This window comes from Nicotiana tabacum, chromosome 22, assembly GCF_000715075.1.
Source record: "Nicotiana tabacum cultivar K326 chromosome 22, ASM71507v2, whole genome shotgun sequence".
Classification (NCBI taxonomy): Eukaryota; Viridiplantae; Streptophyta; class Magnoliopsida; order Solanales; family Solanaceae; genus Nicotiana; species Nicotiana tabacum.
The window spans coordinates 224,995,450-225,067,538 of record NC_134101.1 but is presented as its reverse complement, the minus strand read 5'-3'; the positions used below and the strand labels follow the sequence as shown (position 1 = coordinate 225,067,538).

At 38.9% G+C, this 72,089-nt stretch overlaps 1 protein-coding gene and 1 pseudogene across 1 annotated transcript; both read left to right on the top strand.

The window, feature by feature from the left end:
- The first annotated feature begins 2,321 nt into the window (after window positions 1–2,321).
- On the top strand, window positions 2,322–5,699 carry LOC142176301 (premnaspirodiene oxygenase-like; annotated as a pseudogene).
- A 52,474-nt stretch (window positions 5,700–58,173) lies between these two features.
- On the top strand, window positions 58,174–58,746 carry LOC142176300 (cytochrome P450 71D7-like). Its single transcript, XM_075243430.1, has one exon. The coding sequence runs from the start codon at window positions 58,174–58,176 to the stop codon at window positions 58,744–58,746; it is 573 nt and encodes a 190-aa protein (XP_075099531.1).
- The last annotated feature ends 13,343 nt before the right edge of the window (window positions 58,747–72,089 follow it).

Sequence of the window (72,089 nt, the reverse complement as noted above, 5' to 3'; positions counted from 1 at the left end):
CAATCCTTGATTAAGATAAGAATCAAGTTCATCAACAATAGAGGAATCAAAACCTGTTGTATATAATTAAGATAAAAATCAAGTTATCATCCATATCTTACAATAAAACTTGTGCTCTAGACTTAAAAGTAGAGGGAGCAGTTTCACAACCAGTTGTATCCATAGATTTATATTTATCAAACATTGATCTATCATAAGAATATATGCTAGCTCGGACACTCGCCCTGACCGCGCACGCAAATTGCGGAGGAATAAAATGAGGTTTTAAAGACTTCGGAAAGCAGAATCGAGTTCTAAAATATAAGATGACCTTTTAGGTAATCACACAAATGCGACATAACCTTTTGGTTAACATAAATATAACCAAAGACCGGTAAAAATGGAGAATAAGCACATTTACTGTGTATTCTTCTAATCTTTTTTTTTTGGGTAAGATTCACGGTGTATACCTAATCGTTCACAAACTAGGAATAAATGTAGCTAGAGATAAGTGCATAGAGAAAAAGTCTTTGGCACTTAGAAGAAAAACAATAGAAAGACTTGTAAACTTAATTTGGAGGCTGATAAGGAGAAACAAGTTAGGTATGCCTAACTCACATAGCTAATAATTGATAATAGCCACAAAAATTAAAATTTTATGGCTATTTGCAAAACTATAAAATTTCTTTGCCACAAAAATTAAGTTGATAAAGGTAATTCCTCATATTAGCTACAATTGCTAGTAATCGTGGCAATAACTACCTAAATAGCTTTAAATTTATTGCTACAAATAAAATTTGGTTGCTAATCATAATTTTTTGCCACAAATCAATAATTACTATAGCAATAGTTACCTCTTAGCCACAATAAAATATTTAAAATAAAATATTATAGCTAAATCAATATTTTTGCTTTTAAGTTCTAAAAAGTTGTGGCAATAGTTAAATGATATAGTCACAGATTTATTGGTATAATTGAATTATGTAGCTAATTCTTAGTTTTTTGCTACGAGTTGAAAATTACTATAGCTATAGTAACTTTTTAGCCACAATAAAATATTTGAAAGAAAATGTTGTAGCTAAATGAATATTTTTGCTTCAAGCTATTAAAAGTTGTCGCAATAAGGTTAAATTAGCCACATGTTTCTTGCTTTAATAGAATTTCGTAGCTAATCATTAATTTTTGTCACGAGTTGAAACTTAATATAACAACAATAACCTTTTAGCCACAATAAACCATTTAAATCGAATATTACTAAATAAATAACTTTCCTTCAAGTTCTAAAAAGTCATGGCAATAGTCATCACGATAAAATGATATAACCACGAATTTATTGCTACGATAAATTTTGTAACTAATCATCAGTTTTTGCCACAAGGTAAATTTTCCGTCACTGCAATAATAGTATTTTATGATTGTCATTGCAATAATAGTATTTTAACCACAATATGTTATATGTACAAAAATTCATAAGTGAGTAACTTTTTTTTCAATGACAAAAATAAGAGTTGCTCAAACAATATTAAGTTACAAAAATTTAATTTTAACTATAAAAGTTATATTTTTCCAAAATAACATAAACATCAATGAGCACAAGAAGACTTCAAAGAGCGATGGTGAATCAGGAGGTGAAGGTATAATTGGTGTACTGCTAAGACTTATGAAAGAGGGAGGCTTTCAATTTCCAATCACTAACGACAACAGCAAAGCTATCATTTTTGTAAGTACTATATACTGCATATTTCTATCTTCATTATTAGTACTCTTTCTATTCTATTTTTTGTGGAACTTGTTTTATTTTATTCCATAAAGAATGACTCATTTCTATGCAAGAAATAATTTAACTTTAAACTTCCAATTTAACTTTAATGACATGTTTTTATAGCCACATGAATTTCATGACATATTTAATACCACAGGTTCGAAAATTATTTGTGTCTTTCTTAAACTTTGTATCTAGTTATACCGTGCCATATAAAGTGAAATTGACGAAGTATTATGATTTATCTTTAATACTAACGTTCTCAAATTGCATAATTAATTTTTGTACTTAAATAGTCACTTTAGTTAGCTTTCAATTAGGACAACTAATCTTACATTCGTCATAAAATTTACACATTTGAAAATTACAACAAATGTTATTTCAATCACTACAACATGGCATTAGGATAACGAAACAAGTAGCAAAATAGCATGATAATTTTTTTTTGGGTTTTGGGGGGTTTTGGCATTGAAAATTTAAAAGTTCCTTTTGGTGTAGAATAAAGGTAGTAGCACAAACGTAGTACAAATATGTTATTTGAATATTTCAGTAGAAATTTGTCAAGAAGGTTGTAAGAGAAATGAATATTGTAACTTGCTCAAAAATTAAGGACATCTTTGGTGCGGGAACATATACTTCATCAACAACAATTAATTGGGCCATGATCGAAATGATGAAGAATCCAAGTGTATTTTCAAAGCTCAAGTAGAGGTAAGAAAAATCTTTAGAGGGAAAGAAACTTTTGGTGAAATTGATGTCGAGGAGTTCAAATACCTAAATATGGATTAAAGAAACTTTCAGACTCCATCCTCCGCTACCTCTTTTGCTTCCAAGAGAATGTAGAGAAGAAACAGACTTAAACGGCTACACTATTCCATTGAAATCAAAAGTCGAGGTTAATGTTTGGGCAATGGGAAGAGATCCAAAATATTGGGATGACGTAGAAAGCTTTAAACCTGAGAGATTTGAACACAACTCTATGGATTATATTGGTAATAATTATGAATATCTTCCCTTTGGTAGCGGAAGGAGAATTTGCCCTGGAATATCATTTAGTTTAGCAAATGTTTATTTTCCACTGGCTCAACTGTTGTATCACTTTGACTGGAAACTCCTAACTGGAATCAATCCAAGTGAACTAGACTTGACTGAGGTGGCTGGAGCAGCTTGTGCTAGAAAGAATGACCTACACTTGATCGCTACTCCTTATCACTTTGACTGGAAACTCCCAACTGGCATCAAACCTTTTCTTAAAAGAAGAATCTTGCATTTGAATTTCCTTGTCAACCCTACCATTATACTTTCTTCCGTTGGTGTTTACTTATTTATAATATTTGTGTCCTTTTTCATATATAGATATATCATTATAGCTTTCCACACAAGCTGTCAAATAAGATTTTCTGTTGTTTTTATATTTTGTAATGGAGTGACATGCTATCCGTGTGAACTAAATATACTTACTTACATCCCTCCATTATAAAGAAGAGACACTAGAGGGATGCCACAGGTCCAACACTCCTATAGAGAGGGTAATGGCATTGCGGGAGCTTTGGTATGTTGTAGTTTTTGATTACCCTCTACCCTTTTTATTACCACGCTTACTTTGGACTCGCAGGGGATTGTAACTCTACGTTCAGCCCCCTCTTTGTAATCCTTTATTCCCGCTTCAATAAATAAAATGCCTGGTTTTAGTAACCAAAAAAAAGATAATATGCTGGAATCATCATATTTTGTTTTGTGTATTGTTGATATTGAGCTATGTGAATTTTGATGAATAACAGCGAAAAGTTCTTGTCAGTTACTGTTGGACAAGTAAAGGTGAAGTTAAAGGAACTCAGATATGGACCAGGTCCATCTTGTGAAACACAGTTATGATACATGTGAGATGCACGTGAAGGAGACAAACCTAACTTATCAGAAGTGATATCTCCTGATCATGATCGAAAATGTTGCATATTGGATAAGGAGAAAGACTCCTTACACAAAGAGAACACGATTTAGGAAAATGATAGAGTTAGAGTATGAGATCAACTAGAACTCTTCCACCATGGAAGAATAGCATCAGTATCCTAGTCAATCTATAATTGCTAACTTCTTAAATATTAATGTTGTTCTCTTTTACAGGTAATGCACTTAAGCAGAAGTTAAACATGAATTGAGAGCAAAATAGCAAGGCAATTTATATGTGATTCAAGCATGCAAACCTGACGCTACTTGAACCAGATAGAAGAATCAGTTCCAAGTTTCTGTCTTTTTTTTCTAATTCAATTGTAGGAGGTGATTTTACATTGTACCTTTCAGCTTATTTGGAAGTAATTGTATTAGGTGCTTAGAGTTTTCAAGTTAGAGTTAACTTGAAGTTGTAGCAACAGTTGAGACTGTGTGCCACAACAGGATTATAGTTAAGTCTAGGTTTATAGAAGAGTTTTTTGTAAATGCAGTTTTTGGCTCAGTTATTTTAGTGGAGAGTTTGGGAAAATTCTACTGGAAGGCAGATTGTGGGTTTTTCACCTTTTGAGCCAGGTGTTTTCCACATAAAATCTCTATGTTCTTTATTTTCTGTATTTATTATTCTGCAACAGTAGCAGTTGGAACACATAGAAAAACCAGGTGCTTCTATAATCAAGTTAAGCGAAAATTGGGTTCCACACAAATCACCTCCCCCCGCCTCTTGTGTGGTATTGAAGTATAAAACATCAATTGGTATCAGAGTAGATTTTCCTTGAAGACGCTAACACTTTAGGAACAGATCAAGATAGTGCACTACATGGAAACTAGGAAGGACAATCTACTGCTAGGCCTCCACTCTTTAATGGCCAGTACTATTCCTGGTGGAAGAATAGGATGAGAAACCACATCATAGGAGAAAACTATGAACTTTGGGACATTGTTACTGATGGTCCCCTGGCTACCACAAAGAAGAATGCTGAAGGAGTGGACGTGTCAAAGACGAGAGCTGACTGTACTACGTAAGATTTAAAGAAATGGGAAAAGAATGCCAAGGTCAAGAAATGGCTTGTGTGTGGACTAGGTCCTGACAAGTATAGCAGAATTCAAAGATGTACTACTGCTAAGGAGATCTGGGACACTCTACAAGTGGCCCATGAAGGAACTCCTCAAGTAAAGAGATCAAGAGGAATACTATTGTATTCTCAATATGAGAATTTCACCATGAAGGAAGGTGAAACCATCCAAGAGATGTACACAAGGTTCACAACACTAACAAATGAACTTAAGTCTCTTGGAAGAATTATCCTTGAAGAAGACAAGGTTGAAAAAATGTTGTCAAGGGTCTTGCTAGTAACTTGGGAAAGCAAAATCACTGCTATTCAGGAATGAAAGAACATTTCTACTCTCAAGTTGGATGAGCTGATTGGAAATCTCACTGCCTATGGACTGAGAAGGCAAACCATGAAGATAGATGCAACCAAGAAGGAAAGAAGTCTGGCTCTTAGAATAGCTCAAGGTGCAAACTTAGAGGATGATGAAATGGCTATGATCACAAGGGATTTCAAGAAGTACCTAATGAGAGGAAAGGGTACTTCAAGAGGTGCAACCTTCAACAAACCAAGGGTCCCCTGAAAAACAGACCAGCGAAGGTTTCTACAAATGTGGTAAGACTGACCACATGATCAAGAATTGTCCTCAATGAGAAATTGAATGGAAGAAAGAAAGGGCTGAACGAAGAAACATGAAGAAGGAACAGGTTCAACCCAAGAAGAACAAAGGATCAACAAAGGCTATGGTTGCTGCTTGGGGAGAAAACTCAGATGAGGATTCAGAAGATGAAGTTGGAGATCAACAAGCACTTATGGCCATTGGAGAATCAGACGATGAACAAGACGTAAGTGTGATTCATCTCAAAGACAAGATTAAATTTTTGTCTAAAGAAAAGCTATCTGAATTACTACTAGACTTCATTAATGAGTCTAAGGTCATAAACAATGAGAAGGAATAACTGTCTAGGGAATGTGTGATCCTACAAGCTAAGTGCAAAAATCTGGAACTCAAGACTAGTGAAAGTGATAGTAAAAATACTGAGTTGAAGAACTAGGTTCTTGAACTTGATACCACTATCTTAGAACTTATATTTGAAAATTTAAAACTAAACTTACGAACAGGCACAAGGAGAGCTGATCACACACACCTCACCTTAGAAGAAAATCTAGGAAAAATGAAGGATGAGTTGTACAAGAGATATGAGTAGATAAGAGTCCTAAAAGAAGATTTAGGCAAGGTGAAACATGAACTAGATAGAACTTGCAAATGGAATAATTTTTCTGATGCACTATTCTGGCTACAAGAGCATCATAGTAGCAATAAGAGAGGACTTGGTTATGGGACCCCAACACCTAAGTGGGATCCCAAAAGCAAGTACATCACACTTCCTGAGAACATAATCTGCACACATTGTGGCAAGACTGGTCATTACAAAAGTGAATATAATGCAAAAGAAAAGGATAGTCAAAAGAACAAAATCTTTGTTCAAGAGAAAAATAGGCTGCCTGGATGGGCTAAAAAGAATTTAATTCACCCATTTGCCTATAGAAAGGGACCCAAACTAGTTTGGGTTCCTAAGACTAACCCCTGATTTCATTTTATAGGTCCAAGTGAAGGGAAGTAGCCAAATATGGTACATGGATAGTGGTTGCTCAAAGCATATGACTAAAAGTATGAACCAGTTCCTTTCACTTGAGGACCTAAAATGAGGTAATGTCTCCTTTAAAAATGGTAAGAAAGGTGAGATCATTGTGGTTGAAAAAGAGTTAACAATATTTACATTATAGATTTTTCCACTCTTTTAGAAAATGAACTCACTTGCTTAAGTGTGTTGGACAATGATCCCCTCTTATGGCACAAAAGACTTGGTCATGCAAGTCTAAATCATCTCATCAAATTAGTCTCCAAGGACCTGGTGATAGGGTTACCTAACATCAAGTTCAATGAAGACAAAGTTTGTGAGGCTTGTGCAAGGAGGAAGTAGGTAAGATCCTCTTTTAAAAGCAAGAAAGTGGTAAGCACGACCAAGTCGATGGAACTGGTTCATATGGATCTCTATGATCCAACGAGAACATTGAGAAGAGGTGGGAAGAAATATGTGATGGTTCTTGTTGATGATTACTCCAGGTTTACTTGGGCATTCTTTTTAACATCAAAGGATGAAACATTTGACATGTTTACTGTCTTTGTTAGAAAAACTCGGAAACAACTAGGTAATCAACTTGCATCAATTAGGTCTGATCATGGAACTGAATTTGAAAATGCTAGGTTTGCTGAATTTTGTGATGAGCATAGTATAGATCATAATTTCTTTGCCCCTAGGACTCTTCAACGATATGGAGTAGCTGAAAGAAAGAATATGACTCTTGAAAATATGGCTAGGACTATGCCTCTTTCTAATAAATTGCCCCATTGCTTTTGGGCAGAGGATGTAAATACTGCATGTTACATCATTAATAGGTGCATGACTAGACTGCTTGTAGAAAAGACTCCCTCTGAGTTACTTAAAGGGAGAAAAACAAATATATCCCATCTTAGGGCATTTTGATGCATGTCCTTTGTGCACAATAATGGAAAGGACTCCCTAGTTAAGTTTGATCCCAGAAGTTATGAGGGAGTATTCTTGGGATATTATTCACATATCAAAGCTTATAAAGTGTACAACAAAAGAACTTTGTGTGTAGAAGAAAGTGTACATGTAGTTTTTGATGAAACTAACATTCTTTCTAAGAGATAGGAACATAAAGATGAAGCTATTGGGCTGGTAAAAGAATTGAGTGAAGTCATAGCTCCAGCTGAAGCTGCACCAAAAGAAGGAACAGGTGATGGAACAGGTTCTTCCATCTAGGGCAACCTGACAGGGGGAACTAAACAAAGAAAAAGTGAATCTAATTTCCAAATGGAACCTGTCCATGAGCTTGTTCCTCAGCAACAGAACATGAGAGAAACTTCAAACAGAAATCAGTTGGTGGTGAAACCTTACAAGTATCAAAGTTCTCATCACATTGGGAGCATCCTTACTCACCCAACTTCTAAAGTTAAAACCATATCTCAATTAAAGAATCTGTGTGCTTTTGATGCATTCTTATCTCTTATTGAACCTAAAAATATTGCATAAGCTTTGCAGGATTCAGACTGGGTGAATGCAATACAAGGTGAACTCAATCATTTTGAAAGAAGTCATATAGGGCATCTATTCACAAGACCCAAGGATAGATCAGTAATTGGCACTAAATGGGTTTTTGGAAATAAACTTGATGAAGAACGAATGGTTACAAGTAACAAGGCAAGGTTGCGGGTTCAAGGATATAGCCAAGAGGAGGGAATAGACTATGATGAGACCTTTGCTCCAATTGCAAGACTGGAGGCTATAAGACTCCTCAGAGCCTTTGCAGCACACATGGAATTTACGCTTCATCAAATGGATATGAAGAGTGCCTTCCTAAATGGATACTTAAAGGAAGAGGTCTTTGTCAAATAATCTCCAGGGTTTGAAAGTAAGGAGTATCCAGATCATGTATACAAACTGAACAAGGCCCTATATGGACTCAAGCAGGATCCTAGAGCATGGTATAAACGCCTATCCAAATTCCTGCTTGAACATGGATACAAAAGAGGTAAGATTGATAGCACTCCATACTGGGATGGTTTTGATGATTCTCTGGCAAGTGGATAGGCCCAATTACAAAGGAAACTCTGCCGAAATATTTGAAAAAATTTGGGACTTAAAAAAAAAATTGTCGCCTAAATAGTGGGCTTAACTGTTGTGTGAGTGAATACAAAAATTGCAGAAGAGTTAATATTTTCGATGATTCGTGTTTCCACAAGCTTATGAAGGAATGAGTTTAATCTCACCATGGTATTACGACAATAATAGAGTATATGTGTTGTGATCTATGGCTTCGAGCCAAGTAGGGGAGCTTGCTATTGGTTAGCGGATTGTACGATTATGTACTATGTTAGTTCCGATTCGATGCATGCTGGTGAATAAGTTCTGGTTGTGGAAATTAGGTCGAGAATGGCACGAGTGAAGGGAATTTTTTGATAAGATGTCATGAGCTCGGATGAGCAGGAGATAAGTTTTGAGGTTTACGGTAAGTTGGAATTGTCTTCAGCGTCACCTAAGATTGGTGTTTTGTAAAAAAAAAGGGTTTTTGCGTCCTGGTTAATGATTCTTGATCGCTCTTCAGCGTTAGTGCGACCGGTGGTTTGGAGGTACGCTCCAGATATTGTTGTGGTAGGTTGTGGGAGTGTGTCCCACGGTAAGATTATGTAAGTGTGGCATGTGATCACTTGATTGATTAAAGATGTAAACCAAGTATGAAGTTTGTAATGGTGTCGTTAAATTGAAAATTCATGCCTGGAGGGCACTTGGCTTATTGGGTTGTGAACTAGTGAGGATTACTCTGATTGCGATGGTTGTTCTTGTGTCTTATGAGAAAAATGAGAGTTATTATGGACCTTTAAAAGGTTATCAGACTAGTCAGTGTGATCAGAATCAGCTTGCAGTCGGTGGATAGATTTAATGTGAATAATGGCTCTATATCAGGCCAGATGTGTGCATTTTTGTAATGCGGTCCTCATGGAAAGTAGTTAGGTTGATGTTTCTTTGTCAGATATTTTGCGTAGTAATGCATTGCGTCGTGTGAGTTGTGAGACAGCTTGAGAAATTGCTATTTGTTGAGAATCCCCGTAGGAATGATGTTATATGAGCATCTTGGCTCTTGAAATTCAGACTGTACATCGCACCTCAGTTGCGCTTGAGTTTTGTAGCTGATAATGCTATATGTCCCTCAGAGATATTATTATGCACTTAGCATGCTTACGACCGATACTCGGTATTTTGTTGTAATGAGCAAATTTGGCTCGATATGCATCTCCTTATATGAGATCTATGTGTTTATCGGGTGGCACACCGCCATGGGTATGTTATCTGGATCGGGTTGCATGCCGCAACAGTGTGAGGTTGGGTATAGTTTTCTATATGCTATTTTGTATGCCTTGTTTCCTGCTTTCTAAGGAAAGTTCGTATTAGTGTGTGGGATTGGTAATTCCTTCTAGAGTTCGTTTTTTGTATCGCGTTTGAATTGGTAGCCTGTTGTCATATTAGGGCGTCATATGCGGCTTTTGATTATATCTGGGGTGGCTTATTGCCTAAGCAGTTCGTAATGGGTGAGACGAGATCATTAAATTCGAGATCAGTGCAATCTGAGTATATGAAGTAAATTAAGGGGCTAAGACCATTGTTTGGTTCATAATGATGTGATAGTTCTTGCCGGGAGTATAGACCCAATGAATTGTTGATTCGACGGTGTTATGAATTTATACAGATCTCATCCGTCATGTCGGTATTGTAAGAATTTGAACAAGACCTATGTATGTCATGCAGAGCATGGGATGTGTAATGATTTTTCTTCTAGATGGGATCAATGGAAGTTCTTGACTAGTTGAGTACGTAAACGTTCATGGTTCGGAAGGGAGGTGAAGTCCTCATGTTACCTTAGGATGATATGGTATATGCGATATGTTGTGAAGGATTGAGATTTGCGTGTGTTAGGTTATGGTTCAGTTCTGAATGGAAATTCATAACATTCTTAGGCAGTACGGGCAACTTTAGGTTATTAGAGGGATGAGCTTCAGATGATTAGGGTGAATGATCTTCAGATGATTAAGGAAATTGTATTTCTAATCATAGTGATTTGTAGAGGGTATATGTTTCAGGAAAAAAAGGCCAATGTGAGTAAGTTGATGGCACTTCAATAGTATTGCAGCACTTTAAGGCTGGATCGACTGCTGATATTCGAGTTGCTTGTATGGCACATGGAAATTTTAGAGTATTTATCGTGGAATGATTGGGTATCAAAGGTGTGCATGTATTCGCACGGTGGAAACTGGAATCAGGTATGATGATTTGTGTGCCATATGGAGTTGGAGACTGGGAGTTCTCATGTACAGACTAGATTGTGTGATCTTAGTTACAACGCGTTATCGGTCCCATGTGAGATAGGGTGACGTGGGATCATCCCCGGGTTTATGCTTGATTAGGTCATTCAGCTTTTGGTTGGCTTCTAGAACAACTCCGGGTACGCTCGAGGATGAACGTTTGTTTAAGTTGGGGAGAATGTGACGACCTGACCCGTCGTCTCATGAGTTATTATCTCATTCGTCCCATTTTCTGGTTCCTTATGTTTCATTATCGGTATTGGGTGCATTAGAATTTATTTGGAGCGATTTTGATAAGAAATGAGACATTTAGTCTCTTTTAAGAAGGCTTAAGTTGTTGACTTATATGTTAGAGGGTTTGGATGTGAGTTCTGATGGTTCGGTTAGCTTTTGGAGGTGATTTGTGATTTAGTAGAGTGATCAGAAGTGGTTTTGGAGGTACGGTGTAGAATTAGGCTTGAATTGGCGAAGTTAGTACTTTGGACAATTCCGGTTGATAAGTGAGATTTTGATCCGAAGGTCGCAATGGAATTTCGAGAGTTGCTCTAGCTCTGCTAAGTGATTTGGGATATGTGTGCAAAATTTCAGGTCATTCGGACGTGATTTGGTTGGGTTTTTGATTGAATGCGTGTTTTGGAAGTTTTAGAAGAACTTAGGCTCGGATTTGAGGTAATTTGATGGTTTTTGGTGTTGTTGAAGTGTTTTGATGATTGGAACGAGGTTGAAAAATGTTTTAGGATGCGTTGATGCTTTTGGTTGAGGTCTCGGGAGCCTCGGGTGTGTTTCGGGTGAGTTTTAAGCGAGTACGGACATCCCGGAACTTAGAAAATGGATGGGGCAGTCATTGGTGCGCGGGGTGTGGCCCTTTTTGCGCTTGGCACAGTGGCCGAGAGCGGGGGCGCGGTCAAGTGCACGGTCCGTGTGAAATGAAGACGTGCAGGTTGCTTATCCTACTTCGGAAGCTCATATTTTTTGATATACAAGGAATTATGAGGTAATTCAAAAACGAAATTTGTATCCCTTCATGTCTCGTTTCAAGAAAGGTAACGATATCCCAATTTGGACATCTGTAGAGAAAGTTATGGCCAAAATACTAAAGCATGTCCCTGTAGATCAAGGCCTGCATGGCCGCGGACATTTCTGCGCGGACCCCGCTGGTTTTGCGCGGACCGCGGTCATTTTGTGCGGTCCGCGGTGTCGGAATCCGAGGGGTACTCTATAAATACGAGGTTTTGGGTTTTATTTCATATTTTCACTTAGAGAGCTTGGATTTTGGCGATTTTCGAAGGGTTTTCAAGAAATTTGTCGGGGTAAGTGATTCTAACTCAGATTTGGTTAAAGTACATGAATCTATCACTGAATTCATCATTTAATTCATGATTTCAGATGGAATTTGGGATGAAAATTGTGGAACCTTTCAAAAATGTAAAATGATGATTTGAAGGACCAAATGGTATCGGAATTGGATAATTTTGGTACGTTAGACTCGCGAGGGTATGAGGATTCTGAAAATGTAAATTTTACCCGATTCCGAGACGTGGGCCCGGGGCTCGAGTTTTGCTAATTTCGAGATTTTTGATATTTTTTGAATGTTTTCGCTTGGGCTTCGTTCCCTTAGCATCTTGTGACGTATTCGTTCTGAATTTGGATAGATTCGACGTGCGTGGAGGCCAATTCAAGGGGCAAAGGCATCGTGAGCTAGAGAATTAGCTAGTTCGGGGTGAGTAATTTATGTAAATGATGTCCTGAGGGTTTGAAACCCCTAAATTTCACATTGTAACGCTATATTGTGGTGACTTGCATGCCGGATAACGGGCGTGGGGTAGAGCACCGTTGGGGATTGTGACTTGGTCCGTCCCGAGAGATATTTTACTACATCTTTGGTTGAGACGTATACTTTATTATTGTGAATTGGGTTGTTTCCATGCTTGGGGCCTTCTGCCGACCTGTAGAACCCTTAGGGGATTTTTGACTGGTTTTCCTCACTTATTTTGTTAAAGAATTTATATCCTCAGTCATGTTTCCAATTGTAGGCTTCTTGCCAATTATTTGAATCCTTCAGGGATTGACATCACTGCTTTCGCATATTTTGCATATCATTTGACCTCAGTCCAAGGTTTTAAATACTGTTTTGGAAACTCAGCCATCTTTCTATGATTTGAAAACTTAAATTATATTTCTAAATGATATTTCGGGCTGAGAACTACTATTTTACAAATGCGCAAGGGGATTATGATGATTTTTGGACTGAGCATGGATCGGGCTGCGCGCCGCAGCAGTGTTATATTGATATTGAGGCCGAGATCCTGAGTGATTATACTGAGATTGATATGAGGACGAGGGCCTAGATTTTATGCCACGAGATGGCTTGATATTGCGCTTGGGCTGTAGGAGCCCCTCCGGAGTCTGTACACACCCCCAGTGAGCGCCGTCGATGATAAATAAAATGGATGGCTCGGGCTGCACGCCGCAGTGGGTACTAGAGAGTACCATCATATGCATTGCATTGCACTTATGCATTTGTTTTTATCTGTTATACCTGTCTTAGTATTTGGTACTCTGATTTAATTGACTTGTAGCTTCACTATTTGTTGTTCTAAACTGCCAGTTATAGTTTACTTTGTATTTTTCCACGATTTCTTATTCTCAGCCTTTATTTATGTTTATTACTCACTGGGTCGGAGTACTCACATTACTCCCTGCACCTTGCGTGCAGATCCAGGTACACCACAGGCTGAGTGAGGATTTGTTTAGCTGAGCAGCAGTATCCGGGAGTATTGAGGTAGCTGCATGGCATTCGTAGCCTTTATCTCTTCCCTCTATCTCTATCTTTTATTCTGCATTTTTGCTAGACAGACTTGTAATAGGTGGATATTCTGTATTAGAGGCTCATATTCGTGACACCGGATTCTATTGGGCTATGGTGTGGAATTTTAGTTGAATTTCCGCAGGTTTTATTATTAATGATACACTTGAGAGTGATGACTTAGTAATTCTCTGTGTTATTTATCTATAATCTGAATAAGAATTTGGGATTATGTTGTTGAATTGTCGGGTTTGCCTAGCAGTGTGTTGGGCGTCATCATGACTGGGGTTGGGGTCTTGACAAGATTCCTTTCCCCCTGCCCTTGAAATCACTAGGAGATTCTGTGATGTTGATGAAGAGGTGAATGAGGCCAAGTTTGTGCACAAGAGTGAGATGAAGCCACAACATAAAATCCTATTAGAGTTTGTCAACAAGTGCCTACTGCCCAAGCAAGAAAGAAGGCACATTGCTAACTATATGAACTTAGTTCTGATGGAGTGTCTTGAAAGTGGATGGCAAATCAACTGGCCTACATTCATCATCAAGCTACTGGACAGGGTTATCAATGGCTCCAAGGCCCATGCCACCCTTATGGATTTATTTTGACTACTGTTCTGGATCGATGCAAGGTACCTCTGAAGAAGTGAGAAATAATCACAAGCAAGAACCATTTTGGCATTATACTTTGATTTCTTGTAACTATCTAGTCAATGACATTCCCAATGAACCTGGTTCATCCAAGAAGACACCTGTCAATAGTAAAGTCAGGGTTCTAGTTCAGGAAAGTGGGGCCAAGGATGCTGAGATAGCTAGGTTGAGGCCTCACTTAGTAGAGGTTAAATCTGAGAGGTATGCTCTCAGAACTGAGCTCACCAAGGAAAATGAGAATAATGATGGCATTCTTCAAAATATGCTGAACCTTCTTCAAGCCCAAAACCAACCCTCTATCTCTCCCATGCCTTAAGACTTCTAGCCTTTATCTTCTGAACCTTTCTAGTACACCAGTGACCTAAATTAGGAATTTCTCTTTTTTTGCTCATATTTTGAATATTTTTGCTTTATTTTGGTGGATTGTGGTAGCAACATATCTTCTATCAATGAAATCTATTGTTTTTGCTCTTGTTGATTGTTAATATTTTCTTGATAGTTTGAATGTGTTTGCTTGATTACTGATGATTAATCCATGATTGCACTTGCAGTTGGCCTGGTGGCCATGAGTAATTGTTAAAATTCTGGGACTCACAGAGGAAAAGGGGGCGTCGACAGTAAAACATAAAGAAAACCATAAAAGCAAGTTAGCCATATTGACAAGAGGGTCATTCATGGTAACTAAAGGGAGAGTGTTGTCCGATGGTGTTTTAAAGAAAAAATGACAAATGAAAAGGCGAATGTATAAACACGGTTATCAAATCTGGCACAATCATAAAATGTGGCGAATGTTTAAATGTGTTGTTTGTGTTTGACATGTTTTGAATATTGGAATGACGAAGGCATTTTATTCGTCTATCTAAACACTTTATCCTTCGTTAACCCTTTGAGCCTTATTTGTTTTCTTTCATACCCCTCGTTCGGAATCAGTAGCAAAGATTAGAAAACGCAAGCATGGAAGATAAGGAAAAAGGAAAAGGAAAAGAAAACAACAGAAACAACAAGACAACAAAAGAGAAAGGAGAAAGGAGAAATGAACAAAAAATAAAGAAAAAGAAAAAGAAAAGAAAATAATAAATAAGTGGAAAGGAAAACAAAAAAGGAATTGGGAACTACGTTTGACCTGATTCCCCAAAGAGTATATATAGGCGCTTCACGACTCGGTCATAGTGTAACAAAAAATCAAAAAATCCCCAAGCAAGAAACTGGGGCAGAAGTTGTGTTTGAGGTAAAGAAATCTGGTTCCGAAGGTTGTAAATTTTGAACCCAAATTGATTCATTTTGAGCCGCTAATACCCTTTCTTTCTAGCCCTATCCAAAACCCCACGTTACGGTCCAAAGAAAGACCTTTTGACCAGTCTTCAAAAGATGCAAAGTCATTCAAATGGAAGGCTAGAATAACACTTTGATCCCCGACAGAAAAGTAATAAAATGAGTGAGTCTTATCGGTGAAAACATTCACGGGCACCTTGAGGCGGCTATAAGTTGAGAGAAAAATTAAAATGAGAGAGACTTGATAGTGAAAACCCTTCGGGCACTACAAGTCGAATAAAGATTGAGAATCAAATAGGAAAGCACCAGACGAAGATTGTGAAAGGCGATTAACAACGAAGGATAGGCCAAATGTGCATGTCATGGCCAATGGAGTTGGCATCCACATCTGATAGGTTTTACATTGTAGTTTTTTTCGTCAGGAGTCATCTCTTCCTTTTGTCTTCTACTCCGTTCCTTTTACCTTTGTCGTTTCTTCTTCGTGAGTCTCTTTGGTCAGAACAAGGGAGAAATAATTTCAAAATTTGCCATCAATCTTCCAATTATGCAAGACGAGATCTGACTAGTACATCAAAATGGTATAAGCCAGGAAAGAACAAGCGCAATGAGCTGGTAATAGTCAACGTGCTTTAGGGTTCGCTCAAAATACCCAATATTGGTCCATATCAATTCAGGGTTAGTGCAACAAAAAGAGGGACAGGGGGATTGAACCGAGGGTATATTCGATTGATGAGGTTGACAAAAGGATGGACCAGTGTTAAGAAGGATATCCCCAGCAGAAATCGAGGGTTATAAGGCCAAGGCCAGCGAAAAATCAAGAAAGAACAACGCGGAAAGCAATGGACATAATTAGGAAATTCATAGGAGACTCAAAAGGTTGGGGAAATGCCAGTTCACGGGCAGTACCGCAAAAGAAGATATTGGGCCTGCACCGGAAAAAGGTATTTCAGTAACACAGACGATGGAGGAAGTGGTTAATCAATGAACATGCAAGATCTTCAAGTGAAATCAGTTGTCATGAAAATACATGAGGTCAGATAAGGAGACTGGAAAATGGTTAAGAGGTTTGCGAATAAGGAATCGTCAAGAAAGTCGGAAGGTATCAGCCAAGCTTCAAGATGGTCAGACAACGCATAGATGGGAAAATGGTTGATAGCATCCCCAGCAGGAGTATCACAACCAACCACCACGTTTTAAACTGACCAAATTTTCTTTGATTTGAAGCAGGGACAGGGAATGTTACTGATGACGGAAAGATGTGCCACAAGAAAGATTGTCAAACTGGGGCAGAAAATTTTCGTTCATTTCGAAAATTTTCGGGAAGTCTAACACAAGTTTGGTGAAAAGCGGTATCCCCAGCAGTTTTTTGGGAGAAGGCAAAACAAATTTTAAAGAAAGCAATGTCAGGAGGGACATAATACGAGTTTTAAGGGAGGTAGTCATCAAAGGAAGAAGATAACAAAAAAAAAGGAAGACCAGTTTTGCAAAAGGAAATGGTTTGCGGGGGAATGAAACATCAGTCTTAAGGGAAGTAGTCTTTGAAGGAGTAAGATAACATATTTTTGAAAAAGTGTTATCCCCAACAGTTCGCAGAGAAATGAGAGACCAGTTTTGAGGGAAGTAGTTTTGAAGAAGTAAGACAGTATAAGTTTTGAGGGAAGTAGTTTTGAAGAAAGATAATTCAAGTTAGAAGGAAAATGGTTCAGGATGTAAGGGGAAACAATGGTGTTTTATTTTTCGAAGTTGTTGATTGAAGTCAGGAGCCCGCCTGAAGAAAGGAATGGCATTTTTATTTTCGAAGTTGTTGTTGAAGTCAGGAGCCCGCCTGAAGAAAGGAATGGCTTTTTTATTTTTCGAAGATTTTGTTGAAGTCAGGAGCCTGCTTGAAGAAAGGAATGGCGCTTTATTTTTTGAAGTTGTTGATTGAAGTGAATAGCTCGCTTGAAGAAAGGAATGGCATTTTATTTTTCGAAGTTGTTGATTGAAGTCAGGAGCCCGCCTGAAGAAAGGAATAGCGTTTTTATTTTTTCAAAGATGCTGTTGAGCTCAGGAGCCCGCCAGAAGAAAGGAATGGCACTTTATTTTTCGAAGTTGTTGTTGAGGTTAGGAGCCCGCCTGAAGAAAAGAATGACCTTTTTATTTTCGAAGTTGTTGTTGAGGTCAGGAGCCCGCCTGAAGAAAGGAATGACGTTTTTATTTTTTTGAAGATGTTGTTGAAGTCAGGAGCCCGCCTGAAGAAAGGAATGGTGCTTTATTTTTGAAAGTTGTTGTTGAAGTCAGGAGCCCGCCTGAAGAAAGGAATGAAATTTTTAATTTCGAAGTTGTTGTTGAGGTCAGGAGCCTGCATGAAGAAAGGAATGGTGTTTTTATTTTTTCGAAGGTGTTGTTGAGGTCAGGAGCCCGCCTGAAGAAAGGAATGGCGTTTTATTTTTCGAAGTTATTGATTGAAGTCAGGAGCCTTCCTGAAGAAAGGAATGTCGCTTTATTTTTCGAAGTTGTTGATTGAAGTCAGGAACTCGCCTGAAGAAAGGAATGTCATTTTTATTTTTTTCGAAGATGTTGTTGAAGTCAGGAGCCCGCCTGATGAAAGGAATGATGCTTTATTTGACGAAGTTGTTGTTGAAGTCAGGAGCCCGCCTGAAGAAAGTAATGGCTCTTTATTTTTCGAAGTTGTTGACTGAAGTCAGGAGCCCGCCTGAAGAAAATAATGGCGTTTTATTTTTCGAAGTTGTTGATTAAAGTTAGGAGCCCGCCTGAAGAAAGGAATGGCGTTTTTATTTTTTCGAAGATGTTATTGAGGTTAGGAACCCGCCTGAAGAAAGGAATGGCGATTTATTTTTCGAAGTTGTTGGTGAGGTCAGGAGCACGCCTAAAGAAAGGAATATCGATTTATTTTTCGAAGTTGTTGTTGAGGTCAGGAGCCCGCCTGGCGAAACGAATGGCGATTTATTGTTCGAAGTTGTTGTTGAGGTCAGGAGCCCGCCTGAAGAAAGGAATAGCGATTTATTTTTCGAAGTTGTTGTTGAGGTTAGGAGCCCGCCTGAAGAAAAGAATGACCTTTTTATTTTCGAAGTTGTTGTTGAGGTCAGGAGCCTGCCTGAAGAAAGGAATGGCGTTTTTATTTTTTTAAAGATGTTGTTGAAGTCAGGAGCCCGCCTGAAGAAAGGAATGGTGCTTTATTTTTGAAAGTTGTTGTTGAAGTCAGGAGCCCGCCTGAAGAAAGGAATGACATTTTTAATTTCGAAGTTGTTGTTGAGGTCAGGAGCCCGCATGAAGAAAGGAATGGTGTTTTTATTTTTTCGAAGGTGTTGTTGAGGTCAGGAGCCCGCCTGAAGAAAGGAATGGCGTTTTATTTTTCGAAGTTATTGATTGAAGTCAGGAGCCTTCCTGAAGAAAGGAATGTCGCTTTATTTTTCGAAGTTGTTGATTGAAGTCAGGAACTCGCCTGAAGAAAGGAATGTCATTTTTATTTTTTTCGAAGATGTTGTTGAAGTCAGGAGCCCGCCTGATGAAAGGAATGACGCTTTATTTGACGAAGTTGTTGTTGAAGTCAGGAGCCCGCCTGAAGAAAGTAATGGCGCTTTATTTTTCGAAGTTGTTGACTGAAGTCAGGAGCCCGCCTGAAGAAAATAATGGCGTTTTATTTTTCGAAGTTGTTGATTAAAGTTAGGAGCCCGCCTGAAGAAAGGAATAGCATTTTTATTTTTTCGAAGATGTTATGAGGTCAAGAACCCGCCTGAAGAAAGGAATGGCGATTTATTTTTCGAAGTTGTTGGTGAGGTCAGGAGCCCGCCTAAAGAAAGGAATATCGATTTATTTTTTGAAGTTGTTGTTGAGGTCAGGAGCTCGCCTGGCGAAACGAATGGCGATTTATTGTTCGAAGTTGTTGTTGAGGGCAGGAGCCCGCCTGAAGAAAGGAATAGCGATTTATTTTTCGAAGTTGTTGTTTAGGTTAGGAGCCCGCCTGAAGAAAAGAATGACCTTTTTATTTTCGAAGTTGTTGTTAAGGTTAGGAGCCCGCCTGAAGAAAGGAATGGCGTTTTTATTTTTTTTGAAGATGTTGTTGAAGTCAGGAGCCCGCCTGAAGAAAGGAATGGTGCTTTATTTTTTAAAGTTGTTGTTGAAGTCAGGAGCCCGCCTGAAGAAAGGAATGACATTTTTAATTTCGAAGTTGTTGTTGAGGTCAGGAGCCCGCATGAAGAAAGGAATGGTGTTTTTATTTTTTCGAAGGTGTTGTTGAGGTCAGGAGCCCGCCTGAAGAAAGGAATGGCGTTTTATTTTTCGAAGTTATTGATTGAAGTCAGGAGCCTTCCTGAAGAAAGGAATGTCGCTTTATTTTTCGAAGTTGTTGATTGAAGTCAGGAACTCGCCTGAAGAAAGGAATGTCATTTTTATTTTTTTCGAAGATGTTGTTGAAGTCAGGAGCCCGCCTGATGAAAGGAATGACGCTTTATTTGACGAAGTTGTTGTTGAAGTCAGGAGCCCGCCTGAAGAAAGTAATGGCGCTTTATTTTTCGAAGTTGTTGACTGAAGTCAGGAGCCCGCCTGAAGAAAATAATGGCGTTTTATTTTTCGAAGTTGTTGATTAAAGTTAGGAGCCCGCCTGAAGAAAGGAATGGCGTTTTTATTTTTTCGAAGATGTTATTGAGGTCAGGAACCCGCCTGAAGAAAGGAATGGCGATTTATTTTTCGAAGTTGTTGGTGAGGTCAGGAGCACGCCTAAAGAAAGGAATATCGATTTATTTTTCGAAGTTGTTGTTGAGGTCAGGAGCCCGCCTGGCGAAACGAATGGCGATTTATTGTTCGAAGTTGTTGTTGAGGTCAAGAGCCCGCCTGAAGAAAGGAATAGCGATTTATTTTTCGAAGTTGTTGTTGAGGTCAGGAGCCCGTCTGAAGAAAGGAATGGCGCTTTTATTTTCGAAGTTGTTGTTGAGGTCAGGAGACCGCCGGAAGAAAGGAATGGCGATTTATTTTTCGAAGTTGTTGTTGAGGCCAGGAGCCCGCCTAAAGAAAGGAATGGCGATTTATTTTTAGAAGTTGTTGTTGAGGTCAGGAGCCTGCCTGAAGAAAGGAATGACACTTATTTTCGTTGTTGTTGAAGTCAGTAGCCCGCCTGAAGAAAGGAATGCCGCTTTATTTTCGAAGTTGTTGTTGAAGTCAGTAGCCCGCCTGAAGAAAGGAATGGCGCTTTATTTTTAGAAGTTGTTGTTGAGGTCAGAAGCCTGCCTGAAGAAAGGAATAGAGATTTATTTTTCGATGTTGTTGTTGAGGTCAGGAGCCCACCTAAAGAAAGGAATGGCGATTTATTTTTTGAAGTTGTTGTTGAGGTCAGGAGCCCGCCTGGAGAAGGGAATGGCGCTTTTATTTTTCGAAGTTGTTGTTGAGGTCAGGAGCCCGCCTGAAGAAAGGAATGGCCCTTTATTTTTAGAAGTTGTTGTTGAGGTCAGGAGCCAGCCTGTAGAAAGGAATGACGCTTTATTTTCGAAGTTGTTGTTGAAGTCAATAGCCCGCCTGATGAAAGGAATGACGCTTTATTTTTGAAGTTGTTGTTGAAGTCAGTAGCCCGCCTGAAGAAAGGAATGGCGCTTTATTTTTTGAAGTTGTTGTTGAGGTCAGGAGCCCGCCTGAAGAAAGGAATAATGATTTATTTTTCGAAGTTGTTGTTGAGGTCAGGAGCCCGCCTAAATAAAGGAATGACAATTTATTTTTTTAAGTTGTTGTTGAGGTCAGGAGCCCGCCTGGAGAAGGGAATGATGCTTTATTTTTCAAAGTTGTTGTTGAGGTCAGGAGCCCGCCTGAAGAAAGGAATGGCACTTTATTTTTCAAAGTTGTTGTTGAGGTCAGGAGCCCGCCTGAAGAAAGGAATGGTGTTTTATTTTTAAGTTTTCAAGATGGGAGCCCGCCCATACAACAGGGGAATACATTGAAGTTTGAAGTTAGTAAAGCGGAGGGTTACAACAAAATCCCCAGCGTAGGTTAAAATTCAGAAGTCGGAAGGAAGGCAACACTAATAAGAAGAAGGCAGTTCAAGCTTCGAAGGAAAAATGATTCAAATCTCACAAGAAGGAAATAAGCAGTTCAAATTCGGCAATCAAGAGAGAATACGAGGCAGGTTAGAAGCAAAGAAACATTAGAGGAAATAGAAATCATTGTTACTTTAGGATTTTCCCTTTAAAATAAATAATAGATTAGACGAGCCTCGCCAAATAAACGAATAAATTGTGGGGCCCTCAATAAAGGGGTAAAATAAAACATATAAAATTCGAGACGGGTTGTTTAGTGAATTTCACGGCCTTGACCAAAATAACAACGCGTTAGTCGCTTTAGGCGCCCCTTTAATAATTTACTTTCTTAAACCCGGGTGCACATTTATGTGACCCAAATCCAAATCTCCACGGAGTCGAAATGTGTCGATAACCATGGGTACATTGATGTGACGTGGTTCGAGATATATTTTCACAAGGTTGCAAAACTTTGTTAAATAATAATGATAATGATAAAAGCGGTTAAAAGTTAAAATTTGCACATAGGTTCATAATTGTATAAAATCAGATAATTAAGTCGAATATGACAGTTGAGCGATCGTTCTAGAACCACGGAACTCGGGAATGTCTAACACCTTCTCCCGGGTTAATAGAAATCCTTATCCGGATTTCTGGTTCGCAGACTGTAATACAGAGTCAATCTTTTCCTCAATTCGGGATTCAACTGGTGACTTGGGACACCATAAATCTCCCAAGTGGTGACTCTGAATTAAATAGTAAATCCCGTTTTGATTGTCCTTTAATTGGAAAAACTCCCTTCTATGTCGCCTTTGCGGGGGCGCGGGGTAAAAAGGAAGTGTGACAGCCCCGATCCCCCATTAACTGCTTTCCCCAAGTTTATTTCTGCTATTTTGATTTGTCGGGATGTTCGGTTTTGAGTTTCAGAGAGTTTTGGGACACTTTGTCCTTAAATTAGAGATTAAGTGTTGGAAAGTTGACCGTAGTCAGAACAGTGTGAAGACGTCTTTGGAATGGAAATCCAATGGTTCTGTTAGCTCCGTTGGGTGATTTTGGGCTTAGGGGCGTGTTCGGATTGTATTTTGGAGGTTCATAACTAATTTAGGCTTGAAATGGCAAATGTTGAACTTTTGATGTTTCTGGTTCGATAGTGAGATTTTGATCCGAGGATCGGAATGGAATTCCAAAAGTTGAAGTAGCTCCGTAGTGTTGAATGTGATGTGTGTGCAAAACTTCAGGTCATTCAGACGAGGTTTGATAGACTTTTTGATCAAAAGCGTATTTTTAGAGTTTTTGGAATTCTTAGGCTTGAATCCAATGAGAAATTGGTGTTTTGATGTTGTTTTGTGCGTTTCGAAGGTTGGAACAAGTTCGAATGAGGTTATAGGATATGTTGGTATGTTTGGTTGAGATCCTCGGGGCCTCGGGTGAGTTTTGGGTGGTTAACCGGACCATTTCTTGATATTTGAAGTTGCAGAAAAACTGTTGTTGTGTTGTAGACCAGTTGTTCTTCGCGTTCGTGACTGGCCATCGCGTTCGCTAAGGGATAGGATGTGGAGCTGAAGGTTTGGCCTTCGCGTTCGTCGGGGAGGTCTCGCGTTCGCTAAGGGCTGGGGTCTTGATCTACGCATTCACGAGAAGGGAGTCGCGTTTGCGATGGGCTGGGAGCTAAGACTTCGCATTCGCGAAGAAGGAAAAATGGTCCACGTCAATATTTTGTTCGCGAACACGAATGTTTGACCGCGTTCGCGATTAAGGGAATTCCTGGGAAGATTTTTAAAATCCAAAATCGAGGGTTTGAGCCATAATTCATATTTTGGACTTGGGAGCTCGGGAGATTGCGATTTTTGAAGAGACATTCACCTGGGTGATTTGGATAAGTAATTCCTACTCGGTTTAGACTAATTTCCATGTATCTACACTTAAATACATCCTTTAATTTCGAAATTTTGGTGGAAATTGGAGGAAAAGTTCTTAGACCAAGAAATTGAGTTTTGATTGGGGAATTGATATCGGAGTGGGATAATTTTGATATGGTTAGACTCGTGAGAGTGTGAGAATTATGAAAATATAAATTTTACCCGATTCCGAGACATGGGCCCGAGGGGCATTTTGGTCATTTTACATAATTTCGCGTATTAGCTTAGACTTTAATTGTAGAATCAGTTACTTGAAATGTTATTTACATTATGCAATTGAATTGAATAGATATGGGCCATTTGGAGTCGAGTACTCGTTGGAGACTTTCCACTTAGGATTGATATATTTGGTAATTGAAATGCCTTGTATGTGAGGTGATGAGTGCGTACTTGTGCTAATTGTTGGAACTCCGGTTTTCTTTAAGTAATTACTAGTATGTTTCCTTTCCTGTCTTTACTACTTGCACTATTAAGCATGTTGTTAGCTTATGAAAAGCATGTCCAAGTGACTTAATTGTTTTATTTGTTCAACCTATTTTACCTGAATTTTGTGCAACATGCTAGGCTAGAATTACTGGTTTGCCTTAATATCAAATTTGCCATTTCTAAATATATTTTCCTGTTGTTGCTGTGTATTAAGTTTGGGACTACGGATGTAGGATTCCGGTAGCTCCCCCTTGTTTGTTTATTTTAGGGCTACGGATGTGAGATTCCGGTAGATCCCCCTGCATAGTTATATGGAACTATAGGAATGCACTCGGTAGATTTCCCCAGTACTGGGTATTTACATTTGGGACTACGAAACGGGATTCCGGTAGATCCCCGCGCACTATGAGGTGGACTATGGGACGGGACCTCGAGAGATCCATTTGATATGTACATATGGGACTACAAGACGGTATCCTAGGAGATCCCCGGTTGTTATTATTGGTGCTGAGCTGTAATTCTTTTATGTGTTTACCTTTTTTCTGTATAGTTGTTGTTGTCCTATATATCCTATGTTATTTTACTACTGTACTTAATTATACTGTTTTGTTCTATAATGTTGACCTTATTACTTTATTTAACCTCAGTAGGGCCCTGACCTTCCTCGTCACTACCCAACCGAGGTTAGGCTTGACACTTACTGAGTACCGTTGTGGTGTACTCATGCCCTTTCTGCACATGTTTTTCATGTGCAAATCCAGGTACCACTACTCAGGCCTACCATCCTTGAGGGAGGAGACCGCTCTAGAGACTTTGAGGTACATCTGCCGCGTCCGCAGATCGTGGAGTCCCTTTCTATTCTAACTGTTAAACATTGCCCTTCTGCATTTTCTTCCTTGTTAGATAACTATTGTTAGATAACATTGCCCGAGTGACATTATGATTATTGTTCCCATTCAGTTATTTTGGTTTTTTGATTATTTCTTCCTCAAGTTTCGTTTATGTTCCACATTTGTTAGGCTTACCTAGTCAGAGAGACTATGTGCCGTTACGATAGTTCACGGAGGGCGAACTGGAGTCGTGACAAAAATAGATTGTCACTATACAAAAATTATACAAATAGGTTGGTCTCAGTATTATTTATATATAATAGACTGTCACTATACAATAAATATACTAAATAGACTGCCACTATACAAAACTATACAGAATAAACTATCACTATACAACAAATATACAAAATAGACAAAAAATATTAATTGAACCCGTCGATAAATGGCTACATACGCTCCTACTTAACAGTTGTAGTACATTTTTTTTATAAAGGTGCCAGAGGACGCTGATTATTATTAAGCATTAAAATTAAAGATAGGTATATAGTGTTGGACTGATCTTATCGAAGCAGTCCCTAGTTTGTCTTTGCGGAAACTAGATAAAGAAAATAAAGATGGTTGACTCCAAAAGTGGTCGCACACTCGGTATTAGTATGTGAGTTGCAGTTGCTCCCAAACTTCGCTAGTGTGTGCGCCACTTGGTTTCCTTCGCGGTAGACATGCCTAACTTCTGGTTGGTTCAGAGCTTCTAACAGGAACCTACAATCATGTAAAAGATTCCCACTAGCTTTATTTGAGAATTTTCATGCAATGATTGTAGTAATACCTGGCTATCTGTTTTCACTATAAACAAAATTTGATTTTCTGTGAACATAAGTTCTAATACTTTCAGAAGGACGATTATTTCAGCTTGGATGGGGGATGAGGCCATTGTGTGGTAAGAGAAACTATCAATCCATTGACCTTCGTAGTTTATGATGATTTTGCTTGCTCCTCCGTTATTAGAGTTTTTTTGGTATGCACCATCTATGTTGAGTTTATCGATGTTGTGTGGTGGGGGTTCCATTTTACCAGTGTTTTGTTATCATAAGATGTTTGAAGTTCTGATTTGTGAGACAAATATATTCCATAGCATACATAATTATTTTCCTAGTATCAATGTGGTGGGAATCGTTATTGAAGAGGTTGTGATTGCGGTTTAGCCAAATATGCCAAAGGATAATCGGGGTTATTATTGCCATTGTTTGGTAGTAGGATGCTCGCATCTGATGTACAATTTTATTTTGTCCAGTCAAGGTGATTTGAGGGTGTTGGTGGCCTGAGCAACACTCTCCATAAGGCCCACTAGACGAACAAACTCATACTGAAGCACTAGGGTGACTATGAATCCCTCTAGAACCTGAGCTAGTCCGGCAGGAACAGTTTGGGCTGGAACCTCATCATCAAACTCCACCTAAGGCTCTACTACTGGTGGTGCTGCTCGAGCTCTGGGTTGAGCCTTGCCCCCGCCTCGGCCTCTAGCATGGCCTCGTCTTCGTCCTCTGCCCCTCATAGGAGCTGCCACTAGGGGCTCAGGCAGCTGCTCAGCTGAAGATATGGTGCGTGTTCTCGCCATCTGCGAGAGAACATAATAGAAGAGTTCAATTAGCATTGAAAGAACAAAATCGCACGACAGAGAAGAATAGAAGTGAAACTATTCCTAACTCCATAGCCTCTAGAAGATAAGTACAGACGTCTTTGTACCGATCCTCCAGAATCTACAAAGTTTGATCATTAATTATGAGACCTAGGAAACCTAGTGCTCTAATACCAACTTGTCACGACCTGGAATTCCTACCTTCGGAACCGTGATGACGCCTAACATTTCACTTGCTAGGAAAGCCAAAGTTAGAGAGTTCACAAATCAACTTCAACAAATTTTTAATAATAGAATTTAGTTAAGTCAATCAAAAGCTAAACAGAGTTAGTGGAATATTATAAAACCCAAAGTAACTGAAACATTTAGGATCTGGAGTCACAACTCACAAGCTACTGCGATTTACTACATACAAAGTCTTAAAGATATTACAATGTTCTAGAAGAAAGAAACAGTAAAGTAACATGTCTAGGAGGATACTCTAGGATCTGCGGATGCCGGCAGATCTACCTTGGTCTCTCGTCAATCAAGTCCAGCTGCTAAACTCGGGGTCAACTCAGGCCAGTACAAAAATCATCACAAAAAGTGCAGTATCAGTACAACCCACCCCATGTACTAGTAAGAGCCGAGCCTAACCTCGGCGAAGTAGTGACGAGGCTAGGACAAGACACATATATAAATCTGTGCAGTTAAGCAATACACGAGCACAATAACAACTAATAGAATCTAAACAGATAACAACGGGAGGGGGGGACATGCTAAGGGGGTTACAAGATAAAGAATCACAGAAGTAAAGAAATTTAAGCAGCTCGTATACCTTGAACCAGTAATAACAAGTAAACACAACAATGGAAAATGCACGACATCACCCTTCGTGCTTTTACTCTCAACCTTACCAGATAATCAATAGAAACGACACGGCATCACCCGTTGTGCTTTTACTCTCAACCTCAACATATTAATCAAATAAGAATGGCACGACATTACCCTTTGTGCTTTTACTCTCAACTTCACCAAATAAATCAAATAAGAATGGCACGACATCATCCTTTGTGTTTTACTCTCAACATCACCAAATAAATCAAATAAGAAAAGCACGACATCACCCTTTGTGCATTAACACTCTCCGTCACCAAAACAAGGAACAATAATAATAGCGAGATAGAAGTGACAACAACAAGTCTTACTTTAAAATTTGTTTCCACAATATCAACCTCAACTTTGAGTCAATACCTAATCAATACCAAAATCCGTACATATAATAAGAACGATCAACATAACAATAAACTAGTCTATAAATGGATAATATAATCACGAAAAGCGACAAATTTATGAATAAGACTCACTAGCATGTTATGACTCAACAACAACGCGTAGGTACTCCTCACTTCACCTATGCATTGTACTCAACATTCAAACACATAGAAAATAGGCAAATAAGACCTAATCCCTCAAGTCAACGTTAACCACGACACTTACCTCGCTCCGTGTGCCACTCAATGCTCAATTATCGCTTTTCCTCTAGTATCCACCTCTAAACCACTCGTATCTAGACACAATTAACTCTATAACATTAATAATTGCTAAAGGAATCAACTAGAATGCATGAATTTAGATTTCCCAAACCTTCCCCCACAAACTCAAACATCGACCCCGGGCCTGCTTTGTCAAAATTCAAGGTTCGGACTAAATTCTATTTACCCATTCACCTCCGAGCCCAAATATGGAATTAGTTTTGAAATTCGACCCCAAATTGAGGTCAAAATCCCAATTTCCCAAAAATCCCTAATTCTACCCAAACCCCCAATTCGTGCTATGAAAATCCTAGATTTTAGGTTGTAAATTCATGAAATGCAATGGTAATTGAAAAAAATGGTTTGGAATCACTCACCAACACTTTGGAGAAGCAATTAGCATGAGAGAATCATCCCTAGGTCGTTTGGATTTTGAAAATTTGAAAGAATGGCCTAAGTCTCACAATGGGATTTTAACAGCTTGGTGACAGTATTCATCGCATTCGCAGGGACATTGTCGCATTCACGAAGGGCAGCCACCTAAGGACTTACGCGATCACGGGAGGCACTACGCGTTCGCGAAGGTTTAGCCCGCCTCACCTTCGCGAGACAAGGCTCATGTTCGCGTAGAGTTTCCAGGGTCCCCTGCCCAACCTAGATAGAGCTATATGTTCGCGTTTGAAGGGTCACGTTCGCGTAGAGCAATTAGCCCCAATGCTCCGCGTTCGCGACCAGGGTCTCACGTTCGTGTAGAGTAAAATCCTCCCCAGCCCAGATTCCCCTTCGCGATTGCAAGAATGGCTTCGCGATCGCGAAGCACAAAATAACAGGACAACAGCTGCAGCAAAACACACTAGATTTCTAAGTCTAAAATATCTCGTAGCCTATTCGAAACTCACCCAAGCCATCGGGACTCCAAACCAAATATACACACAAGTCTAAAAACGTCATATAGACTTGTTCGCGCAATTAAATAGCAAAAATAGCACCTAGAACTACGAATTTAGCACCAAATCAAATGAAATTCTCAAGAACACTTTGAAATTCCTATTTTCACAACCGGACGTCCGAATCACGTCAAACCAACTCTGTTTCTCATCAAATTTCACAGACAAGTCTTAAATATCATAATGAATCTGTACCGGGCTACGAAACTAAAATGCGGGCCCAATACCATGAGATCAAATATTAAACAAGTTCTTAAAACAATTTAATTTTCAGATCTTCAATTTTCATCAAAAATTCATATCTCGAACTAGGGACCTCGGAATTTGATTCCGGGTATACGCCCAAGTCTCATATTTTGATACAGATCCACAGGACTATCAAAATACGAGTCCGGGTACATTTACTCTAAACGTTGACCGAAGTCAACTAAATCAACTTTTAAAGGCAAAATTTATTATTTTCATCAACTTTCAACATAAAAGCTTTTCAGAAACTCGCTCGGAACGCACACGCAAATCACGGAAAATAAAATGACATTTAAAAGACTCTGGAACACAGAATCGAGTTCTAAACTATAAGATGACCTTTTGGGTAATCACTCAAATACGATATAACCTTTTGGTTAACATAAATATAACCAAAGACCAATAAAAAGGGAGAATAAGCACATTTACTGTGTATTCTCCTAATCTTTTTTTTGGGTAATTCACTGTGTATATCTAGTCGTTTACAAACTAGGAATAAATGTAGCTAGAGATAAGTGCATAGAGAAAAGTCTTTGGCTGTAACGACCCGACCGGTCGTTTTGAGCTTTAGCATGTTGATCGCCTAGTCTCAGGCATGACTTGCCCCTTATGATGTATTATGACTGATGTAAATCGTTGATTTTGGTTTTCACGGAAATCGGTATGAATTTAAAAGAACAGTCTCAAATGAATACTTTGAATTTGAAAGGTTGACCAAGAGTTGACTTATTTGTATATGAGCTTGAAACGGAATTTGTATGATTTAGTTAGCTTCGTTGGGTGATTTATGACTTATAAGTGTGATTGGAATTGGTTTTGGAGGTCCGGAGTAGAATTAGGTGTGAATTAGCGAAGTTGAGATTTTGGCGATTTCCGGTTGGTAGGTGAGATTTTTATCCAGTAGTTGGAATGGAATTCCTAGCATTACAATACCTTCATTATGTCATTTGTGATGTGTGTGCAAAATATCAGGCCATTCGGACGTGGTTTGGTTGGGCTTTTGATCGAAAGCGTATTTCGGAAGTCTTTAGAAACCTTAGGCTTGAATTCGATGTGAATTGATGGATTTGGTGTTGTTTGAGGTGTTTCGATGATTGGAACAAGTTTGAATGAGGTTTTAGGATGTGTTGGTACTTTTGGTTGGGGTCTCGGGGGCCTCAGGTGAGTTTTAGATGGTCAATCGGACCATTTTTGGTATTTTGAAGTTGCAGATTTTGGAGTTTAGGTGTTGGGGAGTTTATCTCTTCGCATTCGCGTGAGTAGGCTCACGTTCGCGATAAAGGAAGAGAAGAAGGCCAGGTTTTAGCCGTCGCGATCGCGATATGGGCTTCGCGTTTGCGGAGGGCTGTGGATCAGAGTATCGCTTTCGCAAATGAGGGTACGTGATCGCGTAGAGGAAGTGAGTCAGATAGGTTCCAAGGTGATTTGTGCATCGCGTTAGCATGTGGTTTCTCGCGTAAGGTTATTTCATTTGATCATCGCACTCGCAGGATGCTGGTTGCATTCGCGTAGAGTATTTGTGAGGTCTTGAATAATTGCTTTTCGCAATCGTGAGGCTTGCGCTGCGATCGCAATGAAGGAAGTTCAGAGCTGGGCAGAAAGTTTATAAAATATTTCATCCGCGATTTTGAGCCATTATTCCTCCATAGCTGAGTATTTTGAGAGCTCTTTGAGGGAAATTGAAGAGGGATTCATGGAGAATAGATTGGAGGTAAGGTTTTTGAACCTAAAACGTGATTCTATTGTGAAATTTACCTAAACACTCATGGAATTAGGCTAAAAATAGAAGAACTAGGGCTTGGGATTTTGAAACATTTAAATTGGGAATTGAAGGACCATTTGAGGTCGGATTGGAGAACTTTTGATATGTATGAACTCGTGGAAGGATAAGGAACCCGTTGATGTAAACATTTTTGATTTTCGAGAAGTGGGCCCAGGGCTCTGGTTTTGGTAATTTTGGGATTTGTGGTATTTTTCGATTGTTTTCACTTGGGATTTGTTCCCTTAGCATATCGTGACATATTTGTTCTGATTTTGGATAGATTTGACGCGCGTGGAGGCCGATTTGAGGGGCAAAGGCATCGCGAGCTAGAGATTTAGTCAGTTCGAGGTGAGTAATGATTGTAATGATATCCTGAGGGTTTGAAACCCTGGATTCGCATGTCGTAGTGCTATATTGCGGTGAGACACGCGCTTGATGATGAGCGTGGGGTCATTCACTATTGGGGAATGTGACTTGGTCCGTCCCGATTGATGCTTTTACCGCATATTAGATTGAAACTTATTTGTTATCATCATTAATTGGACTGATTGCCATATTTGGGCTTCGAGCCAACTATTGGAACCCTCCCAGGATTTTTATCACTATTTCCTCACTGTTTTGACATACTACTTGAACTCAGTCGTATTGTTTTCCACTATTTTACAACTGAGCCACTTTTACTCGATTTTGAAACTAAAATGACATAGTAAATGATGTTTTGGGCTGAGAACTACTATTTTTACTAGTTCCTGAGAGGCTTATATGAGTTCTGGACTGAGTATGGCCGGGGGATAGATGTGAGGATACTAAGGGATCGGGCTGCGCGCCGTAACAGAGCTATATTAATACGGATATAAAGTCGAGGGCCTAGATTTTGATGCCACGATATGGCTTGATATTGCGTTTGGGCCATAAGGGGCCCCTCTCGGAGTCTGCACACACTCAGTGAGCACCATCAACGAGATATATGGATCGGGCTACACGCCGCGACAATTTATAGATCAGGCTGCACGCTGCAGCGATATATGGATCGGGCTGAACGCCGCATTTGTTGTTGGTACAGTTCTTTGTGTTTACTTTATTTCATTTTTCTGCCATTATTTGTTGTTTGTACTACTTCATGTGATATCTATCTGGTTGCCTGGCATTATCTATTATTTAAGTGTTGTGCTCGAGGGGCGGATTTTTCTACTTATCTGCACTATTTGTTTTGCACTCATTTGCATAACCGTTGGAAAGGTCATTTTTTTAAAAGAGGTTTAAACTGAGCTAAGATATTTTTCCTAGGATTTCACAGTTTCATTGCTTTTACTCAAAAGGTTTTAGACTGCCCTATATAGCATGATGGTTTGTTTTACGTGATTTTTTACCGCTCAGTTATTATTTACCTTTATTACTCACTGAGTTGGAGAACTCACACTACTCCTACACCTCGTGTGCAGCTTCAGGTATTTTAAAACCCCGGTAGCAGGTGTTGATTGCTCAGACGCGGAGTCATCGGAGTTAGTAAGGTGCTTTCTTTCTCTTATTTTCATTACTCTACTTAGTACACTTTTGACTATTTTTGTTGTATTCAGACCTTGGTAGATGCTCATGACTAGTGACGCCCTGATGTCGGGCTTGTATATTAATTCTGCACCGTTCTTTCAGACGTATATTATGAAACATTGTTCTAATTAAAGGTTTAAAAGATAACTCTTACTGATTAAAGGGTTAATGTGAGTGTTGTGTCGGCTGGCCTTGTCTTCACGAGAGGCGACCAGGATGGTTTGGGGTCATGACAAACTTGTATCAGAGTCTAGGTTACATATGCCTCACTAGTCATGAGCAGGTTTAGTAGAGTCTCGCTGATCGGTACAGAGACGTCTGTATTTATCCTCAAGAGGCTGCAGAACCTTTAGGAAAAACTTCACATTCTTGAATTCTTATCGTGCGTCCTTGATTCAGCTTGCAATATAACTCTTGAAATTCCTTCCACGCATTCGTATGCACACATGAGTGCTCAGTAAGAGATGTGCCTTGATGGCTTGTGATCCCCTAATCGAGGGGCGAGATGTGATCTCTGTGAGTTTGACGTGAGGCTAGTCTGGAGGACTTGAGGCCGGATCTTCGCCTATGGCTTGAGCACCGAGGTGCTGATTGTGTGAGCCAGTGCTTTGGACTTATATGTTCAATATCATCCCTATTAGTGGGAGTGACGGTTGGATAACTATGTGATGAGTATGTTAGTACTGCGAAATGTATCTATATCACTTGGAAGTGACGAGAAAGGTCTGTGGGGGGGGGGGGGTGTAGAAGAACTATTAGAGGTTTGAATTCCATCTTGTTTCGAGGTGTAGCCCCGAGTTATGGGCGTATGAAGAATCTTTCAATGTTTCCCAGTTGAGAGTGAAGTAAATTTCATGTTGCGGTATGAGTTCAGACTCAAGAAAACTAAGTAACTGCGTACGTTTTGTGACGGTGGAAGGTATACATAAATGTTAATTGAAGGCAAAGAAGGTGGATTATCTCCTATGAAGAATTTTGGGGTTGTGTGACCCTTATGCGTTTGTTAGAAGACCTCATTTACCAATGAAATATAAGTGTTGAAATTTGAATGTGCGTCGCTTCAGAGAGCAGGCTTGACTGTTCTGCGAGTGATTTGTGAGATTTGTAGAAGAGTTAAAATTCTAGATGATCTGTGTTTTCACCAGTTTATAAAAGATTTGAGTTTAATCTCACTATGGTATTGTGGCATCAATAGAGTATAAGTGATATGAGTTATTGAGTGTGTTTTGATCTATGGTTTTGAGCCAAGTGGGGGATTCTATTGTTGATTGCACGGTTACGCGCTGTGTTGGTTCCAATATGAGGTGCACTGGTGAATCAGTTATGGTTTATGGAGACTGAGACCGAGGACGTCTCGAGTAAAAGAAATTTTTTGATAGAGGTTATGTCATGCTTCATAGGTGTATGGTAATCTCAGAGTGTCTTGAGCTATTGTGGTAATAGATACTCGATGCATAGAGCAGGAAGTGGCTTTGTTGTTCTAGGATGAGGTTACACCTTGCGGTGTCGGAGTGCTATTGAGGCACGGGTGGTTCTGTTCATTTGATTAGGATAATTGCAGTTTGAATATAGTTAATGACTCTCGAGAATGGTTCTAATGTGTTCAAGATTTTACATATAACAATTGGGTATTTTAAAGTTGTATCCCTGGTTAAAAACTGAGTTTTCATTGGAAGATGTCGAGACTTGTGGTATTATCTTTATAAATTATGAAATTCTATGTATCAGTACTAGGAAGGTAAAGGTAACAGATTTAAATTCGCAGGATGTCTCTTCAGAGCAAAGTACTTTGATCGTGGTGCTCGTGGGAACATCTAAGAAAGTATTCAGCGGCTTATGAGCCTTGAACAGTGTGGTGTTATGCTTGGGTCCTGTGTGGTAAGTTTGGGTTGAGGAATTGTGATGTTATAGCAAGAATAAGTATCAAGTTGAAGGTAAATCAGAAGGAAATTCGGATAGATGGGTTAGCTTGGTAGTAGGCCGAGTTTGTATGGTAAGGATACGATTAGTTCTTTGGATGCTTGCGAGGTAATGAGTTTGTACATGTGTTTCTCGGCAATTCTCTTGGGTTTTAGTGATCTGTGTAGCTCGGTTGAGTTAGACGAATTCAGTCCTGGCAGGTCTGCTTGTGCAAGGGGAACTCGGAGAGTTCTTGATGATTTCAACCTCGGTTGAAAATGTATATTTTCTATGGCCATGAGGAGCATGGTATGTAAAGTGATTTTCTTCTAGATGGGAACAATGGAACGTTCTTGGTTGGTTGAGTAGATAGTTGCTTGTAGTTCGGAAGAGATACAAGGTTCTTGTGGTTATCCTAAAATGGTATAGTTTATGCGGTATGTTGTGTAGGAGTGAGATTGGCATGTGTAAGGTCACGGTTCAGATTTGAAAGGAAGGTCATAAATTTTTAGGCAGCACGGGCAGTTCAGATAAATTGAAGAAGTGATCTTCAGATGATTTGAGAAATGATCTTTAGATGATTAAGGAAATGGTAATGCTAATTGAGGTGATTGGGTGAGGGTATCTGATTCAGAGAGAGGCAATGTGATTAAGTTGATGGCACTCCGATAGTATTGCAGCACTTCTTGTCAGATCAGCTGCTGATATTCGAGTTTGCTTGGCAGCACAGAAGAATCTTAGAGTATCTCTCGTGGGATGATTGAGTACTAGAGGTGAGTTATATATGCGAGTGGCGGAATTGGGATCAAATATGGTACTTCGTCTTTTTTTAGGATTTGGAGACTAGAAGTTCTCATACGCAGGTTAGCTCGTGGTTGTGGATGACAAAATGTGGGAAAGATAGTCAGATGTTAGTATGTGCTATGATTCAGTCATTGTGAACCTTCGAAGGATTATTTATCTGTTGTGGGTAACTAGAATTGATGTGTGGTCCATTGGTAGACCTATATGGATATGTGTCCGACATCGAGACGGCCTTGTTGACTTCGAGTTTCTGTAGGCGAGGGATGTGTTAATTTAGTTGTTATTAAGCTCATTGGTAATTTGGGGAGATCTACGAGTTACCTTTTTGTGTTGCGAGACGTTATGATATGTTGATTATAGGCACCTATGATGTGGTTCTATCGGAGCTTCATAGTGGAAGTCGAGCGGGAAGAGTGATTGGGTGTTGTTCGGTGAATGGCATATCAGTTATGTCCTTTCGGGTTTGAGTGGTATGTGTTAATTATTTCACTATGGGTGTAATGATTTGCTTTGTCCCAGACATCAAATTGTGCGTGGTTGTCGATTTCGAGCATAGTGACTCGAGGAGTTTCACGTGGAGCAGTGTTTGGATAGGGTCTCGCGTTGCAGCGAAGCTATGCGGAGTTATGACCTTGCAAGTTAGATTCGTGTGTTCTATTTCTATGATGAAATATGGGTTCTCAGCCTTGCGCTGTGGTGGTACTGGTAAGCTTGAGGGACAGCTCTTCCATTTAAGTCATTTTCATAATTTGAGTATGTTCAGATTGTTGCTTATTGGTGCGTGAATTATGCAAGTTGTGGCTTTGGCCTGTATTGATGTGTCATGTCACCAGAGTAGTGTGTTGGATTGAAGGAGATCATTGGGATCATTAATGAATGCGAACGGATTCAATTTCAGCATGTTAGAAGGATAATATTGAGGTTCGGCTCTCAAATTTGCTATGGTCTTGGCCAAAGGAGAAGGGGCTTCGTGAATGGTTGATCTGAGAAACGGTTATGGCCTTTCATTGGCAGTATATGAAACTGTTGGAATGAGACTTTAGTGGATAAGAGGTTTTCTACCGGTATTCGGTGATTGTGTGCAACTGTTGTGAATGGAAGTTATCGCTACATGTGCTTGAGTTATGTGGTATATCATATAATTGCACCCGAAGTTGCAATCACGGGTTATTACAGCTGGTTTAGGCCTATTCATAGTGTAGATGTAGGGTGGTGATCGTATTGATGGTTTCAGAAGTGAAAATGTGGTTCTATGGTTTATGGGCTAGATTGGGATTGTGTAATTTCAGTTACAAGGTGTTATCGGACCTATGTGAAATAGGGTGACGTGGGATCACCCCCAAGTATGTGAATGGTAAGGTTATTCAGCGATTGGTTGGCTTTTGGAACAACTCTAGGCACGTTCGAGGACGAACGTGTGTTTAAGTGGGGGAGGATGTTACGACCCGACCGGTCGTTTTGAGCTTTATCACTTTGATCACTAGTTCTCGGGCATGAATTGCCTTGTATTATGTATTATGACTGATGTAAATCGTTATTTTTTGTTTTCACGGAAATAGGTATGAATTTAAAGAACAGTCTCAGATGAAATCTTTGAATTTGAAAGGTTGACCAAGAGTTGACTTATTTGTATATGAGCTTGGAACGGAATTCTTATGATTTGGTTAGCTTCATTGGATTATTTATGACTTAGGAGTGTGATCGGAATTGGTTTTAGAGGTCCGGAGTAGAATTAGGCGTGAATTAACGAAGTTGAACTTTTGGCGATTTCCGGTTGGTAGGTGATATTTTGATCTAGGAGTCGGAATGGAATTTCGAGAGTTGAAGTAGCTTCATTTTGTCATTTGTGATGTGTGTGCAAAATTTTAGGCCATTTGGACGTGGTTTGGTTGGGGTTTTAATCGAAAGCGTATTTCGGAAGTCTTTAGAAAACTTAGGGTTAAATTCGATGTGAATTGATAGATTTGGTGTTGTTTGAGGTGTTTTGATGATTGAAACAAGTTTGAATGTTTAGTATATGTTGGTACTTTTGGTTAGGGTCCCAAAGGCCTCGGGTGAGTTTTGGATAATCAATCGGACCATTTATGGTATTTTGAAGTTGCAGATTTTGGAGTTCAGGTGTTGCAGAGTTTATCTCTTTGCGTTCGTGTTAGTAGGCTCGCGTTCGCGAAGAAAGAAGGGAGAAAGACCAGGTTTTAGCCTTCGCGATCGCAAGATGGGCTTCGCATTTGCGGAGGACTGTGGATCAGAGTACAACGTTCGCGAATGAGGGTACGCAATCGCGTAGAGGAAGTGAGTCAGATAGGGTCCAAGGTGATTTGTGCATCACGTTCGCGTGTTGTTGCTCACGTTCGCGTAAGGTTATTTCATTTGATCACCGCATTCGTAGAGTTCTGGTCGCGTTCACGTATTGTATTTGTGAGGTCTTGAATAATTTCTCTTCGCGATCGCAAGGCTTGTGCCGCGATCTCGATGAAGGAAGTTAAGAGCTGGGCGGAAAGTTTATAAAAAAATTCATCCGCGATTTTGAGCCATTATTCCTCCATAGTTGAGTATTTCGAGAGCTCTTTGAGGGAAATTGAAAAGGGATTCATGGAGAATTGATTGGAGGTAAGATTTTTGAACCTAAAACGTGATTCTATTGTGAAATTTACCTAGAAATTCATGGAATTAGGCTAAAAATGGAAGAACTAGGGCTTGGTATTTTGAAACATTTAAATTGGGAATTGAAGGACCATTTGAGGTCGGATTGGAGAACTTTTTATATGTATGAACTCGTGGAAGGATAAGGAACCCGTTGATGTAAAAGTTTCCGAGTTTCGAGAAGTGGGACCGGGGCTAGGGTTTTGGTAATTTCGGGATTTGTGTCGGTTATTGATTGTTTTCGCTTGGGCTTTATTCCCTTAGCATATTGTGATGTATTCGTTCTGATTTTGGATAGATTCGATGCGCGTGGAGGCCGATATGAGGGGCAAAGGCGTCGCGAGTTAGAGATTTTGCCGGTTTGGGGTGAGTAATGATTGTAAATGATATCCTGAGAGTTTTAAACCCCGGATTCGCACATGGTAGTGCTATATTGAGGTAAGACACGTGTTTGATGATGAGCGTGGGGTCGTTTACTATTGGTGATTGTGACTTGGTCCGTCCCGATTGACGTTTTTATTGTGTATTTGATTGAAACTTATTTGTTATCATCATTAATTGGACTGATTGCCATATTTGGACTTCGAGCCAACTATTTGAACCCTCCGGGGATTTCTATCATAATTTCCTCACTGTTTTGACGTACTACTTGAACTCAGTCGTACTATTTTCCACTGTTTTACAACTCAGCCACTTATACTCGGATTTGAAACTAAAATGATATAGTAAATAATGTTTTGGGCTGAGAACTACTGTTTTTACCAATGCCTGAGGGGCTTATGTGAGTTATGGACTGAGTATGGCCGACGGCCAGATGTAAGGATACTAAGGGATCGGGTTGCGCGCCGTAGCAGAGTTATACTAATACGGATATGAGGCCGAGGGCCTAGATTTTGATGCCACGATATGGCTTGATATTACGCTTGGGCCGTAAGGTGCCCCTCCCGGAGTTTGCACACCCCCAGTGAGCGCCGTCGATGGGATATATGGATCGGGTTGCACGCCGCAGCGATATATGGATCGGGCTGTGCGCCGTAGCGGTGCTGGTACTGTTCTATGTGTCTACTTTATTTCATATGTCTGCCATTATCTGTTGTTTGTACCACTTCATGTTATATCTATCTGATTGCATAGAATTATCTATTAACTGAGTGTTGTGCCCGAGGGGCAGATTTTCGTGCTTATCTGCACTATTTGTTTTGCACTCATTTGCGGAACCGTTGAAAAAGTCATTTTGTGAAAGAGGTTTAAACTGAGCTAAGATGTTTTTTCAAGGATTTCACAATTTCACTGCTTTTACTCAAAAGGTTTTAGACTGCCCTATAAGGTTTTAGACTTCCCTATACAGCATGATGGTTTGTTTTACATGATTTCTTACCACTCAGTTATTATTTACCTTTATTATTCACTGAGTTGGAGTACTCACATTACTCCCTTCATCTCGTGTGTAGATTCTGGTATTTCGGAACCCGGTAGCGGGTGTTGATTGCTCAGACGCGGAGTCATCAAAGTTAGCAAGGTGGCTGCACGACGTTTGTAGCACTACTTTCTTCCTCTCATTTTCATTATTGTACTTAGTACACTTTCGACTATTTTTGTTGTATTCAGACCTTGGTAGATTCTCATGACTAGTGACACCGTATGTCGGGCTTGTATATTAATTCTGCACCGTTCTTTCAGACGTATATTATGAAACATTGTTCTAATTAAAGGTTTAAAAGATGACTCTTAATGATTAAAGGGTTAATGCGAGTGTTGTATCGGCTGGCCTTGTCTTCACGAGAGGCGCCATCGCCATCTTAAAGGGTTTAAAATAAATATATTTTTCTTTATGTTCTAAAAAGTTGTGGCAATAGTTAAATGATACAGTCATAGATTTATTGGTATAATTGAATTATGTAGCTAATCCATAGTTTTTTTCCACGAGTTGAAAATTACTATAGCTATAGTAACTTTTTAGCCACAATAAAATATTTGAAAGAAAATATTGTAGCTAAATGAATATTTTTGCTTAAAGTTATTATTTTTTTGGTGGAATGAAACTTTTTATTCATCTCCAAACCAGTACATCAATAAGAATACAAAGAGAGATCTATAGAGCAGCTATCTATACTTCTACCTATATAATGAAATTGTACAATTCCTTCCTATCTATCTATATATTTCTTCTATCCATCTTCCATCTTTCCCTTTTATTCTCCTGTTTAATACTTCTACCATTCGAACCTTGCATTCTTCCTTGATTTGCTCACACACCTTATGTGGTCTAGGCACTTAACTCTTCCATACAACTTCATTCCTACCTTTCCATACATAGTAGTTGGTTGCTGCTAAAACTGCATATGCAAACTCTCTGCTCAGTTTTTCAACCATCTTCCTTCCCACTCTTCTCCATAATAGTTGTCCCTCCAAGTTTGTGGCTCTGATTTTTAGCCATTCCAATATTATGCCAATACATCTACTGGAGAACTGGCATTCATAGAAAAGGTGTTGTGGCAATATTATACCATTCCACTCTTGCTTCAAGTTATTCAAAGTTGTGGCAATATAGGTTAAATTAGCCACATGTTTCTTGCTTTAATAGAATTTCGTAGCTAATCATTAATATTTGCCACGAGTTGAAACTTAATATAACAACAATAACCTTTTAGCCACAATGAACCATTTAAATCAAATATTACTAAATAAACACTTTGCTTCAAGTTTTAAAAAGTCATGGCAATAGTCATCACGATAAAATGATATAACCACGAATTATTGCTATGATAAATTTTGTAACTAATCATTAGTTTTTGCCACAAGGTAAATTTTCCGTCATAGTAGCAATCTTCTAGCCACATTAAAAATTTCAAACAAAATTTTGTAGTCAAATAAATATTTATCTTCTTATTTTAAGAAAATAAAAATAGTTAGATAACAGTTATTACTATTTGTCATGAAACAATTAATAGATACAAATTTAAAATGACGATAAATTTACGAGTTTACTATACTTTAGTCGTACAGCTATGATTGTCATCGCAATAATAATATTTTAACCATAATATGTTATATGTACCAAATTTGATAAGTGAATAACCTTTTATCAATGACAAAAATAAGAGTTGCTCAAACAATATCAAGTTATACAAATTTAATTTTAACTATAAAAGTTATATTTTTCCAAAATAACATAAACTTCTAAGACTTCGAAGAGCGATGGTGAATTAGGAGGTGAAGGTATAATTGATGTACTGCTAAGACTTATGAAAGAGGGAGGCCTTCAATTTCCAATCACTAACGACAACATCAAAGCTATTATTCTTGTAAGTACTATATACTGCATATTTCTATCTTCATTATTAGTACTCCTATTCCATTTATTGTGGAACTTGTTTTTAATATATTCTATAATGAATAACGTATTTTTATGCTAAAAATAATTAAACATTAAATTTTTTATTTTAATGATACACTTTTATAGCCACTGGTTTATCATGCCATATTTAATACTAGTGTTATGTCGAGGAAGGGGCAAACCCGAAAATGAAGAAGATAAAGAACACCAAATTTTAACGTGGAAAACCCTTCAAATCGAAGGTAAAAACCACGGGATCACAAAGATCCAAAAAGCTCCACAATAACAATAAGAGGGTTACAAAAGTTCTCCAAATTGGATACACAACAAGTGCCCTTGAGTATCAAGATGACCTAGAAACGTACGAGGCCAGTCTGGCGAAAGTCTGGGCTCAATTGGCGGAAAATGCAAAAGGGCGGGCACAGTTTGTGCGGCAAATGAAAAGAAAGTATGAAGGGGCAATCACCAGCCTGAGAAACAACTGTAACAAGAGCAACAACTAATCAATTGAAGAAAGAGGAAAATAAAAAAAAACGAAGCTGCTGTTCGAGGCTCGAAATCAGATGCTACGAGCCACCAAATCAGATCTCCACAGTGCAAATCCAACAAAATGTTACGAACATTCAGTCAAAATTTCAGCCTGACCCAACGGTTAAAGAATCGGAAAACGTGATTTAAATGTTGGCTGATTAGAATAAAAATCTACAGCAAAATAAATATTTTTCTTCTCTCTTGAAGAAAGCTCTCTCAAAAACCATTCTTATGTGCTTAAGTCTTTCAAAGACTTGTATCAATGAACATAGAATAATTCTCCAAGGTTGTCCTAGTTATAGATCATGAGTGGTGCTTTCTCTTAAAGCCAAAACCCGCTCAAAATAGGATTAGGCCATTGGGCCTTTGTCTGGACAATATGGGCATGAGCCCAACAAACTCCCCCTCTAGCCAAGAGGCTAAATGTGTCGTTAAGTAGAGGAACTATTGACAGGCTTCATGCCTGCCAATTTTCTACAAAATTCATGTTTATCTGCAACCACCGCCTTTGTCAGCATATCCAAAGGAATTTCATCAGTGTGTATCTTCTCAACCTCAAATAATTTCTCTTCCACGACTATTCTTATCCAATGATACTTTCTATTTATATGTTTGGTCTTAGAATGAAAAGTGGAGTGCTTGGTGAGACAGATAGCACTCTGATTAACACAAAATAAGATGTACCTTGGCTTCTCAAAGCCAAGATCATTAATAAACCCCTTCATCCATAATAGTTCTTTGGCATATTTTGTGACAGCAATATATTCGGCTTCTGTGGTGGATAGAGCTATGCACTTCTGTAGTCTAGATTGCCAAGAAACAGCCCCCCTGCAAAAGTGATCAAATAATCGGAAGTGGATCTTGAATTATCAAGATTGCCTCCTAAATCAGAGTCTGTGTAACAAACAAGTTTAGGCTTTCCATTGCCAAAGCACAACTTCAAATCTGCAGTACCTTTCAAATACCTTAATATCCATTTTACTGCATCCCAATATTTTTTTCTAGGATTATAAAGGAATCTACTAACAGTACCAACGACATGTGCAATATCTGGTCTAGTGCAAACCATAGCATACATCAAGCTACCAACGACAGAAGAGTAAGGAATAAGAGACATCTTTTTTTTTCTCTTCATAAGTAGATGGACTATAACTAATACTCAATTTGAAGTGTTTAGCAAGAGGAGTACTAACCACTTTTGCATCTGTCATATTGAACATCTTGAGTACGTTCTCAATGTATTGCTTTTGGAACAGAAATAACTCTTTTCTATCTCTTTGCCGGTGGATTGGAATGCCCAAGGTTTTCTTTGTTGGCCCCAAGTCCTTCATCGCAAACGATTTGCTCAACTGCTTTTTAAGGACTGCAATTCTAGACTTATTCTTGCCAACAATAAACATGTCATTCACATAAAGCAATAAAATAATAAAATCATCATCAGAGAACTTATGGAAGAATACACGGTGGTCTAAAGAAGTTTTCTTGCACCCTTGTTCTCCTATGGCAGATTCAAACTTCAAATACAATTGCCTTGGAACTTGTTTCAATCCATACGGGCTCTTTTTCAATTTGCAGACATAATTTTCTTTTCCCTTAGTTACAAAACCCTCAGGTTGCTCCATATAAATCTTCTCATCTAAATCACCATGAAGAAAATCAGTCTTGACATCCATATGCTCAACCTCTAAATCTAGACTTGCAGCTAAGCCTAGAACCACACGAATAGAAGACATCTTCAGAATAGGGGAGAAAATTCTATCAAAGTCAACTCCCTTCTTCTGAACAAAACCTTTAACAACTAACCTCGCTTTGTATCTAGGTGCAGAGGTATGATTATCTTGCTTTATTCTGAATATCCATTTGTTAGATAAAGCTCTCTTACCTTTCGGCAATTTTACTAACTCATATGTGCCATTCTCATGGAGTGACTTCATCTCATCTTCCATCGCTTCGATCCAGTGATCTTTATGAGTATCTTGCATGGCTTCATCATAATTCTCAGGTTCTCCCATGTCAATCAAAAGTACATACTCATCAGGAGGATAGCACATGGATTTTTGTTTCTCCCTTGTTGATCTTCTAAGAGAGGTTTCAGGAGCATTCGAAGTAGTTACCTGTGCAGGAATTGGTTGTTGATCAACCACAACTTCATCAACTGGAGCATCCATAACATCTACACCATGATGATCATTTTGATCTTGATAACTATCTCCATCATTCTCTTGGGTTCCTTCATGTGTAATAGGTGCCTTAGCAATTGAAACTAGATCAATATCAACTAAGCTCTCATTACTCTGAGAATCTATCTTCTCAGCTTTGTCAATATATTCAAAAGTTTGGTTTTCAAAGAATATTGCATCACGACTTCAAATAATTTTATTGTCAGCTGGATCATAAAAATGATACCCAAACTCATCTTGACCATAACCGATAAAGATGCACTACTTAGTTTTGACATACAATTTTGATCTCTCATCTTTAGGAACATGCGCACAAGCTTTACATCCAAATACTCTCAGGTGATCATAAGAAACATCTTTGGCAAACCAAACTCTATCTAGGACATCACCATCCAAAGCAACTACAGGAGACAAATTGATAACATAGGCAATAGTGTTAAGTGCTTCTGCCCAAAATGTATTTGGAAGTTTAGCCTCTGAAAATAAGCATCTAACTCTCTCAACTAGAGTTCTATTCATCGTCTCTGCCAAACCATTTAATTGAGGTGTCTTGGGCGGAGTTTTCTAATGACGAATTCCTTTTTCCTTGCAATAGTTATCAAAAGGACTACAATATTCACCACCATTGTCAGTGCGAATACATTTTAATTTTATCCCCATTTGTCTCTCAGCTAAGGCCTGAAATTCCTTAAACACGCTAAGTACTTGATCTTTAGATTTCAAAGGATTCACCCAAAGTTTACGAGAATGTTCATCAATGAAGGTCACAAAGTAAAGTGCACCACCTTTTCACTTTACTTTAAAAGAACCACACAAATCAGAGTGTACTAGCTCCAATAAATCGGGCTTTCTTGAGGGAGGATGGCTACGAAAGGAAAACTTTTTCTGTTTTCCAGCTAAACAATGTATGCACATTTACAGCTTTGCTTGTTTCACTCCAGAAAGCAAACTTTTCTTGGCCAAACACGTAATCTCCCTCTCACTTATATGATTCAATCTTTGATGGCACAATTCTGACAAAGTATCACTTTCCACCAGATTTATTGAATCATTAAGAATAGAGACCTATGTCACATATAAATAACCATACTTGACTCCTCGAGCCACTACTAACGAGCCCTTGGTGAGCTTCCATTGGCCATTAGAGAGGGCATTATGGTAACCTTCATCGTCTAATCTTCTTGTAGAGATCAAATTGAAAGGAAAGTCTAGAGCATGCTTGACATCTTGAAGAACTAACGTTGAACCATTATTAGTTTTCAAACAAACTGTGCCAACACCAAATATCTTAACTTCACTGGCATTGCCCATTTTTAACACTCCAGAATCAACAGGAGTATCAGATGAGAAAAAGTCTTTTCTTGGTGTGACATGTGAGGTAGCTCTAGAATCTACTATCCATCTCGTCTCATGAGATACCAAATTGATGACATTTTCATTATAAGCAAAAAGAAGGTCATCTCGAACAATAGCAGCAACATTGTTCTCGTTATTTTCAGCTTTCTTTCCTTCTCTAGTGTTTTGATTCAACTTGCGCCAAAACCTTTTGATGTGTCCTTTCTTGCCACAGTTGTTGCATGTAATATTATAGTATTTGGACCTTGACTTACTTCTACTTTTACCTCAATTCCTTGAGCCTCTTGTTTTATCTCTCCCCCGATCTTCAGTAACCAAGATATCTGCTTGTGAGGACGAACCTTGAGATTTTCTCCTTACTTCCTCGTTCAACACACCACTCTTGGCATATTCCATGGCCCCCTTACCTCCAGGAGCTGAATTTGTCAAAGAAACACGAAGCGTTTCCCAAGAGTCTAGCAGAGTATTAAGAAGCCATAGTCCTTGTATTTCATCATCAAAATTAACTCCCATTCTAGAAAGCTGATCAAAGACGCCCTCAAAATCATTTATGTGATCAAGGATAAGGTTGCCTTCCTTGTTGTCATGACCCGGATTTCCCACCCTCGGGAGTCGTGATGGCGCCTACTAATGGGAGCTAGAGAAGCCAAACCTTAACTACTTGCTACACATTCATTTTTGCTTCTTTTAACAAACACAAGCCGATAATATGATAAAAGTAGAATTTTAAATAATTAAGCAGATGTCGACAATTATATATCTTAAGGCTACGTCTATTACAACTTTTAAAACCTTATATACCTAAAACCGGGTGTCACAGTGTCATAGACTATCTAAGAGTTACTACATACAAGGTTTGAAGAAATACAATACACTGTTTCTGCACAAAGGAAATGAAACAGGAAATAGAGATAGAGGGAGACGCCAGGGCCTGCGAATGCCTGCAAGTCTACCCTAGGTCTCCGAATGGACTGAAGGAAGCCCTCCAACTACTGTCCGAAAGCTGCTTCTGGATTTGCACATAGTGCATAGTATAGTATCAGCACAACCGACCCTTTGTGTTGGTAAGTGTCTGGCCTAACCCCGATGAGGTAGTGACGAGGCTAGCACTAGACTCCAGATAAACCTATGCAGTTATATAATATATGGCGTAAAATAAACAGGAATAAGCAGTTTAAAATGGGAGGGGAGTACATACTTCGGGGAAACATATCAAGTCCAACAGAAACTTAGTAAAATATGAAAGGATAACTCAATATCTACAACAATACAGTAACAATACTATTGCGGCGCACAACCCGATCCCTTATCACTTAACATTGTTGCGGCGTGCAACCCAATCCAATATAATATCTGTTGCGGCGTGCAACCCGATCCAATATAATATCTGTTGTGGCATGCAGCCCGATCTAATATAGTATCTGTTGCAGCGTGCAACCCGATCCAATATAATATCTGTTGCGCCATGCAACTTGATCCAATATAATATATGTTGAGGCGTGCAACCCGATCCAATATAATATCTGTTGCGGCATGCAACCTGATCCAATCTTGCTACAACATCTAACTACCTCAGCTATAACCAAACTTGTTACAACATCTAACTACATCAGCTATAACCAATCTTGTCAGAACACCTAACACTAAGAATCATCAACCTAAACATCTGTAATATCAATTAAGAACACAATGCAGGGGAACCACAACTCATAATATCCCGACAAGGGTCCAACATAATGATCTCATCTCTTTCTTACTTTTACTTCACAATTCACTTCACAACTTGAACCAACACCCTAGAGTTTCAATCATCACTTATACTTTCACAATTTGTTATACCATTGGAGCCAATGCTCCTCAATGTTCACAGGTCACAATTCTTTTCCAAAACTTTACACAACAAGTATAAATCTGCACCAAGGCATGGATAATACAATGAAGTCATGAAAATCACAATATAAGACCCAGGGTCATCCTTGAAACCAACGTATAGATACTCGTCACCATGCCTATACGTCATACTCAACAAGAAGCAAATAGCAAATAGGACACAACTCTTAATCCCTCAAGCTAAGATTAGACCAAACACTTACCTCGGTGCCTCGAAAACAACTCAATCTTCAATTATAGCTTTACCCCTTAATTCCACCACCAATTCACTCGTATCTAGCCACAAATTACTTAATTACATCAATAAACGCTAAATGAATCAATTTTAATGCATGAAAATGAGTTTTCCAAAGTTTTACCCAAAAAATCGAAAATCACCCCGGGCCCACATGGTCAAAACCCGAGGTTTAAACCAAAACCCGATTACCCATTACCCCATGACCCCAAATATGTAATTTGTTTTGAAATCGGACCTCAAATCGAGGTCCAATTCCCCAATTTTTGAAAATCCTAGGTTTTACCCAAAACACCTAATTTCCCCCATGAAAATCATTGATTTGAAGTTGAAATCATGTTAAAAGATGTTAATGATTGAAGAAAACTAGTTAAAAACAACTTACATTTTATGTGGAGAAGAAATGTTTTTAGAAAAATCGTCTCTTAGTTTTTTGGGGTTTTGAGAAATGAAAATAACTGAAAATCCCGTCTATTTATACCTTCTCAAGCCCCCTGTGCGGACCGCACAAAATGGACTGCGGCCGCACAGACCTTCCTGAGGTACTGCGGTCCAGTGCCCTGTGCGGACCACACAAAATGGACTGCGGCCGCACAGGTCTCCACTGCGGACCGCAAGAAATCGAGCGCGGCCGTGAAGGCTTGGCCTTGCTCATCGCGGACCGCACAAATCCCACCGCGGTTGCGGAGTCCCCACCACGGCCGCGAAGTTTCCATCGCAGACTGCGTGACCTGGCTTCAGAGACCTGCAACTTTTTCCTAAGTTCAAAACTTGCCGAAACACATTCGAAACACACCAGAGCCCTCGAGGCTCCTAACCGAACACACGTACTAACTCAATAACATCATACGTACTCATCAGTGCGATCAAATCATCAAAATAACATCAATAACAATGAATCAAACCTCAAAATCAAGAACTTTTTCTCAAACTTCATCAATTATCAAATTCAGCAATTTAGATCCGGATCACGTCAAACGACGTCCGTTTTCAACCAAACTTTACAGAAATGACTTAAATCATATATAAGACTTGTAGCGGGCAGCGGAACCAAAATACGCGCCCGATACCATCATGTTCTAATCAAATTTCATTTCAAATTTCCTTAAACAATTTCAGAAAATAAGTTTCTTTGAAAATTCATTTCTCGGGCTCGGGACCTCGGAATTCGATTCCGAGCATACGCCCAAGTCCAATATTTTCGTACGGACCCTCTAAGACCGTCAAATCACGGGTCCAGGTCCGTTTACCCAAAACGTTGACCAGAATAAAATTAGCTCATTATATAATCAAAACTTATCGTTTTTCACAGATTATCATATTTAAGCTTTCCGGCTACGCGCCCGGACTACGCATGCAACTCGAGGTGACTATAAATAAGGGTTTTAAGGCCTCAGAACACGGATGTTTCATTTTAAAACAAGGAATGACGTTTTGGGTCATCACATTCTTCACCTCTAAAACAACCGTACGTCCTCGAACGGATAGAAGAAAGAAGTGCCTAAGTCGGGGAAAAGATGGGGATAACGGCTCTGTATAAAGGACTTAGACTCCAAGGTCGATGCCTCAGGAGGCTGACCTTTCCACTGAACACGAATAGAAGGAATACTCTTCGACCTCAACTGACGAAATCCTCATAAGAAAGAGATGTAATAACCGTACGTCTAGAATAGTGACCGGATCCTCAGCGGACAGTGCTGAAATCTAACACGTGGGATGGATCGCCGTGATATTTACGAAGCATAAACACATGAAACACTGGATGCACGGCTGATAAGCTCAGCGGCAATGCGTGTCTATAAGTCACCTCTCCCACTCGATCAAGAATCTCAAACGGGCCAATGAACCTAGGGCTAAGCTTGCCCTTCTTCCCAAATCTCATCACACCCTTCATAGGTGACACTCGAAGCAATATCCACTCACCTACCATAAATGGCAAATCTCGTACCTTGCGGTTGGCATAACTCTTTTGCCTGGACTGAGATGTACGAAGCCTATCCTGAATAATCCTGACCTTGTCCAAGGCATCCTGAACCAGATCCATACCCAACAATCGAGCCTCTCCCAGCTCAAACCAACTAATCGGAGATCGACACCAAAGTCAATGACACAAGCCCGGAGCATATCCTCCAAAATCTAAATAGTCTGCTCGGATTTCCCGTCTGTTTGAGGATGAAATGTTGGACTCAACTCAACCTGAGTGCCCAAATCTCGCTGAACTGCTCTCCAGAAACGCGAGGTAAACTGCGTACCTCGGTCCGAAATGATATATACAGGCACACCATGAAGACAAACAATCTCCCAGATATAGATCTCAGCTAACCTCTCGGATGAATAAAAGACTACCACAAGAATGAAATGCGCTGACTTGGTCAGCCTATCAACAATGACCCATACTACGTCGAACTTCCTCCGAGTCTGCGGGAGTCCAACAACGAAATCCATAGTGATCCGCTCCCACTTCCACTCAGGAAGCTCGATCCTCTGAAATAACCTACAAGGCCTCTAATGCTCGTATTTAACCTACTAACAATTCAAACATCGAGCTACATATGAAACGATATCCATATTCATTCTACGCCACCAATAATGCTACCGCAAATCCTGAAACATCTTCGCGGCGCCCGGATGAATAGAGTATCGGAAACTATGGGCCTCCTCTAAGATCAACTCTCGGAGTCCATCCATATTAGGCACACAAACTCGACCCTAAAATCACGCTGCACCGTGTCTCTAAGGACACACAATTAAGGATCATCATACTGCCGATCACGGATACGCTCCAATAAAGAAGAACGAGCGACCGTGCAAGCTAATACCCAACTAGGCTCAGAAACATCCAACCTCATGAACTGATTGGCCAAGGCCTAAACATCCAAAGAAAGCGGTCTCTCACCGACCGGAATATAAGCAAGACTGCTCATACTGGTTGACTTCCTACTCAAAGCATCAGCCACCATAATGGCCTTTCTCGGATGATATAAGATGGTGATATCATAATCCTTTAACAACTCCAACCACCTCCTCTGTCTCAAATTCAACTCCTTTTGCTTGAACAAATACTGAAGACTCTTGTGATCCGTGAACACCTCACATGCCACGCCTTACAGATAATGCCTCCAAATCTTCAATGTGTGAACTATGGCTGCCAACTCTAAATCATGAACTGAATAGTTCTTCTTATGAATCTTCAACTACCGCGAAGCATAGGCAATGACCTTGCCATCCTGCATCAACACTGCACCAAGCCCAATACGAGATGCATCACAATAAACTGTATAAGGCCTTGAACCTGTGGGCAAAACCAACACCAATGCCGTAGTCAGAGTTGTCTTGAGCTTTTGAAAGCTCGCCTCACACTCATCCGACCATCTTAACTGGGCTCCCTTCTAGGTCAAGTTGGTCATAGGGGTTGCGATAGATGAAAACCCCTCCATGAACCGACGGTAGTAGCCTGCCAATCCCAAGAAACTCTGAATTTCTGTAGCTGATGCTGATCTAGGCCAGTTCTTGACATCCTCAATCTTCTTCAGAACAACCTGAATACCCTCTACTGATATAACATGACCAAGAAATGCAATTGAACTCAACCAGAACTCACACTTCGAGAACTTAGCATATAACTGGCTATCCTTCAAGGTCTCAAGAACCACTCTAAGATGTTGCTCGTGCTCCCCCTGGCTGTGGGAATATATCAAAATATCATCAATTAAGACTATCATGAATGAGTCCAAACAAGGCCTGAACTCTCGGTTCATCAAATCCATAAAAGCTACTGGGGCATTGGTCAACCCAAATGACATGACCAGGAACTCATAATGTCCGTACCGAGTGCAGAAAGTTGTCTTAGGGACATCGGATGCCCTAATCCTCAACTGATGATAGCCAGATCTGAAATCAATCTTTGAGAACACCTTGGCACCCTGAAGCTGATCAAACAAATCATCGATCCTCGACAATGGATACTTATTCTTGATTGTAACCTTGTTCAACTTCCGGTAATCAATACACATTCTCATCGATCCGTCCTTCTTCTTAACAAACAACACCGATGCACCCCAAGGCGAAACACTAGGTCTAATGAAACCTTTCTCAAGCAAGTCTTGAAACTGCTCTTTCAACTCTTTCAACTCAGGCAGTGCCATACAATACGACAGAATAAAAATGGGTTGAGTGCCTAAAGCCAAATCAATGCAAAAGTCAATATCCCTATCAGGTGGCATACCCGGTAGGTCTGAAGGGAAAACCTCAGGAAACTCAGGAACAACAGGTACAAAATCAATAGAGGGAAACTCGACACTAAAATCACAAACATATGCCAAATAGGCCAAACACCCCTTCTCGACCATGCACCGAGCCTTCACATAAGAGATAACACTACGGGTAGAATGACTAGGAGTCCCTCTCCACTCTAAACGAGGTATACCTGGTAAGACTAAGGTCACAATCTTGGCATGACAGTCTACGATAGCATGGTAAGGTGATAGCCAATCCATTCCCAATATAACATCGAAATCTACCATGTCTAGAAGCAAAAAATCCACACTAGTCTCAAGACCTCTAATCACAACTATAAAAGAGCGGTGGACTCGATCTACCACAATAGAATCACACATCGGTGTAGACACATATATAGGATCACTCAAAAAGTTACTAGGCATAACCAGATATAGCGCAAAATAAGAGGTCACATACGAGTACGTAGACCCTGGATCAAATAACACTGAAGCATCTCTATCACAAACCAGAACCGTACCTGTAATAACTGCATCTGAAGCCTCAGCCCTCGGGCCTAGCTAGAAGAGCATAACATCGAGGCAGGGCCCCACCACCCTAGACTACATCTCTGGGACGGCCTGCAGCTGGCTGGCCTCCACCTCTAGCGATCTGAGCTCCACCTCTAAATCCTCTACCTCCACTTTTAGCACCTCTACCCCCACCTATAGCTGGCTGTGTGGTCTATGGAACACCTGGTTCATGAACTATAGTTCAACAACCCTGCTACTGCGATTGAGTACCCACTAACCTCGGACAAGTCCTCTGATATGACCATACTTACCACACTCAAAACATCCACCTGAGTGTTGTGACTGAGGAAACTGAGACTAACCCTAGCAATCTGAATGACCGCCCCAATAAACTCTAGAGCGGCGGTGCACTGATAAGAGCTGGTGGTGCACTGTAGGACTGCTGATCCGAATACTACATCTATAGACCATGGCTACCTGAAGCACTGTGAGAAACCTGAAGAGCTGACTGAAAGGGCCTAGGATAATGGCCTCTACCATATGAATCTCGGCCTCCAGACGAGGCATCACTGAATCTACCCGAATGATGGGGCCTCTTATCTGACCCATGACCACTTCCTTGTGATAGAACCACCTCTACTCTCCTGGCCACATTGGTCGCCTCTTGAAAATATATCTCACTCTCACTCTCCCTAGCCATCTAAAGATGAATCGGTTGAATAAAACCATTAATAAACCTTCTCACCCTCTCTCTCAGTAGGAAGTATGACAAGAGCATGGCGAGCTAAGTCGATGAACCTAGTCTCATACTGGGTAACAGTCATGGAACCCTACTGGAGGCACTCAAACTACCTCCGATAGGCCTCTCTCTAAGTAATGGGGAGAAACTTCTCCAAAAACAACACTATGAACTTCTCCCAAGTCAAGGCTGTGATCCGGCTGGTCTCGCTAAACAATAATCCCTCTACCAAGTATTGGTGGATCCAGACAAGAGAAATGTAGCAAATCTACCCCATTGGTCTCATCAATGCCCATGTTAATGAGGACCTCGTGGCAGCTATCTAAATAATCCTAGGGAACCTTAGTAGATACACCACAGAAAGTAGAAGTGAAGAGCTTGGTGAACCTATCCGGCCTCCAAAAAGCATCAGTGGAAATAGCCGCTCCATTGCCGGTCTGAGCTACCACACCCGGCTGAACTGCTCCAACTGGATGAACTGTTGGAGTCTGAATCTGGGGAGCTACCTATTCCAGAGTGCGAGTAGCAGGAGTCTGAGCTCCTTCTCTAGCCTGAGAGATGGTTGGTGCTACAAGAAGCAAGCCTGCTCGGGTGACACTCTTCATGAGGCCCACTAATCAGACCAGAGCATCCTGAAGAACTGGGGTAGCAATAAACCCCTCTAGGACCAGAGTTGGGCCCACCGGAGCTACTGGAGCCATAACCTTGTCATCAAAGTCAACCTCAGGCTCCGCTACTAGGCTACTGCTCGGGGCTGAGCTCTACCTCTACCTCGGACTCTGGCACGACCTTAGCCTCGCCCTCTGCCCCTCATATGAGCTGTTGTTGGGGGCTCGGGCTACTGAGTGGTAGATGAGGAAGCGCGTGTTCTCGCCTTATGCGAAAGAATAGAGTAGAAGTTCGATTAGCATTAAGGAACCAATCCGCACGATAAGAAAGAACAATGTGAAGTTTTCCTAACTCTGTAGCCTCTGCGGGATAAATACAGATGTCTCCGTACCGATCCCTCAGACTCTGCTAAGCTTGTCTGTGAACTGTGAGATCCATGTAACCTAGGGCTCTGATACCAACTTGTCACGACCTAGATTTTCTACCCTCAGGAGTCGTGATGGAGCCTACTAATGGGAGTTAGGTAAGCCAAACCTTAACTACTTGCTACACTTTCATTTTTGTTTCTTTTAACAAACACAAGTCGATAATATGATAAAAGCGAAATTTTAAATAATTAAGCGAAAGTCGACAATTATATATCTTAAGGCTACGTCTATTACTACTTTTAAAACCTCATATACCCAAAACCTGGTGTCATAGTGTCACAGACTGTCTAAGAGTTACTACATACAAGGTCTGAAAAAAATACAATACATTGTTTCTGAACAAAGAAAATGAAACAGGAAATAGAGATAGAGGGAGACGCCAGGTCCTACGAACGCCTGCAAGTCTACCTTGGGTCTCCGAATGGATTGAAGGAAGCCCTCCAACTATTGTCCAAAAGCTGCTCATGGATCTGCACACAGTACAGAGTGTAGTATCAACACAGCCCACCCCATGTGTTGGTTAGTGCCGGGCCTAACCTCGGCGAGGTAGTAACGAGGCTAGGACCAGACTCCAGATAAACCTATGCAGTTATATAATATATGGCGGAAAATAAACAGGAATAAGCAGTTTAAAATGGGAGGGGGTTGTACATGCTTCGGGAAAACATATCAAGTCCAACAGAAACTTAATAAAATATGAAAGGATAGCTCAATATCTACAACAATACAATAACAATACTTTTGCGGCGCACGACCCGATCCCTTATCACATAACATTGTTGCGGTGTGCAACCCGATCCAATTTAATATTTGTTGCGGCATGCAACCCGATCCAATCTTACTACAACATCTAATCAGCTCAGCTATAACCAAACTTTTTACAACATCTAACTACCTCAACTATAACCAAACTTGTCACAACACCTAACACTAAGAAGCATCAACCTAAACATCTGTAATATCAATTAAGAACACAATGCATGGAGAACCACGACTCATAATAGCCCGACAAGGGGGCAACATAATGATCTCTTCTCTTTCTTACTTTTACTTCACAATTCACTTCACAACTCGAACCAATACCCTAGAGTTTCAATCATCGCTTATACTTTCACAATTCGTTATACCACTGGAGCCAACGCTCCTCAATGTTCACAGGTCACAATTCTTTTTCACAACTTTACACAACAAGTATAAATCCTCACAAAGGCATGGATAATACAACGAAGTCATGAAAATCACAATATAAGACCCATTGTCATGCTTGACACCAACGTATAGATACTCGTCACCATGCCTATACGTTGTACACAACAAGAAGCAAATAGCAAATAGGACACAACTCCTAATCTCTCAAGCTAAGGTTAGACCAAACACTTACATCGATGCCTTGAACACAACTTAATCTTCAATTATAGCTTTACCCCTTGATTCCACCACCAATTCGCTCGTATCTAGCCACAAGTTACTTACTTACATCAATAAATGCTAAATGAATCATTTTGAATGCATGAAAATGAGTTTCCAAAGTTTTACCCAAAAAGTCAAAAATTGCCCCGAGCCCACATGGTCAAAACTCGAGGTTCAAACTTAAACCCTATTTCCCATTCCCCAATGAACCCAAATATGTAATTTGTTTTGAAATCGGACCTCAAATAGAGGTCCAATTCCCCAATTTTTTAAAAACCTATGTATTACCCAAAACACCCAATTTTTCCCATGAAAACCATTGATTTGAAGTTGAAATCATGTTAAAATATGTTAATGATTGAACAAAACTAGTTAAAAACGACTTACATTTGATTTGGAGAAGAAAGGTTGTTTAAAAAATCGCCTCTTAGCTTTTTGGGGTTTTGAAAAATGAAAATAACTAAAAATCCCGTCTATTTATACCCCTCTCAACCCCCCAGTGTGGACCGCACAAAATGGACTGCGGTCACACAGGCCTTCCTGAGGTACTGCGGTCCAGTGCCATGTGCGGACCGCATGAAATGAATCGCGGTTGCACAGGTCTCCACCACGGACCGCAAGAAATCGATAGCGGCCGCGAAGGCTTGTCCTTGCTCACCGCGGACCGCACAAATCCCACCGCGGTCGCGGAGTGCCCACCGCGGCCACGAAGTTTCCACCGTGGACCATGAGACCTGGCTTCAGAGATCTGTAACTTTTTCCTAAGTTCAAAACTTCTCGAAACACATCCGAAACACACCAGATCCCTCGGGGCTCCTAACCGAACACACGTACTAACTCAACAACATCATACAAATTCATCCGTGCGATCAAATTGCCAAAATAACCTCAATAACAATGAATCAAACCTCAAAATCAAGAACTTTTTCTCAAACTTCATCAATTATCAAATTCAGCAATTTAGATCCGGATCACGTCAAACGACGTCCGTTTTCAACCAAACTTTACAGAAATGACTTAAATCATATATAAGACCTGTATCGGGCGGCGGAACCAAAATACGCGCCCGATACCATCATGTTCTAATCAAATTTCATTTCAAAGTTCCTTAAACAATTTCAGAAAATAATTTTCTTTGAAAATTCATTTCTTGGGCTCGGGATCTCGGAATTCGATTCCGGACATACGCCCAAGTCCCATATTTTCCTATGGACCCTCCGGGACCGTCAAATCACGGGTCCGGATCCGTTTACCCAAAATATTGACCCAAGTCAAATTAGCTCATTCTATAATCAAAACTTATCATTTTTCACAGATTATCATATTTAAGCTTTCCTGCTACGCGCCCGGACTGCGCATGCAACTCGAGGTAATTCTAAATGAGGTTTTTAAGGACTCAGAATACGGAGGTTTCATTTTAAAACAAGTGATAACTTTTTGGGTCATCACACTTGAATTTAAATGTCATCAATTGCTTTAGCAGAAACAATTTGTTGTTCCCGATTTTTGAAGCATAAAGAGTCTCTAGCTTTTCCCACAATAATCTCGCATGTATCTCGTTCATAATATGGCTGCGAACATTATCTTCAACCCATTGTCGTATATATCCACATACTTGTTTGTGCTCGAAATCCCAATCTTCATCGGATACACTCTCAGGTTTATGAGCTAAAAAAATGGGTAGATGTGTCATCTTCACGAACAACAAGTCTTTCATCTTGCTTCTCCAAACATTATAACTTCTCCCTTTTAAACATACCATCTTGCTCATATTCGCCTCCATTCCGTAAAAACCCGGATAAATAATCAAGGCTCTGATACCACTGTTATGACAAGGAAGATTCAAACCCGAAAATAAAGAAGATAAAGAACACCAAATTTTAACGTGGAAAACCCTTCAAATCGAAGGTGAAAATCACGAGATCACAAAGATCCAAAAAACTCCACTATAATAATAAGAGGGTTACAAAAGTTCTCCAAATTTGATACACAACAAGTATCAAATACGGAGCAACAACTGTAACAAGAGCAACAACTAATCAATTGAAGAAAGATGAGAATCCACAAAAATGAAGTTGTTGTTCGAGGCTCGAAATCAGATGCTACGAGCCACCAAATCCGATCTCCACCATTCAAATTCAAGACCAGATGTTACGAACATTCAGTCAAAATATTAGCTCGATCCAACGATTAACGAATCAGAAAAGGTGATTTGAATGTTGGCTGGTCGGAATACAAATCTGCAGGAAAACAAATATTTTTCTTCTCTCTTCTCTCTTGACGAAAGCTCTCTCAAAAACCACTCTTATGTGCGTAAGTCTTTCAAAGATTTGTATCAATGAGCATAGAATAATTCTCCAAGGTTGTCCTATTTATAGTTCATGAGCGGTGCTTTCTCTTAAAGACAAAATCTACTCAAAATAGGAATAAACCGAATCCAATTCCAAATAGAAATGGAAACCAAAAGAGAATATGATTAGGCCATTGAGCTTTTGACTGGACAATATGGACATGAGCCCGACAACTACAAGTTTCGAAAATATTCTTTTCTTTTTTAAACTTTTTATCCAATCAAACCCCCGCGATATAGAGAGAAATGGGATGACGTGTTATGATTTGTCTTTACAAACCCCCGCCATATAGAGAGAAATGGGATGACGTGTTATGATTTGTCTTTACATTACACTTGCGTTCTCAAATTGCATAATTATTTTTGGTACTTAAAGAGTCTCTTTAGTTAGTTTTCAAATAGGACTACTAATCTTTCTTTCATCGCCGAATTTACACTGTTGAAAAGTACAACAGAAATATAATTTCAACACCCACAACAAAAATGTAGAATAAAGGTAGTAGCACAAGCGTAGCACAAAGATATTATTTGAATATTTTAATAGAAATTAGTCAAGAATTTTGTACAAAACAACTAGCATGTGTAAGATAAATGAATATTTTAACTTGCTCAAAATGAAGGACATATTTGCTACGGGAACAGAAACTTCATCAACAACAATTAATTGGGAATCCAAGTGTATTTTCCAAAGCTCAAACAGAGGTAAGAAAAATCTTGAGAGGGAAAGAAACTTTTGGTGAAATTGATGTCGAGGAGTTCAAATACCTAAAGATGGTCATTAAAGAAACTTTCAGACTCCATCCTCTACTACCTCTTTTGATTCCAAGAAAATGTAGAGAAGAAACAGACTTAAACGGCTACACTATTCAATTGAAAACAAAAGTCATTGTTAATGTTTGGGCAATGGGAATAGATCCAAAATATTGGGATGATGTAGAAAGCTTTAAACTTAAGAGATTTGAACACAACTCTATGGATTATATTGGTAATAATTATGAATATTTTCCCTTTGGTAGCGGAAGGAGAATTTGCCCTGGAATGTCATTTGGTTTAGCAAATGTTTATTTTTCACTGGCTCAATTGTTGTATCACTTTGACTGGAAACTCCCAACCGGAATCAATCCAAGTGAATTGGACTTGACTAAGGCGGCTGGAGCAGCTTGTGCTAGAAAGAATGACCTACACTTTATCACATCAATTTCTTTTAATAACCCCAGTAGCCATGTTAATTCAGCAACAGTAGATGCTAGACTCATGTATTCTGCTTCAGCAGAACTTCTTGAGATTGTAGTCTATTTCTTCAATTTCCATGAAATCAGGGATTCTCCTAGCTTGATTAAGTAGCCTGTAACTGATTTTCTGGAGTGTTAGCAGGCTGCCCAATCAGCATCACAATATGATGTGATTGTTTCATTGTTATTGCTAGACAGAAGGATACCTTGTCCTGATTGATTCTTGATGTATTTCACAACTCGTAATGCAGCTTCCATATGAGATTTTCTTGGTTGTTGTAGATACTGACTTAGAGTTTGAACAATATATGAGATGTCAGGTCTAGTAATAGTTAAGTATAACAGTTTACCTATGAGTCTTTGGTAGCTGTCTTGGTCTGCTAGTACATCATCTTCTGTTAGTTTGTCTTGACAGAAATGTTCATCAAACTCTCTTGCAGTGAGTTTTATGTTTGTGTCCATAGGTGTGCTGATAGGTTTAGATGCTGCTAATCCAAGCTCAGATATTAGATCCAAAGAGTACTTTCTTTGATGCATTAGGATTCCTTGCTTTGACCTTGCAAAATCTATTCCAAGAAAATACTTTAGTTCTCCTAGATCCTTCATTTTGAAAGTCTGTTGAAGAGCTTCTTTTATATCTTGTATCAATTTTGGATTGTCTTCGGCTAGAAGCATATCATCTACATATACTAATACAACTATAGTTCCATTTTCAATTTTCTTAACAAATAATGAGTGATCATAAGGGCTTTGTTTGAACTGAAACTTCAATTAGGCTTCTGTCAACTTTGAGTTCCACTGCCTTGGTGCTTGTTTAAGTCCATACAAGAATTTTTTGAGTCTGCACATAGGTTTACACTCTCCCTAACTCTTAAATCCTTGTGGAAGATCCATATATATCTCATCATGGAGATCACCTTGCAAGAATGCATTATAGACATCCATCTGATGCACATGCCATTTTCTAGAGGCTGCAATTGCTAAAACAATTCTAACTGTTACCATTTTAACTACTGGAGAGAAGATTTTTTGATAATCTATACCTTCTCTTTGACTATAGCCTTTAGCTACAAGTCTAGCTTTGAATCTCTCTATCGTTCCTGTAGCCTTATATTTGATTTTGTATATCCACTTGCATCCTATAACAATTTTTCCTTCTGGCAAAGATACAACTTCCCATGTGTTGTTGTTTTCAAGAGCTTCAAACTCTGATTTCATTGCATCTACACATCTAGGATCTCTAGCTGCTTCTGCATAGGAGTTTGGTTCAGTTGTTGTAGAAAATGTAGATAGGTAGGCTTAATACTTTGGTGAGATGTTTTCATAAGAAAGATAGTTTGATATTGGATAACTGACATCATGATGCACATTTAAGGAAAGAAAGTTCTTCATCCATATTGGAGGATGTTTTTCCTTGCCAGATCTTCTAGTAGTGTTGTTTTGTTGATTCTGCTGACTATTTCTTGAAGCAGTAGGAAGAATAATTGTTGAATGATCCTGTTGTTGATTTAACAGTGGCAGTTTCTGTGATAGCTTGTGAGTTTGAGTTAGGAATCTCTTCTGCACTTGTATCTATGTAGTCTGCTTCATAGTCTTGAGTGTTTGTAGGTTGAGAATGATCAACAAGTTGTTGATTGTATCCTTAAGTTGTCTATTGTCTAAATTATGTTGAGAAACAACTTTAGGAGATGAAGATGTAGTAGTATTCCTGGTGGAAATACATCTTCCCTGAAAATAACATCTCTGCTTACAAAGAAAGAATTAGTAGTTAAATCATATAAGACATAACCTTTTTGTACCTCTGAATATCTCATTAGTATTGTAGATTTAGCTTTTGGTTTCAGTTTGTCTAATTCTTGTATAATTTTGTCATAACAAAGACACCCTATAGCTCTTAAATGAATCAGAGAAGGTTTCCTTTTGTATAATTTTTCAAAGGGTGAAACTCCTATAACTGATGAAGGAAGTCTGTTAATTATATATACAGTAGCTAGAACACAATGACCCCAAAATTTAATAGGTATATTGGCTTGAAATCTGATAGCTCTAGTTACTTCTAATATGTGTCTATGTTTTCTCTCAGCTACTCCATTTTGCTAAGGAGTATAAGCACATGTTCTATGATGAATAATGCCTAATTTCTTAAAGAGATTATTGCAGATAGTATTACCAAATTCTGTTCCATTGTCTGTTCTTATTATTTTAACTGTCTTGTTGAATTGTGTTTGAACAAAATTTAGAAAATACTGAATAATAACACACACATCAGACTTCAATTTTAACAAATAAATCCATGTCATTCTAGAGTAGTCATCAACTATAGTCAAGAAAAATCTATTTTCATCAAATGTAGGAACCTTATAAGGCCCCCAAATATCCATATGAACTAGTTCAAAGCACTCAGTACTTTTAATACAACTTGCTGGGAAAGGTAATCTGGTTTGTTTTGCACAAGGACACACATTCCACTTATTTAATACTTCTGCTATGGACTCAGTTTTATTCTGAACTATTTTCCTAAGAACAGATAATGACACATGACCAAATCTTTTATGTCATAGGTTTATATCTTCTGTACTAAGCACTTCCTTTACAAGGAAGCTGAAATTCATATCTTTATTAGCATGTTGACTCAGTAGAATGTATACGCCATCTCTTTCTTTACCAATCTCCTTCACCCTCCCATTGAAGAGATCCTGAAAATGCAAAAAAGAGGGTAGAAGGTTGCAGCACAAGCTAGTTCCTTAGTCATTTTTGACACAGACATTAAATTAAATTTGAACTGAGGTAAATGAAAAACATTGCTAAGTGTACTTCTAGCAGATATTGAACTAGTTCCAGTATGGGTAACATTTGAAATTTCACCATTAGGAAGACATACTCTCTTAGGATTATTATTTTCAACTGTAGACTCATGATTTAACATGGTAATATCAGATACTATATAATTAGTTGCACCAGTGTCAATAATCTATTCTTTTGGATAATTTGAAACTAACAAGGCTGTACTCATACCTACTATATTTGCTGAACAGTTATTGTTGTTGCCTTCTAGGTTAGTTTTGTTTAGAATTTGTAATATCTACTCATATTGGTCTTTTGTGAATGCTCCTATCTGAGGCAGTGAACTATCAGTGACTTGACCATTTGTCATCTGAGATGCCTGCCGATAATTCACATTAGGCTGGTATTGTGGAATTTCTGCAAGAGCATTATAAGCTGTTGTTGTACCTCGTGTTCCATTGTTATAGGACCCTGGCCCTTTCCTTTTAGATTTGAAATCCGGAGGATAGCCAACTATCTTGAAACAATTTTCTTTACTATGACCTCTAATTTTGTAGAAATCACACAAAACATATAATTCCTTTTATATCTTTGATTTCCCATATTTTTTGTATACATTGCAATATCATAATTCTCAGTAGTAATTGTTGGATTTGCACCTAAAATTCCAGAAGTAGCAGCCACTGCTTTTTGACTTTCATCACTTATAACCATTGAGTATGCTTGATTTACTGTTGGTAGTGGTCTTCTCATAAGAATTTGACTTCTTGCTTGGGACTAGGACTCGTTGAGACCCATAAGAAATTGGTATACCTTTAGTTTTTGTAGATAACCTACAAAATCTCTAGACCTTGGACAATCACAACCAGGGATTGGAATTAATGCCTCAAACTCCTCCCACATATCCTTCAGTTTTGAATAATACACAGACACAGATGAAGTGCCTTGAGTAAGAGTGGCAATTTCTTTGTGTAAGTTAAAAGTTCTTGCATCATCTACTTTATAGAATCATTTATATAGATCATCCCAGACTGTCTGAGCATTAAATGCATACATTATACCACCAAGAAGGCTACTATTAACGGAATTCATGATCCAAGAAAGTACAATAGCGCATTTACTCTCTCCCAATTGTTCCACATAGTGGCAGGAAAACTTTCTTTCCTACAAGAGCCATCCACCATTCCTAATTTGTTCCTTCCTAGCAATGCTATTCACATAGAACGATACCAAACAGAGTAATTCTCAATTCCAGTCAGCTGGAATGAGATAATTTGTATTCCACTGACATCTGAAGGGTGGAGAAACAAAGGATGATTATAATCAATACCTGCTTGTTGAGGTCCAGCTGTTTGATTTTGATGAGAATCGGTTTGATTTAGCCGAGACCCATCCACCTGATCATTATTTGAACTCATTTCTTAGTTCTTGAATTTTTTCGATACAACCAAGAAGTGACAGAATTGAACTGAACATGCAGAAACTTGAATCGAATCAAAGCAGTGTAGACTTAGCTTTGAGTGCTCTGATACCATGAACTCATTTAGAGAAGAATGAAAGTCACAAATCTGTGACTTGAGTGAAGAAGAAGACGCAGCAGATGAAGATAGAAGAAGCGAGAAAGAGAGAAAGAAGAGTAGAGAGAAGTGATCTATCTTTTAATATTCAACTTAACTGCAATTGATAATGTACAACACTATTTATAATATCTAGCTAGCTTAGTCTTAAGCAATCCTAATTAACAAACTAACTGATCTGTTAACAGTGTAATAACCGACTAACTAACTAACTAACATGGTGATTTTACAGAACTGCCCTTATGAGCTTGGAAGTATACTTTCTTTAACAGATCTCATGGCGTCAAACCTTTTCTTAAAAGAAGAATCTTGCAATTGAATTTCGTTGTCAACCCCACCGTTGTACTTTCTTCCTTTGCTGTTTTGGTATTTACCTATTTCTAATATTTTGTGTCTTCTTTCATATAGAAATATGCCACTATAGTTTTCGACACAAGCTGTCTAATAAGATTTTCTGTTGTTTTTATATTTTGGAATAGTATATACTTACATCCTTGTATTATGAAGAGGAGATCATAATTGATGGTGTCATCATATTCTGTTTGTATACTCTCGATCTTTTGGGCTATGTGAGATTTAAGGTGATGAATCTATTCCTTGTGAGGTAGGATTTTATTACCTGTTTACTTGTATAATATGGATTCCTTATGCTACTAAATATGTTACCTTGTATAGTTCAAGTTTGCATTGATGATATATGTACCTCCATATTTTCTTCATAGCAATTTTTAGAGTTGATTAACTGAACAACACAATAAAAGCAAAATACATAAGTACCCACCATACCTCTGGCTCAAATCTCTTTTACGCTCTTTTTGTGGACGATAATAATATTACATACGCAACCTTTCTAAAGTGTACTAGTACACACCATTTTTGGCTCGCGTATTTACACATAAAAGAAGCACGTGAAATTTGATTTTTTGCTATCAAATTATTTATTAAAAATGCCACGTGTTAAAATTTTATTTAATTTTTGTAATTGGGTCACAACCCCTTCGTCCCCAACCCTGCTTATTGTTTTGTTCCCACAATAAACCCACATTCAAACACCCTAGTAGATCCAAGTAGGAATAAAAGAGTATCAATCTTTGGATTTAACATCTCCATCTGTGTTTTTTCTCCAACGCCATGGATTTATCAGCGAAACCCTCTTCTTTTTCGTCTTTTTCTGGTCAGCGATGGAGTTTTGCTCGAAAATCCAACCGGTGAAATAGTTTAGATTCTTCTTCAAGCTGAATAGGAAAGAAATTAATAAAATGGGTGTTTCATTTATATGAATCTGACAGTGGCAGAAATGGGTGTTTCATTTATATGAATCTGACAGTGGCAGAACAAGGGAGTCTATGGATTTTTTCTTGTGGGTTCTCTGCCATGGCTGCTAAGGTTTTAGAGGAGGATTCGTTGCATACTTTTGCTATAACTTAACTGGTGCAAAATTGATAACCTATTCCAGATATCACCTAAAATAAAATAAAAGAAAATCGGTATTTTCTTAAAGAATGGGAGAAACAGAGTGTTTTACGAGGGGATTTTCCGGTTAATCGGAGAGAAAAGTATGGTGGATATGCGGAGGGGACAATGGGGTGGAAAAGAGAAGAGACATGTGGTGGGGGTGGGGGTGGGGGTGGGGGAATTTGTTTATGATTTTTTTTTGTTTACTTGAATATTATCAATTAGGATATAAATATATTTTTTTCCCTTGAGTTATAACACGTGTCGCAATTTAATTAGCGCGTGTGATGCAATCTCTGAGTAGAAGTGGTCAAACAAAAAAGTGGCGTGTCTTAGGCACACTCTGAAAATGTTGAGTGTGTAAGATAATTTTCATCCGCAAAAAGTGTGTAACGGAGATTTGATCCATAGTTTAAGGGGTAACTTATATATTTTGCCCACAAGAAAAGCAAAAATGAACTAGTGATCACACTGGTCATCATAGTTATGATTGCTTATCCAAGTTTAAAGCCTTTGAGAAAAATGCTAAACATATGAAGTTAAAAAGGGTTAGAGAAGATAGGAGTTAGTGTACATCTCGAAGAAAAGAACCCAAAAATATTTGGATGTCTAAAAGTAACCAATAATCTGTCTTGCAAGCTAAGTTGAGAGGGAGAAAAACTATTTGATAACGGTTGCTCAAGGCATATGACATGAGACAAATCAAATTTCTTCACCTTTAAAGCTTTCCAAGGAGGGAAAGTGGCTTTTGGCAACGGTCAGAAAGGTGAAATGATTGATGTAGGTAAAATAGGAAAGCCACTCTCCCATGCTATAGATAATATTTGTTTGTTAATGGTTTAAGGCATAATCAGTTGAGTATCGCATATCTATGTGATAGAGGCAATAGGGATGAATTCACTTCTGATGGTTGCACTATTGTGGATGAACTCGTAGGGCCTATAACGAGTTCTTAAAGTTGTCTTAGGAATATCTGATGCTCTTTTCTTTAATTAATGGTATCCAGAAATCAAGTTAATCTTATAAAAGAAAACACTATATAATTGATCAAACAAGTAATCAATACGTGATAAAGGATGCTTGTTCTTTATGGTGACCTTGTTCAACTATATATAACAAATATAAATATACGTTGACTTGTCCTTGTTCTTCACAAACAAGATTAGAGCATCCTAAAAGAAGACACTTGGTCTAATGAACCCCTTGCTTACCTCCTTCTGGCAGGAATCATCTTATAAGTTGGGATTGTCACGATCCAAAATTTTCACCGAAAACGGTGTCGAAATAATATGTAAATAAAAGGACTTATTCTTTTGAGTGCATGAGCTCCAAGGAATAAGTAAATACATGGTCTGAATAAAATATAATATTGTCTGGAAGACTAAACAATGTTAATGTGAAATAAGGAATGGACGTCAAAGCCTGCAAAGGGATCAACAGTGCAACCGCACAATCTTCCAGCTAATCTGGATCCGGCTCACGGGTAACTACCACGATCAACAACACCTATATTTGCACATGAAGTGCAGAGTACAATAGAAGTACAATCAACCCCATATACTCAATAGAAAACACACCTAACCTCGAGCTAAAAGCAGTGACCAGCTAGGCAAAGTCCGAGGAACAAAAAAATAATAGCCTATGAAAGAGAATAGCTCAATGATAACAGACTCATAGCAATGCAATAAGAGAAAAAATGGGCACGCTTTTCAGGTATAATAATCAAGGCACAAATATTATATAATTCACTTAAACGGGTATTTAACAGGATAAAATTGTAATATCAAGCTCTAATCCTCAAGTACAGTTACCAAGTACCAACTAGCGTGAGGGATAATACAACTCCATGCCTGCATGTCAGTCATACATGCCAGATCAATAATTTTTTTTATAGTTAAATCATCAAGTATAAACAAATATCAGCACATTCGTCCACAATGCCCAAGAAACATACTATAGGCACGCTCACAGTGCCTGGCTCAAAGCCAATGGACCTTGACATACACATACTCAGCACTATACGAGTGCGTGACATAAGTCCCTCTCAAGCACATATGTATGATCTTGTGCTTGCATCCACAGATAATACCTGACTCCAGAGGGACATGTCCTTGCCCAAGCATCATTTAGATCTAAGTCAACGATCAGTATCATCTAGCCCGACATGGGGCTGATGCACGCATCACCTTAATATTAATACCACTTAGCTTAATTTCGAGCCTGGTGTATGCGTCACCTCAATATCAATACCAAAATCGCTCTATGGCCCAAAATCAGTCATCAACCCTCTCAGATTTCCATATGTCAGTATCTCACAGAAACACAATTCGATAAACAACACGGAATATAACCACGTGCCACAATTCAGCTTAAACTTATGTCACATACAAGGAAACCAATAATATGTGAGATAACATATCAAAATTGTACATAGACAAAGATATAACACGCGGATATAATTATCATGACTGAGCAGTATGACACGGCTAAGGTAGATAACACAATATAGAAAAAATATCCCTACCATATGTCTCAAACAATTAAGTAGACAGCTTAGACATGATTTCTAGCATGAATATAACTCACATAATCATATAATGAAAAAAATATGATTACAAAGCTACATGATAGTAGAACAAGGCATATAATAGCCTATGAACTACTCGGATCATGAGTAATTACGGTGCACGCATATTCGTTCGTCATCTCATATATACGTCTCCCCCTAAAACATAGAAATACAATAACCAATGGAAGAAAATACAATAACCAATGGAAAATTAACCTCAAATTCAAGTTTAGACAAGTTACTTACCTTATATGGCTAGTGTTTAACCTCAAATCGCGTAAAAAATCTCGATCTACCTCTCCAATCTCACAAATCCAAGGCAAACATCATCCAAGGACGTCAACAATGCCATAGGAAGTGATCCTATTCTATTAAACTTCAATCTTTGAAGAAATCTCCAAAAGTCAACGAAAGCCAACCCAGATCTATGTACCCAATATCTGAAACAAATACAAAAATTCGATGACCCATGACCTGCCGAGTCCAAAAATATGATTAATTTTCAAAACGTATCCCAATCGGTACTCAAATCTCCAAAATACACACTCTAAAAGTGCAGGCAAAAACCCCAAATTTTCTTTTAAAATTTCAAGTTTTAGGTGTAGAAATCCTCAGGTAATCAAGATATAAAGCCAAATCAAAGTGAAAATTGCTTACCTCCATTGTAGTAGTGAAATTGCTCTTCAAAATCTCCTCTACTCGAAGTCTAGAGATCATAATATGAAATAATAGGCAAAGTCTCGAAATTGGAAAATTAAGTACTTTGCCCAGCAGTACTCATCGCGATCCTAGCTAAGCTATCGCGATGGCAAAGCACAAAAAGCCTTCGCCCAGGATTACTTCATCACGAACGCAAATGTCCGTTGGGAACCCGATCACAAACTTACTAGCCTTCCGCGTACGCGAAGCTTCTTATCGTGAATGCGCCCATCCTCTCGCGAACGCGAAGTACAGAAACCTCCCAAAATTACTCTATGCGAACACAACCCTTTGACCGCGAGCGCGAAGATCAACAGAAAACTAGAACATCAACAATCATAGAGTGGTTCAAAAATAACCCAAAACTACCTGAAAGTCACCCGAGCCCCACGGGACCCCGTTCAGTCATTCTAACAAGTCCAAATACATTATACAAACTTATTCAAAGGCTCAAAACACCAAAATTAACATCAAATCTAAGAATCGTCGAAGAAGATCAATCTCTTAAGTTCATAAACTTCCTATTTCAAACCAAGCGTCCGATTCAAATCTAACCAATACAGAATGAACTCAAACTTTGCACACAAGTCCCAAATGACAAAATGGACCTATTCCAGTTCCTAGGATAACAATTCGACCTCGATAGTCTCAAAGTCAGCTCCCGATCAAACTCGTGAACTCTTCAATTCTTCAAATTGCCAATGTTTGACAAATAGAGTCGAAACCTTCTAGGAACATCCAAATTCAAATCCGAACATAGGCTCAAGTCAAAAATCACCATATATACAAACTTATTGAAACTATCAAATCCCGATTCTCCGGTCATTTACATAAAAGCCAAACTTTGGTAAACTCTTCCAACCTAAAGCTTCCAATTGAGAATTACTCTTTTAAATAAACTCCAAACCTCTCGAAAATAAAAAAAAAAAAAAACCATATACGCGAGTCATAATGCACAATGTAAACCTTATAAGGTATTCATACCGAAATCCATAATACGATGAGATAAAACACATGCTAGGTCCTTTGGAAATACTTTTTGAACTTACTAACGCCTAGGATCATATCAAGTGTCAGAGTCTAATCACTAGTATCCATCACAAATGAAAGATACCACAAACTACCCTTAGTCACCATCCGTTTTGCCTTCCTAAAATAAATAACCTTGCCCATGGAGGGTCACTAGAAGAAACTGCCACTCAATAATTAACATATCAGAGAGAGCAAGTGTAATTATCTTGACATGGGAATCAAACATAACCCGACATAATTACAACTAATTCATACCTAATATAATATCAAAGTCCACAGGGCAAGTAAAAAAGCAAAACACAGATTTAAGGATTTTAAACTTAAGCCTAATAATTATCTGATATGGAGAACACAGATACTACAATTAATGCAAGTCATGAAAGTCACTAAGTTGATTAATGAAGACAAGCCAGACAAAAAGTGTATCAGCCGTTGCAGATGGTTGTGCAAATCAACTGATGATGATTTAAATTGCTACACGCAGCCCCCTGCAAGGTTACTTTAGATAGCAGAATTTTCTGTATAAGATAGGAATCCCCACTCTACTTTGTACAGAAGGAATTCTCCCGTCTCTAGAAAGATAAAGCTAAAAGCAATCTCTGGCATATATATTGATATTGACCCGCCTCTACAGGAGGTGGGTAGCAGGGGCGAAGCTACGTAGACTAAAGGGTGGTCAACTGACCGTCTTTATCAAAAACGTACATGGTATATATCAGTAAAAATATTAGATTTTAGTGGTGATATAATATATATTGAACACCGTTTATCAGAGATCGTTTTTACTTGTTTCAAATTTGAACACCCTAGATGAAATTTCTGACTTCGCCATTAGTGGGTGGGGATCAAGAGAAGTAAGGCCGGGCACATCATACTCTTCGGGTATTGTGTCATGTCAATTTCAATAGTGAATGTTTTGTGTATCCGCGCTGGGAGGTGCAGGATATTCTATTAAGGACTTAAATTTCAGGAACCATGACTGAAGAGAGCATGTACCTCATTGTAGGTTGCTCAACCACCAAGGAGATATGGGAGTACTTGGAGGAACCCTACCTTCAAGCAACTAAGGACAAAGAGTTCCGACTTCAGCTTGTAGAATATTAAGTTAGGAATCAAGAGACTTCATGAATATCTGAAAGAATTTAAAGAGATATGCGATGGACTTGCAGCCATAGAGAAACCAATAGATGAAGATAGTGATGTAATTAACTTTGCTAGAGGGTTAGGTCCTACATACAAAACTTTCAGCGGGAGAGACTCCCCATCCTAGGTTGCATCAATTTGTCAATGCACTTAGAGGCTTTGGCATGAGAGAAGAGGAGGAAGAAGTAACTCAGTACAACTACAACATGGCATTTGCTGCATAAAGAGGTAGAGGTTGAAGAAAATATAATCAGAAGAGAGGAAACACAAAATATAATTCAAGAAAAAGAGGTTTTAGACCTGCATGACAAGGTAACACCAATGAAAACAATCAGTATCTTCAACAGACAAGGTAACACCAATGGTAAAGAGGCAGTTTTCCAAACAATAAAAAAATTTCAAAGTCCTAGAGATGGTGAGTTCAACAGTACTGAGTTTGTCAAATATTTGGAAAACCGTGGGTAAAAACCTAGGTAATAGTATTCCAATCAAAGAGCTGACGAAGGGGATGAGCGGAACAGGGAGTCAACTGTTAGACAATTGTCTTGCCCTAGTATCCCCGAGAAAAATTGAATATTTGAGAGGAAATATAATCACATAGTGAAAACTTGTTGGACAGTAGTGTTTCATGCTAAACTGCCTCAATATCTATGTGTTGAAGGTTTCCTGATTGTTGTGTTCTTGACAAACACAGTGACCTCATCAGTTCTGAAGAATGTGATTCCCTTTGTAAAACTTTAAGGTGCTTTGATCACGTCCAACTCTAGTCCTAAAAAAGGATAAGCGGTCGCTGCAAATATAATCTAGTCTAAAAGTCCGGAGTCGAATCTCACTGAGAACTAAGGCTTAGCTATATCTGTTTAATATCACTAAAAAGACAAGTTTGAACAATTTTCTAAATTATAAAGATTGAGATTTATATTTCTAACTAATTAACTAGCAAATACTAGAACACAGTAAAATTATCAACTAACGAGACAAAGGGTTGGAGACTAAATTAAGGAGGTCTAAAGTTATGATTTCCCCAATTGTCGGAATCTTTCTAGCTATGTTCCCTACAATTTTGCCAATGTATTCTCCACTGATCGGGAGCATGTTAGGTGCCGTAATTCTCTCTCGGGAAACTACAACAATTTACTAGACATATTCTCTCGAACTATGCTAGTTGGCTTTATCTAACTGCTCATTATGACCACGTCAAGGCTTTGTTATTTCTAAACCTGCCTTTAAACCCACTGTATTGATTTCTCACATACGCTAGGAGTGACGTTGTTCAACAACTACCTAAATATGTACTGTCTCACGAGCACTACACACTAAATAGGTACAGTTAATTGATGGTCATTCAATCAACAACAATAAATACGTAGTTGAACAAGTAGAGAAATCCAACGGCTCAATTATATAAAATCATAACAAGAATTTATCCTACAAAAGGTTCTATCAAAACCCTAGATAACAAACTAGCTATTCATAATAGTATGTAAAACTACAATACTAAAAGTCATAACCACAATGAAAAAATAGGAAGCGGAAGGAAAAACTCGTAGAAGAATTCTCCGCCTTGCTCCTATTGTGTCTCTGCCTCCTTAGGTAGAATCTGTGTCAAATATTAGTCTCCCCTCCTCAAGTAGGGTCGGGCCCAAATAATTATACCTTCACCTACGCGAAAAAGGACATGTTTCAAGGCTTGAACGTCCACGGCCGCGGCCCGAGCGCGGTACTTTCCTAGTGTACTGCCTCAACCCGCCTCAGGTCCGGTTTGTGGTTTTGACTGCATGTTTCACCCTGTTACGTTTGGAATTTGAAAACAGGTAAAACATGTAAGTTGTTGACCTTTGAGTTAGATTTCCAACCATATATTGTGGAACCCAAATGGAGTTCTGAGCAAATAGTTATGTGTATTTTACTAGATAGTGCACAATATACCTACTCGATTCTTCGTTTTATTGCTCTATCATCTGTTGATCCCCGAATACGATCCCAACTTAATTCCTTGGGCTTTAACTCAGACTTCATAGCTCCAAATCACTTGAATTCATTCCATAACATCTACATAGCTCGGAATCATTTCTACAACACATAAAACACATAATTAGTGCAAGACACTAACGATTAATTAAAGCTCAAACTTGATTAAAGTGCAGTAAATTTGAGTGTAATAAGCGACTAAAATGCGTAATTATAGCCTATCAT

Excerpts from the sequence above, each read along its gene's own strand:
- LOC142176300 (XM_075243430.1), top strand. The coding sequence starts at position 58,174 with ATGGTCATTAAAGAAACTTTCAGACTCCATCCTCTACTACCTCTTTTG.